Source organism: Adiantum capillus-veneris, chromosome 3 (genome assembly GCF_014529385.1).
Source record: "Adiantum capillus-veneris isolate H3 chromosome 3, ASM1452938v2, whole genome shotgun sequence".
In the NCBI taxonomy this organism is placed as follows: Eukaryota; Viridiplantae; Streptophyta; class Polypodiopsida; order Polypodiales; family Pteridaceae; genus Adiantum; species Adiantum capillus-veneris.
The window spans coordinates 86,253,252-86,325,340 of NC_140933.1; the positions used below are offsets into that span (position 1 = coordinate 86,253,252).

Here is a 72,089-nt window from a genome sequence, read left to right on the forward strand (position 1 = left end):
ACGATATGTGCCATCTTTCTTTTGCACTAATAATAGTGGTGAACAAAATGGAGATGAGCTACGCCTAACCATGCCCTTCTCAACTAACTCATGCACTTGCCGCATAATCTCCTCTTGTTGAGCTTGGGAAACTCTATAAGGAGGTTTATTAGGCGGTGAACTTCCTAGAAGAAGTCCAATTGCATGGTCATCATTTGCCTCATTTTGGAGGTAGTTCACAAGGGATATCGTCAATAAAAACATCTTGAAACCCCTTGAGGAAATTGGATAACTCTAATTCCTTTTGATTGTTTATATTTTCTTTTGCTAAAGCATTAGGTTCATTTTGAGAATCTTTAATAAAAATCATGTACACAGAAATAGAGCCCTTTATTGACTTATTGAAAGCTTGCTTATGTACAATGGGTATGGTGTTACCCAACTCCTTAGCATCTATGTACATATCTTTTTCCCTGAACCTAAAGTAGATTTGCCTTTCAGGGAATTTAACATTGGTAGCCATGCAATCAAACCATGGTGCCCCTAGGATTACTTCCTCATGCTTGAGAGGAGAGATAAAAAAGTCCTCCTTGTCCACAAAGCTTTGGACATGGAGCCTCAATCTCCTAATTAAGGGAGTGACTGAGGCTTCTTGCCCCATGAAAGCACCATCAGCAGGTAGGACATCTCCCATCTCATAGGCTTGGATGCCTAGCTTGGTGGCCAACTATGTGGATATGAAATTTTGAGTATAACCAGGTTCAAAGAGAATGAAAGCATCATGTTCTCTTACCTTTCCCCAAGCATGTCATAGAGGAGATCCTTTGTGGTGAGTATCCTCTTCTTGGATTTTGACCAAGGTAGCTTTAGGAGGCTCATTACGTGTATTCTTGTGGGGACAAGCACGATACGCATGCCCTTGCTCCCTGCACTTGAAACAACGGTTATATTTACGAAATAAAGATCTAGCTCTTTAGGAGATAGTTTATTTTTTCCTTTATAAACTCCCTTTTCCTTAGCTTTCTTGTTGTTGGTGTTGCCTTTAGGAGACTTTTGGACATTGTCGTTCCCCTTAGGCTTGTTACAGTCCTTGTTTTCCATGGGCTTAAGATTTCTCTTAGCCCCTTCTTGGAAATTGATTTGTGAAACCACCACGGTATGGTATGACCGCAGCTATGGTGCATGGCCTTTGGGAGTTAACATACTCCGCCATATCGTCAGTTAAACCCGCACAAAATTGTTGGTTTTTCTCTCCAAAATCCATCTTTTTGAAGACAGTGGCTTTGAGATGTAAGTCCCAAAACTTGTCTACATATTTGTGAATAGATTTGTAGGTAGAGAGATTCAAGCTTCACCATTCGGTGAGTACTTTGTCTTTGGCATCGGTAGCCAGAAAATGCTTCATGATGGAAGCTCTTAAAGCTTTCCATGTTTGTGGAGCTTCATTGTTTGCTCGTAGGCTAGACCACCATTGCCTGGTGAACTTTTGAAAATGCATAGCTACATGGTGTAGCTTAGAGGAGTCTGTGAAACCCTCATCTCCAAATGCCTCATTGCATTGTTGGATGAAGGCCAAGACTTTGTCCGTAGCACCAAAGCTGCCATCATAGGTAAGAAAAGAGATGTTATTTCCTCCCTCTTTGAACTTTTTGAGCTTGGACAACCTCTTCCATGTGGCGTAGGATTTTCTATGGCCTCTTCTTTTAGGTGGTTCAAGAGCTACACCATCACTTTCTTCAGAAGAGGAAGAGTATGAGGAGGATGGAGAAGAGGGTGACCTCTTTCTTACCTTTTTCTTCCCTTGTTCCTCCTTGTTTGTGTCATCACTTTCTTCAGAAGAGGAAGAGGATGAAGAAGATGGAGAAGAGGGTGACCTCTCTCTCGCCTTTTCTTCTCTTGTTTTCTCTCGTCTCTCTTTGAATTATAGTGTAGAGAAGTGTGCGATGATCTTCTCCATTTAGGGGGTGTTGGAGAGCATTTTGGCTACCGTCTTTGTGGTGCCATCTCCGCCGAGGTGGTAGGAGACTCACTTCTTTATCATTCTTTCAGTGAGGGCTCTACCATTGAAACTTGAGTTCTCCTTTGGGAAGGAGATGCATCATCGAGTAGTAGACTTGTGAGCCCTTTGTACGGATCCTCTTCTTCTTCCCTTATCGGAGAGAGGCCTCTTTTGGAAGTCTCACAAGGAGGCTTCCTAGGTACTCTCTCTTCTTGGTGGGGAGTTTGGAGAACCCCATGAGTATGTAGCTGTCGTTGCACTTCACCTTGGAGGGATGGATTGCCTATGGCTTGTTGAACCATGGTAACAAGGTAATTAACAAGCATAGGGGAATCATTAGTAGCATGCTCATTAGCAAAATCAAAGCTATCTACATTAATTTCACTCTCTTTACTATTGTCAGCCATTCTAACAAATTTTAGGTGTAAAATTTTTAGGTGTACTTTGGCACTTCAAGCTCTAGTTGCTAATCCTCTTAACCCTTTAGAAAATCACTCAAGCTCATGTACCCGTGTTTCAAATATCATTAATTGTAAGGAATAGAAGAGAGGGTCTTTCACCACCAAAACAACACCGGCTCCTGTCAAGCTTCTAGTAGCTCAATAGTGATTAAGTTGTAGGCAAGCCCTATAGGACTCCACTACTAAGACCATAGCTCTAGATGGTGATGCCTCGTTATCTACACGAAGCAAGCGTATTGCAAGGTTGAAAAATCCATATTCTACTTACTCAATTGCAATTTAATAATACTAACCGTTTATAGTCAGCTTGAGGACCTCTCTTCTTGAGCAAGAAAAGAGAAACCAATAGTTCTGATACCAATGTAATATTTAATGGTCTAGTAACTTGTGTGTAGTGGAAAATAACATAGACATAGTGAGCATTCCATTAAGGATAGATTTTTAATGAGCATAGCAAGAATGCTTGGATGGAGAGAGAGCAACAAAAGCATAACACCTAGTTAGATATGCATGAACAATACTTCAATAAAAGAGAGAAATTAAGCTATTGACAACAGTTGACGACCGGATTTACATGGAGATGGTCCCGCCTCCAAAAGGCTTTGTATTATAGGTTTCCCCCATCAAGGAAGACATTTTACAATAAAATACTTTGTGTTCTTTCAATAGCTTGCTGGTGCAATGCAGATGGAAGCTTCAAGCACCAAGCTTACACTTGAAAAACACAACATCAATTCCCTCACGGTCTCAGACCCAAGACCTCACATACCTTTGAAGATGGTGAGAGATAGCGGTGTATAAAAGTAGATCCAGAGGAAGAAAAAGTATTTTTACGAGAAAGAAATATTTCTCCTCACATAATTACTCTTAATAGATTAGCTTAGCTAAGTAATTAGCATGGCAGAGGAGATGAGCATGCATTGAAGCTTGGCTCTTGGTTGGATTTACATCACAAAGCCAAGAGTTGTTGGTATAGGCCTCCCTTCTCAAATGCTTGGAGAAGATGATGAACTTTCCATTAAAGCTTTGAGAAGGAGAGAGAGTTCTTTGCTCCACACATGAGTTGTGTGAGTGTGTTTGATAATGCCTTTGCAAAATCAGCCCCCTCTCTCTCTTGGTCGAACCCTCTTTCTTTTTTCTCTTGTTGGCCCCTCATTGGCTCATGCCAAGCTTAGCCAATAGGAAATAAGAGGCATAGTTGAGAGCCTTGTGACAAGTGTTTCTCTTTCCCCTTTCCCAGATTTGTTGTCATAAAACCAACGATAGATAGAAAACGTTGGTCTTCCATCTCGTTGAACGCGGGATACTGGCTTTTAAAAACAGATGAAGTACTTTCGAGGACCTTCATGACGTGAAATCGAAGAACTCTATGTCCCTTTTTTACGGACTGTGGCAATCTGTAAAAGAGCTGAGATCTTAGCTAATTCAAATATTACATTAAATTCGCATTAGACTTTTTACCCTTCTGGCCAATAGGAATTAAGCAAGCCATTGGGCTGATTAATTCCCATTGGACCCATTGGCAGGTTGTCCAATAATCTTCTAGGAGAGTTAATTTTCATTGGTTCTTTTATCAAGTGTTTTTAAATGAATTAAACTAAATTTACTCTAGCCTAATTCTCATTGGTCCACCTCTATGGGCATCCAATAGGATTTGAATGCACTTTGGGGAAACTGGGCTAGGAACCTGACACGTGTCCACTATGCCCTTTGTGTAAAGGGAAGCCTTGAGGGTGTGTGTGTGTGTGTGTGTGTGTGTGTGTGTGTGTGTGTGTGTTCTCTCACCTCTTCTCTCTCTTCCCCTACCTTTAGGGCTCGCCCCTCCCATCTAGGGGTATGTGAAGACTTTATGGTCGTCAAAAGCATCCAATTCTGTTAAGCTTGACCATTTGGACTTTACCTTTGAATTTTGGAACCTTAGCATTTTGGAAGTCTTAATGGGCTAAACCCTAAGGTCTTTGAAGCACCATTGATGCACATTTCTCTTTTGCAGATGTCCCCCCTTTGGATCCCTATTTTCCCGCCTTTGGATCCCTACTGTGAGACCACTATGCTAGCCTTACCGATATTCTAGCCTTTTCTCCCCTAGCACTTCCCCATATTAAATGATGATTTTAACATGAGAAGATCATTTAGGAGAATTAGATATTAGTTATTATGACATGAATAATGTTTTAAAATATCATATTTCTTAGGAAATCTAAAATTAACTAAAAATGTACATAAAGAGAAAAACCAAACAATATAGGTTTGCCAATTACTTTCCCAACATCCTGTAGATATGGGGAACTTGAACTCAAGCTTTAAATCTCACAAAAATATTTTAGCTTCATTTTAATATCTCAAAAAGTAGGTATATGGCTAAAAATGGACAAAAATTGATGAACATGTTACCAACGACCTACTCAATATCCTAAAGGTTTGGGAAACTTGAGTTCAAGCTTTAATTCTCACAAAAATATTTGTTCTCCATTTTAATAGTCTAAAAATTAGTGTGTGGTTAAAAATCAACAAAAAATGATGACGTATGTCTTTCAATCATACAATAGAGAATACAATTTTAAATTTAATTTCTCCAGTTAAGCCATAGTTTAGTTAAATTTCACTAATCAAAATTAATCTCATTGATACTTTTCTTAAATGCACGTATGTGTATTGCTTAATTGATAAATTAACGATGCATTACGTATAACAAGAGCATAATTATCTAATTAAGAATACTCGTGCATAATCAGCCAAATATGATAAGTATATTATCACTCTTCTTTAAGCAACAAAGTGTGTAATTAATAGAAATTCTAAGATAAAGAGGGACTTAGTACATAATGAAAATCTAGCATAGTAAATCCACTTAAAGTATGACTTCTCAAAGTGGTTTGTCGATGTCCTTCTCTTGGGAGAAGTATACGCTTCAAGTGCGGTAGAGTATGGCCAACACCATGTTGTGAGTGAGATCTTTTATAGATTTTACAAATGAAGGGACCTTCTAGATACAGGAGCTTTCCTTTACCTTGAAAACTTGTCCTAGCATGCTATTTCAAGTCAAGTGAGGTCTTGCAGGCCACCTATAGCTTCTACACTACCCATTTGGTCAAGTTCTAGGGCTTCTAGGCCTTGCAGATGCCTCCCTACATGATATGAGAGCCACACTATCCCCATGTGCATCCCATGTTATATATTATCCATTATATCCAATAGGATTGTATGGTTTTCAACCCTTTAATATTTCAAAAGATATGCAAAAGTCCAAGTTTCTATTACAGTGTCAAACTGCGTTTCAAGGGCCTAGATTTGTATGTTTTTAGCATAAATTTTTTTCATGAAGTAATGCTTAACTTAAGATTTATGAAATTTCCTTGAGCCATTTGTGATAAAAGAATGCTAAATTTTACTGGGTGAGATGGTGGGTACCTTACGTCGGACTTACATTGTTGTGAAATCTTGGAAAATTTAATGCACAATCGCTATGATTTCAAAGACCTAAAGTGGTTGATGTTTCAAAGGTGAAAGCCAGATGAGTCATGCACAATCACCATCTTTCAAAGATCCGAAGTTGTTGATGTTTCAAAGGTGAGAGCTAGATGAGTCATGCATACATTTTTCAACATGCCATGCTTGTAGGCCCTACAAGATCTTCAAATAAAGAGTATAGATCAGAGATTAGAAATGTGGAAAAAGTAGTTATAATGTCCATTGCAATGTGGAGTCTAGCAAAGAGCGTAGGAGCATACACAGCTGATCTATTCTCCCTCTATCCATGTCATGAAGGTCCCATGTTCCAATTTTTGAAAAATCTATGATAAGAAACTTTAGAAAACAAAGCCGTCATTTAAAAATTATAAAGACATTCTCTTTTACTTTTACAACCTTACTTGAAAATAGGTGTTTCTATAGACAAAAACCCTCAATCCAATGTGGTGTCATGGACACTCCTTTTTGTACCACCAAATGATGCTTTCAGCCATGTATATATCCATTGATTGTAAGCAAAAAAAAATATCCCTTTTTTAGGCAAGGCATACATTAGAAAAAAATTATTAGAATTTCTGCAAGATAAGGTGTTTGTTCACAAAGGATTAATTATAATCTCATTGCAATGGTATTGTGGTGCACAATTGGAATTAAGATTAGTAGTGAACTAAGTGTCCTCACCTTGGTAGTTAGAGTCTCTATTTATGCTTCATTTGGTTAGTCACAAGTGTCTTTTACCAAGAACATTACACATGATACCCACCTACCACACCTCCCCCCATAGGGGAAATATATATATATTTTTCTCATAATTCTTTTATCGTCTCCTCCACCAATGTTGTGTGTACAAGTGGCGGATAGAAGCAATGGAGAGAGTATCTTTTTATTTTGTTGATGATTGTAAGCACTTTGATTGATTTTAAGGTCGATTTTCAACACTTTGTGATTGTTTCTTGAGAGTGTAAGTGATGCATGAATTGCCTTTATTAGTTTTCTTCAACTGCTTGCATCATTTTCTTCAAAGTAAATTGCTCGTAGTTGTGATTGAAATTATTGAGATGAGGAATCTTGTTATTCTTGCATCTTTAGCAAAGAGATAGACCTCCAAAAGCAATCTTATTGAGAGTCTTCATACCAAAATTTATTTGATTTGCTCACAAGAAACACTCTTCTTTGCTTCTACACACTGTCTAGAGCATTTTCAAAGCTTTGATACCATTGTTAGCTTCCTAATATTCTCCCTACACTTTCAACACAACTTCTATTCATTAAATCAAAATAAATTCAATAAAACAATTGATTACGTAATAACAACATATAAACAGAACAACATAAACAAGAATCAAAAGACAAAACAACATATTGGGCATCAACCATTCCCCTCAACATTTTCCTTTCACCTCTTTATTCATCTCATGGAGTATAACTTACAATAAGATAGATATATGAAAGATAAGAGAGCAAGAGCTACGCAATCAAGAGAGTGTATGCCAAGATTAAGAGAGAAATTAGCATAAAAAGGGGCAAAAGTGTATATTTTGCCACTTTGTTGTCATGATAGAGATTCTTATGGCTTTGTTGGATTTCAAAGGGGGATAAAACACCAAGTTACCTGATTTAAAGACTTTTGGAGCACTCGTCTTCCTCATGGAGAGTCAAGAAGATGAATCCTGCTTAGAAAGTGTGGTGCGCGCGAAGACACGATTTACCCAATAATACAGTTAATTCTACATCGTGGTTCTTATATGAGCACATACTATGTCAATATGGCTACTCGATCGAGATAGCTTCAGATCAGGGAAGAGATTTCATTAATGTAACTATTCAAATTTGGATTGAAATCTTCTTAATCAAGCATAAAAAATCCACAACGTATTATCCTCAATGCAATGGACAAGCTAAGAGTAGGTTGAGAGTATCACCAAGACTATTCAAACCATTCTGGCTAAGATAGTGTAGAAGGAACCTCACACCTGGGATAAAAAGCTTCAGACAGCACTTTGGGCATACAAGATTGTGGGACGTGTGTCTAACCTCACTATCTTATCTCATTGCAGTTTTAGCGAGAACCACGATTAAATTGTCAATCCATGGGACGAAGCTGACTCGACTAGTGCATAGAGGCTACAAGAGATTGTCAATCTCTCAGAAAACAACTAACAACTCACATCTAACTCAAGCTACACTCAAGTGACTGAAATCACCAAAAGCCAATCGCTCATTGCCAAACAAATCACATCCGTTACAGCATCAAATGACATCCAAACGTGACAAAACTTTTAGGACAAGTTTATAAGACCTAAGCACACATGCTTATGGTCTCAAACCCCACTTTAGGTCGAGTGTCAAAATTGTGATTATTATCAGCAGTAGATTTTTGACCTAGTCGTTTTTGACCCAAAATGCACCTAAATGCTTAGCAATGATGCCCCAATACCCCACCTATGCTTACTTTTTGATTTAGAAGTGTAAATTCCTACTTATGAGAAAATTAGGCCGCGGGTCGACGATGCCAAAAGCTACAAAATATTGTGATGTTTACGTCAATGCGTAGAGCTCTTATCTGTGGCTGTAATGCAACAAACATGACTTCAATGTGACAACCAGAGAGGGAGCGCTGTGTATTTCATTATCCAAAACTTACAAATAGCTTACAAATTGACTTTTATACCTTAGGGAAGGTTTTTGGTGGTCAAAACTAATAATTTGGGAGCTCCTACTAAAGATAGGTAAGACAAGTTGATACAATCTGGAAGCTTGTAGCCCCGACTCAATTATTACAAGGTTTACTGAAAAAATAGAAGTTACAATATTTCCAATTTATCAAAAATAATAAGTGTTTTACAATGAGAGCTCCAAAAACTAGCATTCGTGGTATCCATGTTAGCTTGCTGCTAACATTTTCCCCCTCCTTGTCTGTGTCGTCCCTTGACAGAGCTTTATGGGCTTTAGTAGTCTAGTTGACGGCTGGCGAGGCGGTCTTTAAGCGCATGCCTTTTGGTATCTAATCTTCCTCTCTTTATCTGGCACTTGCAAGAACTGCATGGTGACTTTGTTTATCAGATCCACTACTGAGTAGCCTACAAAGCGTGATGTCAGGTTGTTGATCACACTGGTCCAAATATTTTTGTTTGCTAAGTGAAGAACCCTGTGTAGAACGCTTTCTCGAACGCCAGCATGTTGTGAGAAGGTAAAAACATGCATCTGGCATAGAAGCCATAGAGGACTTCTTTGGAATGTTGACCACTAAGGTCGTACCATAATCCTTTATTACCCTCGAGGAATGACATCCAAGGGGCACCTGCTTACTCTGGCTCGTGGAATACTTCGATGCAGGTGAGCAGCATTCGGAAGATTTTGTATAACATTGCACATGATAAATCTGGTAGACTTTTGAAGAAGGACATGGCAACCGTTAGGGTTTTCACCATGTATTCTTCAATCAGCGGTCCCTTTTCTGGAGTAAGCAATCTAGGGTAATTCAGCCAAGTTGGTCGCTTCTTTACCAGTGCTCTTGTGTGCTTGCAAGGTCCTTACTCTTGGTACAGGACAGAAAGCAGGATCCTTCTACAGGGCCATAGGTGCTCTTAATAGAATCAAGTACCTTGGATTCTTGTTCAACCAGCTCAGCCTCCACTTCGGGTGGTCTTGATATGCACCTTCGACTTGCATGTCAGTGTAAAGCCTTTCTTTAATTTGTAGCAGCTCCACTTTAATCAGAGGATAGGGCATGGATTATTGGTGCCATTGCACATTGATTTGATTGGAAGTGAGTTGTATAACATTGACGGAGTGAAGAACTCTCAGCTCCCGATCCATTGCTGCCTTCCACTGCTGATCTATCTCTTGTGTAATTTTTTCCTTCACTGCATCTTCCTCAGTCCTTAAGAGTTGGACCATTGGCACTATGTCTGTTTGGGTAATTTGTAGTAGAAATTCCTACTCGTCACTTGGCTCTTCAGCTAGCTGTGTCTCCATCTCAGTGAAAGTAACGAGGAGGATCTCTATCTGTGGTTGCTCGGAAGTGCCTGCCTCCGGTTGGGTTTCTGGCCATACCTCTCTCAATAGCTTGTTTACTCTTTTAAGTTCTGCTATTTCTTTTAGCAGCTCGTCTTCTCTTTGAACCCGCATTAAAGTCAGGTCTCTGCGCTGAGACTGCTCCAATTTAAGCTCCAGCTCGAGGTATTTATTCTTCTTCTCTAATGCTCGTAGACCTCGTCTATGCCTTTGATCGAGGCCACTGCAGGATTTTCTTTGATTTGCCACAGGAAAATTGCCGGCTCATTTATTCTTTGCTCTGAGTACTATATGGAGGCATTTGCTACATCTAATTGAACCTAAATCTTCTAAATTGGAGGCATTTGCTACATCTAATTGAACCTAAATCTTCTAAATTGACAGGGTTGTAGTTAGAAGTTTGTTTGTGACTTCTGTCAGCGGTTCATCTTTTACTTTGCATGCATCTGACAATTTTGTAAGCAAATCACCAAGCTCCTCCATTTCTTTCTGTTGTTTATCTCTTGCGAGTTGATGTTGTTCAGCTTCCGCTTTCAACTCCTGCACTTGCCTTTGTAGATCGGTGATGACGTTTAGTCGGTCGTCTAACTCCCCTTGGAGTGCGTCAATCATCGATTCTAATTCTTTGGCCCTTGTGCTACGGCTAAGTGCTGCTGAGCGAAGTCGTTCAGTCATGTCCTGCATTTGCTTAGCATACTCATTAACTTGCAGGACCACTTTGTCATTTGATTTCCAATCCTCGTTTTGTGCCAGCTGACTTAATGTTTGTACAGATTCTTGTGTGTCCTTTGGCGGTGTCATGGCAACCGGTTTTTGTTTTCCTTGTGGCTGTGGTTGATCCTCTGTCGTTTTGTCATCCTGAGGCTTCGTGGATGCCTCGATCTTCTCTTACTGTGTTGAGGTAGAGGGTGTTTTCTCGGCCTCCTGTTCTCTTGATTCCTCAAACTTTGTGTTATCCTCTACTTCAGGGCTCGTTGTCCATTCGGGCTCTGGCTCTTGCTCTTTGTGTCGCTCTTGTGTAGATTCAGCGGCCTGTTGTGCCAGTTCAGCTACTTCTCTTTGTTCAGGCTCTGCCTCTTTTGTGTGTTCAGCTTCTGTGGCTTTGCTTGTTGGTGAAGGTGGTGGGCTCAGCATGGGGTGATCATGCTGTTCAGAAACGGGTGAAGAAGAACGGGGAGACACCTCACCCTGATCATGTTATGATGCTCCTTGTTCAGTTGTTTCTCTGCTTGTTTTTGCTGTTCTCCCGCCTCTTTTCCTTTTCTTGCCGCTTCTTGGGCTTCCTTCAGCTTCAAAGCTTCTACTTCTTGGGTGGAATCTTCAGCTTGTTTCCTGGTTATATCCTTGGTGTTTGAGGACAGATCAAAAGGGTGCCCAATTGGTCGGACATGTAGCCGGACACCACATTTGTAGTCTATTATTTTGCCGAGCTAGTGTAGTAATACTTTGTGTAAATCCTAATTCTAGATTAGCAGTCAATTTCCTGAGTTGTAATTATGTCAATGACAATTGTAAAGGTACATGTGAGCCGGCCACTGGCCATTTAGAATGCCCTAGGTATAAAGGTCAATAAATTTAATGTGGAAAGGAGGCTTATCTTGAGAAGAAGAAGAAGCTCAAAAAATATACGCTCAAGCTATGAGATGCTCCAAACTTGTAGTCATCGCAACTAATGATTTGATAATCCGTTTTCAATTCTGAAACTTGCATTGTGTTCCTCTTTCTTTGCTCTTTCATTCTAGTGTAAGCATTTTCAGTATTACTGTGGTTCACGAGACTACGTGTCTGTGAGCTGTGATTGCAGATTTAAGTGCTTAAATCAATGTTTATAGTCGTTTTGATCATAGGAGAGTGTTTTTAGACCATAGGACGACAGTTCTGGATAGTTCTGTTACAGTTTTCAAGACCATTTTCATGATGGATTGTGATTTTAGTACCTTGTCGAATTGCAACCAGACTTGGTAGGATTGTGCCCCTAGGTGTCCTAGACCTCCTCCTAAAGTTTTGTTGCATTTCGAGTCCAATCGAGTGCCGAAATGGCATGATGACCTAGAGCTGTGAGAAAGGACATAGGCAGATTTCCTTGATCATTGAGTGTTGGTTTGCTTGTTGAGCTAGTGTGTTTGCTTGTTAATGTTCACTTCGTGAGATTAACCATCTCATAGAGTCTTCGTGCCCCATCCGAGTCACTTTCGCTGAGTATTGACATTATGTTAGTGCCAGAAAGCTATGCTGCAGACGTCCGACGCAGCGACAATGTTAGCGGGTCACTGCGATGGACGTCTGCAGCATAGCTTTCTAGCACTAAAATAATGTCAATACTCGGGGAAAGTGACTTGGATGGGGCATGGAGACTCTATGAGATCGTCATTCTCACGAAGTGAACCTTAACAAGCAAACACACTAGCTCAACAAGCAAACCAACACTCAATGATCACGGAAATCTGCTTATGTCCTTTCTCACAACTCTAGGTCATCACGCCATTTTGACACTTGATCGGACTCGAAATGCAACGAAACTTTAGGAGGAGGTCTAGGACACCTAGGGACACAATCCTACCAAGTCTGGTCGCAATCCTGGTCGCAATCCGACAAGGTACCAAAATCACAATCCATCATGAAAAAGGTCCTGAAAACTACAACAGAACTATCCAAGACTGTCGTCCTATGGTCTAAGAACACTCTCCTATGGTCAAAACGATTATAAACACTAATTTAAGCACTTAAATATGCAATCATAGCTCACAGACATGTAGTCGCGAACCACAACAATACTGAAAATGCTTACACTAGTATGAAAGAGCAAAGAAAGAGGAACACATTGCAAGTTTCGGAATTGAAAACGGATTACCAAATCATTAGCTGCGATGATTACAAGTTTGGATCAGCTCGTAGATTGAGCATACGTTTTTTGAGCTCCTTCTTCTTCTCAAGATAAGCCTCCTTTCTACATTAAAGTTATTGACCTTAATACCTAGGGCATTCTAAATGGCCAGTGGCCGGCTCACATGTACCTTTACAATTTTCATTGACAGCATTACAACTCAGAGAATTGACTGCTACTCTGGAATTAGGATTTACACAGAGTATTACTACACTAGCTCGACAAAATAATAGACTACAAATGTGGTGTCCGGTTACGTGTCCAACCAATTGGACGCCCGTTTGATCTGTCCTCAAACACTTGGTAATCACTACTTCAACCTTATTCCCTTGTGGTTCAGAGATCTGAGCGGTTCCATCTTCCTTGATTGTGGACAAAAGCTCATAAGCCTTTTGGAAGTCTACTCCACACGGATCTTGTTCGTAAAAATCTATGAGTCCCAGCCTTTGGTTGGCTTCTTTGGTCTTGGGTTTTGCGGTGACATCATAAACTTCTTCTGGTAGAAGTTGCAGTTCTACCTGATGTCCATCTTCGCTATTGAATCTGCCTGTGAACACTCTGGTGTTGTTCTCTTCTAATTGTTCTCTTGACAGATAGGTAGCTTTGGCCGTTTTGATTAAACTGGGGTCCAGTTGATATGGTGGTAGCTCTTGCAGCTTCTCCTTTTGCAAGAGCTTCTTCTTGGCCCTCTCTACGGCTTGCATTCCTACTGTTGAGTGAATAAAGTGTCAAAGTTAGTAAATTTGATAGACTTTCTCTGAAATGTCCTTCAGTCTGAAATGCTGACAAATTGAGTCCATTTTGCTTCAAATCAATTTTTGAACATGCATAGATGCATAAAAACATGTAAGGAACAAAATTATAAAGTCCAAACAAAAAATTGCAACAAAAGTAAATAATCGCGATTATTTACATTTGAGTAATTTTTTCAACTTTTTGCAAATTTGACATTACATGCTTGAAGTATATACCAAATAGATACTCTGAATGAAATATGGGCTCATTTGGATGCATAGGGTGAAAATGGTGCCAGATTTAGGCTTTAGGTCTCTGAAACAGTAGATGTAAAGAGATTTTGAGATTCTGAGCTCCAAATTTGTTCAAACTTGGCTAGTGGGCTTAGCACATCATGTACTTTGGATGTATGATGGCAAATTAGCAAATTTCTCACATTTTGGCCAAAAAGTAAATAATTACGATTATTAGCTTTTCTACCAAAATGAACATTTTTTGGTACAACTTGGTTCTAGGCATCGTATAGACCTTGTGTATGTGATATGAGGTGATATGGATCAAAAAATGTGGCTCATAATAACTTAGAATTTGGCTTGCAAGGACTTCTTTTGCGTTTTTTGGCAATTTCCCAAGTTATAGTTGATCATTTTGGTTCATACTTGAATTTTGGCATGTGTTAGGTGTGTACAAATGATATGTGAGGTGATGATGCAACTTTCAAGCCAAATTAATGCAAAAATAAATAATCGTGATTATTTACAGCAGTCACATTTTTCTTGCAAAACTTAAATTTTTTGACATAAACACATTCATTCTATACACCTAAAACAAGTCCTAAATTGAATTTGATAAGGGTTGGTCTTGCCGGTATCACTTTGGGCTTTGTCGACTCTGAAATCTTTGATTTTTGTGACTACAGTGCCTGTTGAGTTGGTTAGTCACCTTTAAGGCTATGGACTTGTCCGCAACATAGTCATGAAGCAACTCATCCAATTTTGGTCCATTTGGAGTCAGTTTGACCCCGTATGTTGAATTTGACGCTTTGTAGCCTTCGAGCCATTTTCTTCTTTTTTAGGGCTTTGCTTTATTGATTTCACGAAACCAATCATATACATTGTGTATAGACCTCGTAGGTAAGCTCTCTGTGGAGTTAGAACCCAATTCTAGCAACTGTCAAAAACCTAGCTTTTCTACTTGGAACCCCCTCGACCTTTGCCGAATGGTCAACTGTTGCTATAGAAGTGTTTCAATACGTTGGAACATGCTACACTTCAAATCTCATCCGATTTGGTTGAGTTGACAGGCCGCTATGGTCGATTTTTGATCGTAGGTCTTCGTGCACTGCTCGGATTCTAGAGTTTTTTCTAGGGGTTTAGACTAGCTACCGGCCGTACAAAATGGATCATTGATGAGTAAAGAACTTACCCCTCATGTCTTGTGTGAGACGGCACTGAAAACGAAAAACTGTAGACTCCGAAAAGTATGCGTGAAAGAGGTCGAAAAGCTCTCTCTCCAAAGGCAACAAGTGGAAATGAAATGGTTTTAGCCTACCTAGGATATCTATACCCGGACTTCCCGAACCACTTTTCCCCAGATTCCCTCGTTAGTCCTAATAGGCCGTGAAATATATGTTAAACTCAAAAATTTTCCCAATCGGATTCTTGTAGCTCATTCTGCAAGAATTCTACAAAAGTAGGTATGGCCGCCTAATTTAGGCTTCCTGCTTCCATCTTCCGATTTGATTGAAATTTTTTGTGCTTGTTCGCCTTGACTTACTAATCACCACCATGTCTTCATTTTTTTCATTTCAGCTCCTTTGCTATTTATTATTAATTTTTGACTTGTTTATTGAAAAAATCAAAGAAATTAACAAAATGCGCTAAAAAAGCAAAGTGAAAATCCAATAATTAAGAAAATTCATTGAAAAACACAACTTTATTGTTTTTTGTTGGGTTTTTTCATTTTTAAATCTCAATATCAAGAAAAATGATGAAAACTTAATCAAAAAGAACTTTTTTTGATGATTTTTTGATAGTATATACACTATTTATACTCATCGAGGAGATATTATCAGCTACATTTTCCCTGTTGATGATTTATAAGGGCATTACTAGGTAATTTTGCAAACTTTTTCCTCCCTCTTCAAACATTGTCCTTAATTACATAGTACTCTTCCACCCCTCCTAAATGGCGTACTCCGAGACGACTGTGTGCATGGGTTGAACAATCGTGTCTATGCATAGCCTTGGTTGGCTCTATCATGCTTTAAAGATCAATGCAGCTCAAACCATTATGTTGTGCAAGAGTTGGGTCTTGAGTAATTAACTCAAGGGTTTCTGATGTCGAGGCTTTCTGATGATGTCTTCCAAAGAGTAAATTATTGTAGCTTGTGTGCTCTTTGCTTGATTGTGCCATCGGGATGCTTTAGCATGCTGATTTCTTGAGCTATTGTTACCAATAATGAATATTGTTGAGCTTTTACTCGCCATTCATATCTTTGTTTGTCTCGGTCAAAATGGTGTGGTTGAGGTTTTTGAGGCTTAACTCTCCATTTCTTGATTGTTTTCCCTGTTTGCGGAGAAGATAAGTGTTTCTTTTTCTTCCAAATCCATTTTGTGTTAGGTTCCCTTCTCGAAGAAGTGTGTCTCTTTGTTTTGACTCTCGGAACCGTCTTTGGTTTTTTCGATGATGTTTTTGGACATCCAGATTTGAATCGGCTTGTCCTTAAGCTGTGCTTTCGGTACCCAAATTTGCCTAACTCCTTGCATGCTACTTGTAGCATTTGCTTGTCGAGAGGGTGGAGAAGATTGATTACTTCGTGGTTTGATTTGCTGGTAATTGCCTTTCCATTCTTCCTTGCTTGGTGCAATTGGAACAATGAGTTGCCTGCCTTTAGGTGAAAGCTTGAGCTGATTTGTATCCCAATCTGGTACTGCTTTGTATGTCCGCATCCAGGGAATTCCAAGGATCATCGTCTCATTCATGTGTTCATCTAGTAAGCATACAAACTGATGAGGACATGAACATCCATGTACTATCACGTTCAAGTTGACTACTCCCAATGTTGGTGTTGGGTTCTTGTTGCATCCTTTGATAGTCGCTATTCCTACTGTCAATGACTGAGTTGTTGCTTTCTTGCACGTGGAATAACTGACTGCATTTACTCTAGCTCCTGTATAGACCAAAGCATTTGTGTTATGGTTGTTGAGCTGCACTTTGACGCGACGGTCCATTCCATCCAACCATTCCTAGTCTGTTGACACTACATCTTTCTGTAATTCCCATTGTTGGCCATCTATTTCCAGAGTGTTGATGGGAATCGGTTATTGTTGATTCTTAAGAGCAGCTTTCCTTTTGAGTACCCGAAGCCAAGCTTCCTCTTGGGCTTCATCAATAACATGCTGTCGTTTATCTTTCTTTGCTTGGCTGCATGCATTCTTTCTAGCAATTCATTGGTTAGTGACAAATTGTACCTCTTTAAACAACATCCATTTATCCAATTAGACATTGGTTCACCATTTAGGGTGGATAGCTTAACTGCTCCACTTGGAGATACATCTCAATGATAAACGGTCCGTTTCCCTTTTTCTTAAACTTGGGAATGTGTTGCTTAAGGGAATAGACTAGAACTAAGTCCCCTTTTTTGAAGATTTTTGTAATTAGATAGGAATCAAAAAACTGTTTTTGTTTCTGCTTTTATGCATAGATGTGAGCTAAGCAATTAGCCTTTGCTCATCTAGCTTCTCTAAATCTTAAAGTCTTTCTGACAATTCATGTCCAATCTACTCAAGATCCTTTGCTACCCTTAGTGTCGGCAATAGAAATCATATTGACAATATGGCATCAAGACCATAAACAAGGTTAAAGGGTGTAGCATTTAAAGCTGTTTTCAATGAAACTCAATAAGCCCATAGAGCAGCATGGAGATTCATTTCCCAGTCTGTTCTTCCTGAACTAACCACTTTAGTCAAAACCGAGCCAAGAATCTTATTTGTATGCTCAGCTTGTCCGTTTGCTTGTGGGTGATAGAGAGCTGATTTGTTATGGATGACCATAAATTCATTAAGCAAATACTCGATTACCTCATTGAGGAAATGCGTTTCCCTATCACTGGCAATTTCTATTGGCAGTCCATATCTTGTGAACACATACTCATATAAGAATGCGGTAGTGGTTCTAGCATCATTCTTTTGAGTTGCTTTAACCTCGGCCCACTTAGTCAAATAGTTCGTAGCTACAATGATATATTGAGCTTGGGTTCTATAAGCAGGTGGATGTATTGGCCCAACAAAGTCTATACCCCATTTTGCAAAAGCTCTAACTCCCATCATTGGTCTTAAGGGCATGCTATCTACACGTGTTGGCACTTTTGCTCGTTGACAAGCATCACATCTTCGAACATATTCTTTGGCATCTGTAAAAAGTTTTGGCCACCATATGCCTGCCATCAAGATTGCTCTTGCTCTGGTCTCACTAAAAAAGTAACCTCTAGCTAATCCAACATGTGCTTGTTCTATGATCGAAATATATTCGTCTTCATTTGCACAAAGACGCAAATGTTGATCCTTACCTCTTCGATACAATTGGTTTCCAATGAGAGCATATTCTCTTGCTTCAGTTTCACCTCTTCGATACAATTGGTTTCCAATGAGAGCATAGTCTCTTGCTTCAGTTTCAATTTCTCTTTGGCGGCTTTTACTCATATCCTTAGAAAATGTTCGGCTCGATAAGTAAGTAACTAGATAGTTACTCCACTTAGGAACAACTGACATTTGAAACAATGTTACGTGAGGTATGGGTGTTCTTTTTTAAACATTGAGGACAATCCTTTACATAAGAGCGAACATCACTTCTCATAGTTGGCCAAAATACTCCAAATCTCAAGATCCTTTGCATAGTTTGGTCCTCCGCAAAACCTATGCATGGATGTATCCAGTTGTGAACCCAAGAGTGATGCATCTAATCAGAACCACGTCTTGATGAATCCAAAAGTGAGCTCATGCTTATTCCTAAAGATGTCATTGTGAACCATGAGCTAATGTATCCATTGAGAACTAGCCATGATGTATTCATATAATCGTAGGATGAAATTAGGTTTGTGGGGGCAATTGTTAGAGTTTTAAACCTACTTTCATCCTATGCCTATGTGATTTGTCCCTAATGGTGATACTCTCACACACTCTAGTGGGAAGCAACACTACACTTTTCATGATATTTGTGTGCCACCTACATACCACTATCTCTCACCTAAGACTGCCACCTCCTATATTAGGACTTGTGTCTCAACATGTGGCTTATGGATACACTCTCCTAGTGCTACATAAGCACACGACTTATTGTACAAACTACATACACATATTATCAATCTACCTATTTTGTATTTTGATTGCTTACATCATCTTTCAATTAGCATGCTAGGTTAATGTCCTAATTGTGAATGCGACTAATGATTATCTTCCTTAAGCGAGCCTTACACTCGGTGCTAGGGCAAAAAAACCAGCAACATCCCATGTTGAAAAGAAACATAAACCAGTTACTATGGAAGCAGCAGGCACGTCAAGTGCCACGACCATTGTGCTACTTGGCACAACACCAAAAATTGTTATAGAACTTTAAAAGAGCTAAAATCAAACATGGGAATATAACAAGCTTCATAGGCTACAAGTGTTACTAGACAAGGCACTATGTCGCCACTACTCTAGTACACAGAGCTCCAGATAGGCTGCAAGCCTTATAAAAGAACAAAATAGTAGGGGACATGATTATTGATACATCAAAGAAACTAATTGTGCCATAATGTCCCAATGATACAATATGAACTAAACACACTGTTTTGGACATAGTAACTAATACTATGGGTGGCATGGAAATCTATGCTCAATGAGACACAATAGAAAAGCATTGTCTTTGAACTTAAAGACAATTTGATCAATTTTCAAGACATGATGAGTTAGTGGTAGAGCCAAATCTTCATACTCATCAAATACAAAAATGAATTATTGTAGTATGCCTGTCCAAGAGAGGATAATTGCCCAACCATTTGTAGATCCTAAGGACCCCAATGAAGTGAAAGAAGAGAGTGAAGGAAACTGAAATCATGAAATTTCAGCCATAAGGGAAGACCAAAAGGAAAAAATTAACGAACGAGAAATGGGAAGGGGGTTGAAACAAATTCCAGAGGAAGAACACACATACACATGTCAAAAAGACTTGATAAATCAAGTGGCAGAGAACACTACGAATAACTTTGCTTACCAGATACTGCCTAATGTGCCAGAGGCTATAAGAGGAACTTTGGAAGATGGTCAGGAAAGTGAAAGATGAGAATCAAGATGGGATGACATCACCCATTGTTGAAGTTGACCTTGTCAAAGGGTGATTGATGTCGACCTGGACATGCAGTCCATGTACAATGACCAAGGTAAAAAGAAATTGAAGGATAGTAGAGAGGAAATCTTTAGGAAGTTTCCTTCTTACTTGGGTCCTTATGAAGGAAAATCTATAGTCTTACCATCACAACGAGGAACTATCAGAGCAATTGTAGATTCTCAAGGGTTGCAAGAACTCATGTCAACACTAGTGAGATGCACGTTAACTGTGGCTGAACTGCTAAAAATAAGATCGCATATGGGGAAAGATGTTAGAAAATGTCTTGAGAAAATGGGAATCAAAAACCCAATTGAAACTTTAAACCTAGAAATGGAAGAGTGGAACCAACCCAAAAATGATGCAAATCGAGTTCCCATAAACAAAGTGGATGATTACTACGAAGGTGAAGAGGGGAACATCACACTACCCATAGAGTATCAAAGAGTAGAAACCATTGCAATACTGGATAGTGGGGTGGGGGTTGCCATTGCTACTAAATTTTTGAGAGAATTGGGGAAAACCTACCCTTATACGAACTCAATGAAATTGCAGCTAGTTGATGGCTATATTGCAAAACCTATTGGTATTTTGGAACACATGGTGATGACTTCTTGTGGAATTGAGTATGAGAATATGTGTGCTATTGTAGACTTTGGTACTGAGAGTAACTATGATGTTATTCTAGGAAGTCCGTTCATGTGGTAGTTAAAGATGGTTCAGGACTGGGGCTATGATTTTATCTACTTGTGCCACATGGAAAACACTTCCCACATCAACCTAATTGACCATAGCTATAGAGATGTACAAAGAACACCTGTAGAGGATTTTTCAATTCTGCAAAACTTCTACATAGTATGAATTCCCTGCATGGTTGCTCTAAAGCTCACTTATGGATATGTGGAGCTTCATACTGCGATAGTTCTATTAAGGACAAATGAAAGTGAGCGAGACCTTTTGAAGATCCTGACTATATACTTGAGCCTTTTCCTAAAGAAAAAATGGAACCCTTGGAGTGGACTCACATTATGGCCACCTTAGATGTGTGTGTCAATGAGATCATACATACCAAGTTTTGTGATGAAAATGGCTTGGGACTTAGTTTCTTCTCGCACGATCAGAGTGAATTCAAATAGAAATCCCCGAGAAACAACTGAGACTGGTGAAGTGGAATGAGGATTGCATTGAGAAGAGGATGGGGTCTAGGAGGGCCTATTTATTTTCCATCAGATTATGGAGGTGATTAACATTTTGACAAATAGATGCATGCCATGTGTGCAAGAATGGTGGGTGTGTAAGAGGGGTGTAAGAGTGGTCAAAGGATACACTTTCCCCCCCAAGGGATGGACAACTTTATCCTTCCATAACTCCTACACATGATCTCCGATTTGATCGGAGATTATATATCTGTAATCTACACGCTAAGCTCTTTCCATAGGTATGTTACATGATATAGTTTTGCCTGCTAGATTTTAAATTTCATTTCAAGGGGAAAATTTATAAACTAACCATTTTGCCTATTTGAATTCAAAATCTTTCCTTTGATTGATTTTCTAATTCTAGAGGTTTGACTCCCTTAAACTACCGAATAAAGAGACCCTCCTAGACCCCATTCTCTTCCAAATGGGAAACTGAAGTGCAGTGTTTGCGTATCCAAGATGAGATTTCTATTAGAGATCTTACCATGGATATTGATCCATCACATCTTGGAGCAAGATAGGAATTACGTGATGAATGTTACTATGACACCCTTGATACTCATGGATACATAGAGCTTAGCACAAATGAGGAAAAATCAAAGGCCATGAGAGTGATCTAGAAACAAAATTTGAAAATTTCTTTGATTTTCTAAATCAAAAACCCAAAAGACAACAACGTTACAGAGCACACAAAAAAGGGATTGAAAAACAATCCAATGCCAGACATTGAAGGAAAACAGTCTTACTTGAGATTAGTGGGCCCTTGATTGCATAAAATACAAAGTAACTAGAAAGCCAACTTCAACCAAAAAAACCAAAACCCACAGTAAGACAAACGACAAAATCTCCCAAAGGTGCATAAAAAACAGTGGATGCTGCTAGCAAACCTAAATGGACAAAGGTTGAGCAAAAAAAGAAGTACAGTAAACTGAAACAGACATTGAAAGAGGTTTGGACAACTAATATGGAGAGTGAAAATGAAAACGAGGAAGAGTCAGGAAAGGACGGAATAAGTGTATCTCTCATTACAAGAAGTACACTATTCAAGATTGCAAAACCATCATTGAACAACCAATGAGGGAGAAGGTTAAACCAATGAAATCTTATGATGGACCTAAGGATGCTAAAAGAATAGATCTTGCAAAACCGGGGGAAGAGCCTAAACCTGCTTATATTGCTATGGATCTATCACTCGATGAAGAAGAGTTGCTAATTCAGGCGCTCAAGGAATATAAGAATGTGTTCATCTGGTCTTATACGGATTTGAAGGGGATTGATCCTATCATTTGTTAACATGCAATTTCTTTAAAGCCTGATGCTAAGACAAGTAAACAATGCCCTTACACTTACAATGCGACATTTGCAAAGAAAGTCAAAGAGGAAATAGATAAGCTAAAGGAAGCTAAATTCATTTACGAAATTGAGCACACGGATTGGGTATCCCCAATTGTGGTGGTACCTAAGAAGAACGGAAAATTAAAAGTGTTATAACCAATTGACTATTAAACCTAAAATCAACACAAAACAACCTTTATGATTGAATGTAGCATTTTTAAGGTTATAACCAATTGACTATTAAACCTAAGATCAACACAAAACAACCTTTATGATTGAATGTAGCATTTTTGCTTATAGGGTGATGCCTTTTTGGCTGACAAATTCACTGACCACCTTCCAAAGACTCGCGGCTCATGATTTCAAAGAGTACTTGCGTATATTTTTAGAAATCTATATGGATGACTTATGTGTGCACTCAATGTAACACAAGGACCATATAGAGCATCGAAAAAAAGTTTTTGGGAAATGCCACACCACTTAGATCTACCTGAATCCAAAAAAATGTTTTTTCATGGTTGGACATGGCAAAATCTTGGGTCATATTGTGTCTGCCAACAGAATGTCCAAGGGTATGGACAAAATCAAGGTGATTGTGGACATGCCACATCCAAAAATAGTGAAAGAGGTTCAATGATTCATGGGACATTGTGGACACTACATAAAATTTATGGGACATTGTGGATACTACCAAAAGTTTTTCTACATGTACACAATCATTATCAAGCCTCTCTATGATTTAATTGTAGCCTTTGACTGGATAGAAGAGTGTGATAAATCATTTCAGAGGTTGAAGCAAGCATCCTCTTGTGGTCATAGAAGAAATCAGATGGCTGGTTTCCCATATCTAGCACCACACGCTCAACAATGGAGCATGATCGATCCCTATTACCAAGCACTCCAAATGGTAGCTGCTGACATGTATAATGTGTCTATGCAAGAGCACACACAGGATCAAAACACAATCTTAACACTACAAGGTGATCTTAACGAGGCTTATGTTAAGCTACATACGCTCAGAAATGAATAAGAGGATTTAATTGTAGAAGCTTGGATGACACCACCCTTTTTGGACCTAAAGTCAATGACATCCGAGCACGGTTCATGAGTTACCATGAAATGAAACTCCTTTCAACAGACACAATGAAGCCCTTTGCTCCCAAAGACAGAGCCTTAGCAACAGAATATCAGGGAGGGCTATAAGAGAAAGCACGACACTACTTCAAAAGACGATCCTACATCTACGACCAACCTCGTTTTTGATTCATGTCGAGGATGACACTTGTAATTCCAATTGATTGTGATATCTCTTCCAAAACCCATATCTGCTGCCATTATGTAATTTTGGAACCGAAAATGTAATTTCTGATCCTATTGCGACAAATCTAGCTTTTGTACCATAAAACCCGGAGCCACAATATAAAAGGCAACATTGTAAAGTTTTTTGTACGATCATTATCATGTATGATGAGCGGATAAGGTTTTCTTTGTACGTCGTGTGTTTTCTACTCTCTACTGTGACTTTCAATTTCTCGCATTGCATTGCACGATTGTCGCATCGGAATTCCGAGAGCACCATTGTGTTTGTCTCATCGAGTTCTACGTGTGGATACCTACATTGCAAGCATTTTGCAAAACTGAGTATCGACTTCTACGACCTTCTAGGTGACATTTCTCACTATCGAAGTGTCGTTTTGAGATTCCGTCAATTGCATGAGATTCCAGGCACTTAGGAGAAATTAGTAGGTAAGTCTGAAACCCGAAAAGTCGACTTACATCTGGTAGCCAGAGAAAATCGATTTTCTTCCCTGTGTCATATTACGAGTCCGACGACCCAATTCTATTCCATATAGTCTCAAGAAATTTCCTATTAAGTTTGGAGTCAATCAAAGCTAATTCACTCGAGGGTGTGCACATGGTTGGGAGAGAGGATTGAAGAATAAAATCGAAGATTCCAATAGTTAGAAAACACAACAAGTGTCAAAGTGGAATGTACTGTGTTCAACCGAGAGACTGACAACCTCCTGGAATGCCTCCATGCCCTAGCACGGCTTGTCCCCCAGGGGAGCTTAATGGCCCACGATCACTTGATGATATGGACAATCCAATTCTCTAAAGGGATAAAAATGGCACCCCTGGCATATGTGACTTCACCGCCTAGTTTATCGCACTTGTATTGCACGGGGTTGAACTAGAGATGTCAAAATCCCCACACCAAAGCGTCACTACTATGCTATTGAGTGTACTCTACCTTGGTTTACTCCCTAGTTTATCAATCCCTAATTTACTTGGTGATTCGATTCTGCTAAGCGCATGCCACACTGCCTAATTCGGGACCCCTTGTAAGTTGTGCAATAGTGACTAGGATTATGTAGGCCTAAAAGGATCAAAGTACATACACAAATTCCAATTTTTGGAGCTTGGTATGTCACAATTTAACCCAACGTTTGCATGATTTCAGTCTTGTAAAATTGATCATGCCGCTGAGGCGCAAGAAGTGGACAGAGGAGGAAGAGGAAGCTCTGATTTGCAAGTATGGCGAGCTCTTGAGCTCGGGGTTTCTGTCCAAGACAAAGTCGCGGGAGCGCAAGTTCGAGCCCATCGCTGCCCATGTGAACGCGCTTTTTCATGCCCGCAATCCTGTTGCCTACCCCTGGCTATGGACATGGAAGGATGCCTCGACCAAAGTGCAAAACATGCGCCATCAGTTCCTGGGTGTCAAAGCCAAGATACGCAAACTCGCCGGCGAGCTTGAAGCCTTTGATTGGGCGGATGGGCTCTCCCAGTGGTCCAATTTCCTTAAATACAAAGAGGTCTTTGGTGATCAGGAGCTTGATGTCAATGACTTCTTCACACCCTCCCATCCTTCTTCTTTGGCTCCTCCCTGCACCCATTTAATCTCAGCTCTGTCACAGCAGGATCCACGCCACCAACCGCATTCGGTGCGTTGCGGCCCCCTTCCTGGCAGTACTGGTATGCATTGTCTTTCAAAAGATTTGATAAATGATGATGGTATGAGTATGGAGGATCATAATAGGGTTTTGCTTCTTCCCTCCGTCAAAGATGGAGCAGCATCAATGGTCGATCAAGCCGTCTTGGACAGTCAAAATGGTGATCTAACTAATGGCTTAGACTTTGGGTACGATGGTACTGCTGGGGATAGTTTGAAAGATGCAGATGTGGACTATGAAGATGACGAAGGCAGTGCTCTAGCTTACACCAGATTGAAGCGCACTCGCCATTGTGGGAAGCTCGACTTGAGTTTTGACATAAATGCACATGACTCCAAAATTCTAGCACTTTTTGCTAGCCATTTCACAGAGCTGAATGAGAGAGCAGCCAGAAGAGAGGAGAAGCTTATGGAAAGAGAAAGAGAATGGGAGAAGAGGCAGGCATCAATTGAGACAGAGCTGGGAAGACAGAGGCAAGAGTGGGAAAAAGAGAGAAGGGAAATGCTAGAGATGTGGCATAAAGAGGCTGATAGGCGGGAAGTGGAGAGACAGGAGTGGGAGCAGAAACATGTCGTAGCAGAACGTGAGAGGAGGGAGATGGAGAGAGAGAGGGACAGGGCAAGGGATGAGAAGTTGGAGCGCGAAAAGATGGAGTGGCGAGAAAAGATGGAAATGCAAAGCATCAAACATCAAGCTGCCATGATGCAGATTCAGCTACAAATTGCGCAAAATCAGCAGAATGCATTGGCTTTACTAAGTGGAGCTCTTGTGCACATTGCTGGTAATGGAAACGATTTCTCACTTGAGAGTAGCTCTATCAGCCCTTTTGTCTCTCAGCTTCTTCAAAACTTGCAGACACATGGGAATGCCATTGGGCCATGCAATATTAGAAGAAATGCAAATGAAAGTAGTGATAGTCAGTTTGACACGGATTGAAAGCTATGGGACATGGGGAGAAATTGGTTTCCCTGCTCAGGCATGCACTCTTTGTATTTATTGCTCAACCTTTTTGTGCTTTTTTCCCTGAAAATGGAAAGCTCTTGTATTGAGACGTGTTTTGAGATTGTCTCTGCATACTCTTCTTGGTCTTCATTGTTTTCTGTGGCATTTGAGGCAAGCGACGAGAGGGCCATATTTCCTGTCTTGGTTCAGAATTGTGTCTTGATAAATGTCCAATCATGGTCTAATCGGTGATGCACAATTGTGAGAAAGGGGTCCGGCGACGCCTGTCCTCTTGTTGTGCTATGAAGTTGAGAACTGAGCAGCATGATGTGGTATTGAGAGGTACAAATAGTATGACTATGGAGAAAGATGGAGGGGGGACAGGAGAGGCATGATTAGGTGGAGTGAAGACTAGATGTGGATGACAAGATGCTTGACATCATTGCAAACACGAAGCGAGTATGATGATTACAGTTGATGGAAATTATTGGCATAAAAGAAAACAGCGTTTTTCATTTTGACACTAACAGAGAAATTGGGAGCGTCGGTTCACCATGTAGTGCAGGTCTACTCATGTGGGCAGTTTTGATTGAGAGAGAACTTAAAAGGTGCAGAACAGAGATAATCTTTTATGTGAGCAGTCGTGGTTGTATCAACTATTGCTTCGTACCCTTTTTGGTGAATGTTGCTCTCTCTGTCATATGGGGTAATGATGAGGAAAGATGTTTTTTGTTATTTGTGCAGGAAAAGGATATGCATGTCTGACGGGTTTTATCTTCCCATGGGTTTCTCTGTTATATGTATGATGTTGTCTCGCCTAGAGTCGAAGGCCCTGTGTGTAATCATTACTAAGCAAAGAGCTTTTCTCGAGCATGTCTCTTGCAAGTAGAGACTTCCAGATGTTCCAATGTTTTAATTCTAAATCTGTCATTTACATGTAAAGTTGTTGATTCATGGAGTGATACAAAGAAAGATACATGAGTATCTGGTTTTTATGACGCTACCATAATATTTTGGTCTCTTTCTGAAAGAAGCCTGAAGCAGACTTACGTCTATGGAAATTTCTCACGTCTTGGTTCTACATTAACTTTTGAGTCCTCACTTAGTGCAATCCAAGTCTGTACATTGGAGAACGGCCAAAAAGGTGAATTTTTTTCTGTAATCACACAGCTATTTGACGGCTTGCTAGAGTCCTTGGTTATGGCACTTACAAGATGCTCTTTTCAGCTCTAGTGGGGAATTTTGAGTTAAGAGGAATGCTGTCACTGCCTCGCTACAAGTTATGGGTGAAGCCTTTTTAGGAGATGAATGATGAGGTGGGGAATCTCCCCCACCCCCACTGTTCCGGTCCGGAGCAGGCGAGGCAGGAGCCGAGCCTGTTGCGTGTCTTGGAACAGTGGGGGTGGGGGAGATTCTTAACCGTCATGCCCGATCATAAGGCTCCACGTGTCCATGTATTTTTTCATAAGTTTTTGAAGCATTTTGTTACGTGGTTGTGAGGGTTATGGGCTGCAAGAAACGTGTCTTCTCTGCTACGAATGTACAGGTTCCATGGAGGAAAGACCTTGCACTTCTCTGCCCAGTTACTTTTCATTTAAACCTGCGTGAGTGCTGCCATCACTATTCACAATTTTTGTTTTTTGTTTTAAAAGTATGTCAACTCTGTTAATGTGTACAGGATGGCTATTTTCGTGCTCAGATTGACCTTAGTGTGTGTGGTTGTTTAGAATCATTTAGGTGCTGTAATCTTTTTCCTAATCTTGCATTTTGATTGGTTGGAATTTCGTTTGTGTGATATGATTGGTTGGAATTGTCTTGGTGAATTCCATTGGTGGAATCTTGTTGATTGCACTGTCCCCGTCCTTTTCACTGTGAGAATGTTAATGTAATGGACGGTTGAGATTGCTTGATGTGTTGGAATACACAGGCCCAAGGCATGACAAATATGTAGGTAGCTTGTAAAAGTGAAAGAGTCCACAACTTCTACGAGCTCTATGCCCCCTGCGAGCAATACCATAAGCATCGTCAAGGCATCCATGATTATGAGCATTCACTATGTATAGAAAAAATATGTACTGACCTGCGATTGTCTGTTATGTTACTAAGTAAGATCTATTTTGAGAGCAGAATACCTTGTCCTTAACATGGTCTAAGCTTTTTGTAAATTTGCCGAATCTTGGCATCTTCTATTATGTGGTAATCCAAAGAATCTATTGGATCTAGGGGTGCAGGTGGAATGTCTTTTGCTACAGTAGTCCATTATCAAAACAAGAATCCGAAGGATTTGTGAGCACACTGCTTTCTAACTAATAGCATGTGTCGCCCATGAGCATTATGGGATTTTGGAAAAGGTAAAAAATAAGCACAAGTGGACAAGCGATTTTGGCGGACAAAGGTCCTAGGAGTCGACCATAGGACCAGTAAAGCTCCCGCCTACAGTTGTGATGGAAAGGGGTCCTGAAGATAGGGGCCAGGGGCACTTACAATAGGAGAAGGTTGGGTGGAGAACACAACGCAGTAGTTCCTAGGGTCTTTCAACAATCCATGCTTGCAAATGAAACTCACAAAAGGCTTGATGAGAGGCAAATAGAGATGCCACAAGCATGCCATGATTGTGGCTACACAAATATTGATTGTGAAGTGTGACTAAGGCCTCCGAGGGACGCAACCTCATCAAAGTGTAGAAATTAAATTTCCTTTTGCAAACAAAAAGAGTGTAGAAAGCTAAGTTTAACAAGAATCTAGAAACCCTTCAAGTAGTGCAGAGATGAGAGATGTGTCCCAAATAATGTCATGTATGTTTGCCAATTGCTCTTTCACGTCTTTGATAACACTAACACGTACATCCACGGAACCAGCTTTAGCCATTTGTATAATCCTTAAGTTTCTTCCTCCAGGAAGCTAGACGGTCTTCATTGCACACATCACACAAAGAAGCAAGCATATCCTATGCTTGTTTTGAAGTTGTACATGATTGTACATGTGGGATTATATATTACTTCACAAATAGAGTAATCAAAGCATGTGCTTGGGCATCTTTTCCATCGCATCTAAGTTTCTCTTTTTGTACAGGTGGTGGATGTGCAGAAACAACACTAACACCCAAGAACAAAAAATGGTAATAAGTGTGCTCTCAAAAAGAAAATCCATAAAATCTGCAAATCTCATAGCAAAGCCTTGAAGTAGCAAAATATATTTAATTGTGACACAAATGCGTAGTGCTCATTTTTGGCTTTGATTAAAATCCGAAGTTGAGCAAGACATACACCCAAAGCTCCCATGACAACTACACTTCCCATAAAACCCAATGTGAGGTTTAGAGGAGGAGAGGTGCCTGTAGGAGGTAAGGTGCTTGCTTTAATATCATTGGTAAGGAGAATGCTTTAATACCATCGATGTGTGTATGCATCTCCCAGTGTGTGCCCATGTGTACCTGCTGCTTTCTATATTCCCTTCTTCACCCAACACATTTATGCTCCCTCTTCATAGACAATATGTGGGTAGTATGTGAACCTTTTTTGGAGAAATTCTTATTATTTCTTTTGCAATAGCATGCATTTTTAAAAAAAAATTCCAATACTATGCATAAAAGTCTTAGGTTTTCTAAAGATAGCCTACTATGTACAAGCATATAGTCTAGACAACTATTATGACTTTCCCTAAATATGGACGTAGAACACTATCCATACATGTCATAAATGTCACTACCACATTGATTCTCCAATGTTTGAATGATACTTTGGTTGAAACAAGTGATAAAACCTACCTTGGATGAAACGACATTTCCAGATACCCTACTTCACCGGCATCATACAACTTAAACAGGAAAAAAATAATCCAAGGCCAACGATAGAGATAAAAGTTCAAAAGTACATAGCTACTTCAAACAATTTGTTACATGAGTATCTACTAATGTATTTACCAATGGTTTGTGAGGTGGACCATGGCATTGAGGTGCTACTAGGGTCTAAAATGCTTATTGTTTGAGCCACTCTAAGGCCCAAGAGGTGGACCAAGTTTACTAAGAAGATCTTCTCAAGGCCCATGAGTGTTGCCTACACTTTTGGTAAATGAGAGATGGGCCCATGCACATGTGTGTTGGCTATAAGGCTATAGCCAAGCCATGATAAATACTTACCTTGTATGGATGAATTGTTTGACCAATTCCATTAGCCAAAGAAATTTTACAAACTAAAGGACATTAATGGGATTGCATGTACACTATGGTCTCCTTGCTATTAAATGCCATGACCTTAGTGTTCAAACGCTAAAAACAACTTCTTCCTACCCAAATATCATATGCTCTTGCTCAGTGCATGACTTGGAAGTAAAGACTAGCCTTATAATCATGCATGGCTAGAGGTACTTGTCACACAGTGGTGTTAAATAGTAACCACGTGCCAATCCTATGGGAAGGACAAGGGTCCTACGGAGCACGCTCCAAGATGGTGGCATAAGGGCCCCTATTTGTTATAAATAGGGGGTTGGAGGGGGGAGCCAAGTAGTCGCATTAGAGAAAAGGGGGGAGAAAAGTTACATGCAATCCGTGGATTTTGCATGCCATGCAAGTTCCGACCTTCTCTCTCTCTCTCTCTCTCTCTCTCTCTCTCTCTCTCTCTCTCTCTCTCTCTCTTGCTTCCATATTGATTGGTGTGTGAAGGCCCTCACGACGTAATGAGTTGGGAGATTTATCTGATAATAGTCATACACACTATAGGATGTTGTAAATTCCATATATCATGATGAACATTTAACTTATTTGATCTAAAACAAACATAAACTAGCTTATTACTTTTTTTGAACTATAATAGAAGTCTTTTTGAGCTTCGGTTAGGTTTCATTAATCTTGAAAGATTTATTGATAGGAGACTATGACACTTGGATTAGAAGGGGTGGTGGCCTTCTAATCAGAATGATGTTTTTTTTGCTAATAACTTGGGTTTATGAAGAAGGAAAAAGAAGAACATTTTTTCATATATCACTAAGCTTGTTAAAATAAAAAAAGTTTATAAGATGGACATGGATAACAACTGGTATGGTCCATTGATACCTGTAAAACACATCCATGGCTAACTGAATTGTTGTCTTGTTTGGATGGATGCAGGTAAGGACTCTATCTTATCTTGGAAGGTTTTTTTTGCTTTGACAAGCTATCTTACTCTGGATGGAACACTCACTGATGACTTGGGAAGTTCATTTACTTTCTGCTTACTCAAAGGGGATCTCTTTCTTACAAACATTGTACTTAAATGATTCTAATACTGAGTTATTTTTGTACATATCTAGTCCTTGTTCCATTACTAGCTGTCTTTTGAATGTAAAAATTCAGTTATGTCTTATTATCTAAGATTTAACAGCTACACACACACACGTACGTGCACACACACATACCCATAGGTGGATCAACCTGCACCAAAACAGGTAGGCTAGGACTCATCAAGAGCACCTTGGTGAGGGAAGCCTTTCTCCTCTCTTCACCAGCCCCAACGGATCCCTCCACTAAGCAACTCAAGTGTTTGTTCTTCTCCAATCGAGCCACCATCAAGAAGGTGCCTTGGTTTTCCACAGTCCATTAAAAGCGAGCACCCAAGGATTCTTTAAGAGTATCCAACTCCAAGTAAGTACGAGGGTGATACAAGAGTCACCATAGAGGTGGCGCAAGATCAAGCAAGGAAAAATTTCGCTCAACATTCTAGGTGTTGAGCTCTCCAAAAGTGGAAAAAAATATGTGTCTTATCTTTAAAAGAATAAAACAAAGTGATCATTCAAACCACAATTTTTTTCAACATAATTATAGCATACAACTATGATTTCTTGCTTACATGCACATGCACTATAGCATAGAGATCTCTTTTTGTAGGCATGAAAATTTTGTTGTGCACTAGTTTCTTACTCTTGAAAGCCACTGATCTACCTTCTAGAAGTAAAATTGCAATACCTCTAGAATTAGCAACTATTTCTTAAAAAAATGGTCCAAGTAGATCAATTATATCAAGTATAGGTATTGATGCTAAAGCTACCTTGAGATGTCTAAACTATGGTGGTGATCTTCTCTCTATAATAAATTCTCGCCTTTTCCTTTCAGGTGGTTTGTCACAAGAACAACAAGCTTTGCATAATTTTGAACAAATGTACATTAAAAAACTACCAAGCTTAGGAAATTTGGACTACTTCCTAAACAGTATGATGAGGCCATTGAAAAATAACATCCACTTTGGAAGTATGCGTTGCTATACTATTCACAAGTGTATTCTAGCCTATTGGCTGTATGTTACTCATAGATTAATTAATTAGCAAGATTCCATGTTTCCTTAAAGAGTTTAGAGCAAAAGCATAGTTTACGCTTGTTCACGTGCACATCATAACGAAAGACAAAAGCACAACGATCTATGACATCAACAACAATCCTGAACATAATCAGCAAATTGAGACCACAGAAGACAACAACATGACAATCTGCGACATCAACAACAATTCTGAACATAATCAGCAAATCGTATCCGGTTGTTTCCGTAGAAAACGTATCTCAGCATTACGAAGCATAGTGTTTTGTTATGCTGACATGAATTTTAAACACAATCAAAAAATTGCGAGACAATGGAGCTGGAAGTCGAGATGATTGTCAGAATTCTGTTATCAGGTCGATAGTTACATCTGCTGGGAGTAAATAACCAAAATGGGTGGAGAGAAAAAATACCCAGATGCTGTCCAGATTCTCCTCACAAAAACGCCAGCAAATATTCAGAGTCTGCACCAACAAAAAAACCCAGTAGGTGTGTACATTGTCCTCACAAAAAGACCAGGAGATATTGACAATCTAGTCGACAAGATGTCTATTTAGCAAGTTCGCAAGCTTGCATAGCAATGCATTCAACTTGCTGAGCTATGTTTTCAATTTCGACACTTCAGTACGCAGCATTGCAATTTTCTCCTCTAGCTTGGAAACCTGTATATCAGCGAGATTTGTTTCACGTTCATCGATTCCGTCTTTCAATCTATCTATTGTGTCCAAGAGATCAGATCGAAGAGCTCGATAACCCTCTGGTTGATTCCTCGAGACCTCATGCAAAATTTTTGTCACCATGTCCTCGACCTTCTCCAATCGTGGATCTTGAATCTCATCTAGCGACTCATCTACTTGCGTATCTGTCATTGAGTCCACCAAGTTCACCTGGTCCATTTTACCTTGCACTCACAGAATACAAACTTTTAGTCTCATCACATGCAAGAAATAGAAGCGATTACAATAGACTAGCAATACATTGTATCATGCAACTGTTGTTGTTGGGGTATAGGCGTCTGTGCCTTGCCCGGCCGCCCAGAGTCTGGGCGCCCACTGACTTGTATACCTTATACATAGCATAAGTGTATAGGGGGCTGCTCACTCTTGGAGTCTCCCCACCCACATCGTGTCTGTCTCCTTCTCTCTCTCTCTCACTCTCCGTCTGTGGTGCTCCCCGATCCCCTTCAATTGGTATCAGAGCTATGGTGACCGCGGAGAGCACGACGGCTTTGAGAGCTTCGAGGCGATAGCTCGCTCGCTCTCGACGGTGGAGTTCGATCGCGGAGTTTCACGAAGAGCGATTTTAGCTTGAGGAGCATTGTCTTTGGAGCTTAGGAGCTTGGTGTGGTCAAGCTTGGTCGAGGAGGCGGTTGCAGCTTCCTTGGTGAGAGGAGCTTTTGAGCTCAGTGGAGCTCGTTAGAGAAGTGCTCGGCGGAGGAGAGCTTGACATTCGAGTGCTTGGATGCTGTTGTGGCAGAGCTCTTGTGTTGGAGCTTGCATTGAGAGGGCATTGCATCACGCAGAGTGGAGCAGGAGCAGGTTCAAGACTGTGTGCAGCTCGTTTTTGCCATTTTCGGGCTCTAAAACGCAGTTTTTTGCGTAGCTCCGTCATACAGAGTCAGATCTACATGATCCAGGAGTCTAGGTCAGGGTTTTGGCACGCTCCGGACGCGATGGTGATGTTTATTTTCTGAAATTATGCTTTGAATTACAGCAGGTACAGCAGCAAGTTTATTTGTGCACTCTCGGGTCCCAAAAACACTGTTTTTGGCATAGCTTTCACACCCGGACTCGGATACATATGATCCAGGAGTCTACCTTGGGGTTTTGGCACGCTCCGGACGCGCTCGTCATATCAGAATTTTAAAATTCTGAACGCTGAATTTTCTGTAGCAGCAACAGTTGTTTATTGTGTGTCGAGGATTCCACACATGGTTTGCTCTCAGATGTGAGAGTGATATTTGCTGCAAGTTTCCTCACAGGTGGGAGGATACGATGTATGCCTTATGTCGTTTGATGCTCAGGGAGACTAATGTGATTGCATTTTGAGCTCGGCAATGTATGCCTCGAGCATGTTTTTTAACAGTCACAGGTAGAGCAGATATTTGTGTACTAGATTTGCAGGTGTTTGCAATGATGTATGCAAAGTGTGGAGATTGGTGCATGCATTTGGAGTGCGGTTTGATGCGCTTTGGTTGCTCATGGTTTTGAGCGTGCAGTCAATTTGGTTACTAGTTTTGTGGCCGTTTTACTGACGAAACTCTGGCGAAATTTTCCCAGGAGTTTTATGCGCATCATTTATGCGATCTAGGTAGAGATTGCGGGTTGCACTCAGCATTTGTGTGCGGTGTTCTCTGCAGGTGGGAGATTTGTGCGTGTGTATGCAACCTTAACCGCACAGTGTGGGCTTGGTGATTAGCTCACGGGTTTGACAGGCGTACAGTTATCTTGGCACACTCACAGGAGTGAGTATTGTGATGTATGCTTGTGTGGCTACGAGCTAGGTAGCCGGATTCGAGCACTAATGGCTTAAGGTTTTTCAGCAGGTTTCAGCTACAGGTTTACAAGTTTACAGGCAGGTTTGAGGGCTTATTTGGGTGCTGAATTTTCAGCCATTGTTTCCTCTTTGCAGGTGTCCATGCATGGCTCAGTTGTAGGCTGATTTGGGACACATTTGTGACTTGTTTATGCAGCTGTTTAAGAGCTGAATTTTGGGGCTGATCTGCAGCCATATTTTACAGCCATATTTGCAGACTTTTGTTGATGCAATTCGAGCCAGTTTAGGGCTGATTTGGTTGACATTTGCTACTCATTGTTGCTTGCTCTTTTGCGAGCATTATGGCTGATTTTTCATTTGACTTCCAGCGTTATGGTCTGACACAGTTTGATGGTGCAGATTTCGTTGCTTGGAAGAAGCATATGCTTGTTGCATTGGCAGATTTGGGGCAGGATAAACCCTTGCTTGGTTTATCGGCGAAGCCCAAGTCTATGCGTGATGATGATTGGCAGGATCTTGATGAGTTAGCCATGTCTACAATTCATTTGCATCTGGTTGAGTCTGTTTACTGGCAGGTCTCGAGGGAGACTACAACTCATGCTTTATGGCAGAGTTTACATGCTATGTACGCGACATCCATGTCTACAGGGGAGTCTAGTCCCACTTCTATGTCCATGGGAGAGATTGGTCCCACACGCAAGTCTCGACGGCATAGAGACTTGACATGTTGGCATTGTGGACATAGAGGGCACATTAGGCGTCGATGTTTCAGGCGTTTGAGACAAAGGAGGCGACAGATGCGTGATGCAGATTTGGGCATGACAGATGCTAGTGAGATCAGTACGGTGGTTACTGAGTATGCTTGTGATGGCGATGTCACATTTACATCTAGCTTGTCTTCATACGATCTTATGTCTACGGATTGCATATCGGATTGCACATTGTCTTCACATTGGTTACTAGATTCAGATGCTACATTCCATGTCACGTCGCATCGTGAGTGGTTTAGCACGTTTTCTAGTGGGAGACTTGGTTGTGTGCACATGGCTGATGGTGCTGTGTATGACATTGAGGGTACAGGAGACGTATGTTTGTCCTTGCCCAGTGGTATGAGATTTACCCTGCGTCATGTGCGTTATGTGCCAGATCTGAGACGGGATTTGATCTCAGTCAGACAGTTACGGGATAGTGGATGTCAGATTTCGCTACGAGAGCGAGATTTTGTGATGCATTTGGGTTCGCTAGTGATTGCGAGAGGTGCCAGGAGTGGTACACGTTACCCATTGCATGTGGATCACACGAGAGACGGTGTTGTCTCTGTGATCACGCAGCCAGGTAGAGAGCGAGAGAGCAGGCGAGTCTCTTTTGCTTGTGGGTTGCAGGATGCTTTGCATGGAGTGCAGAGTAGTGAGCTCGTTGTGCACACAGTTGGGGCACGACTTGAGCAGTCACACAGAGAGGTGACAGAGTCAGACATGCATGCTTTGCTAGTGACTGAGCAAAGCAGAGACTCAGTTGTGCTAGATACTTCTATGCAGGATAGACAGGTAGAGCGGTCTTGCTCTGGTGAGTCACGACAGGAGGACGTTGTGCAAGAGTCTATGCATACGGAGTTAGAGCATGAGAGCTCTAGTGAGTCACAACAGATTGAGTGTTCATGTTTGCAGTGGATGATTGCAGAGGAGGCTGAGATGTCAGCGATTATGCAGTCATTCCTTTCTATGCTCGACAGTGAGCATGGGGATATAGTTATGCAGGATATGTCTTCCAGCAGACACCTAGAGCAGCTGGTTTACTCTGAGGTTGCACGACAGGTTGATGCGTCTTTTGCGGACAGTCAGGAGATGCATGTGGCTGACACGCCTTGTCAGTCAGAGATGCCTATTGCCAGGGACATATATGTTGATGCATGCTCCGTAGAGCTAGCAGGGCCCGCTAGCATTGCATCGGCATTCGGTGGTCTCATGTATGAGATGCTGATCTTGAGACCGGATATCGCAGCTGCAGTGGGAGCATATGTAGTTGGGATTGTCAGTCGTTTGTTGACTGATGATGGCATAGTGCACGAGGGAGATATGCAGGTATTGTGTACATACTTGCAGTACGTGTGCGGTACGTCTGGTGGTGTACGGACTTACACGGGAGCAGGACAGCCGGATGCACACGATCACAGCCAGCCAGTGGGCATCGGTTGAGAGCGGTTTTCTCTCGCCTTTTGTAGTCTTTAGACTATGTTCTCTTGCTTAAAGGCACAATCGCCTTTAAGTGGGAGGTTGTTGGGGTATAGGCGTCTGTGCCTTGCCCGGCCGCCCAGAGTCTGGGCGCCCACTGACTTGTATACCTTATACATAGCATAAGTGTATAGGGGGCTGCTCACTCTTGGAGTCTCCCCACCCACATCGTGTCTGTCTCCTTCTCTCTCTCTCTCTCACTCTCCGTCTGTGGTGCTCCCCGATCCCCTTCAGTTGTCACACCAACACTATGCACCAAAGGAATGTACTCATCGCCTATTTGCGGACTTGCTCCGTTTTGTTGACTATAGTCATCTTCGTCATTTGTTCGCACACTCGCTGGACTGTTGAGAACATGTTTGATAGTTAGCAAAGTGTAAAATCAAAATCATTCCTATGCATATTGATGACCATACCTCTCAATTCCTTGCCAGCGGGAGTGGAAGCAGTCGGCACGTGGGTGAGTTGTAGTATGCTCATCGTTGTTGATAAAGATACTAGAGACATCTTGGTAAGTTGTGGTTGATGGATAAACCATGCATCTCCAAAGAGCTTTCGTCTTGCCTAATTGCATCCCCCGGCCTTGGTAAGCTGTCACCCACGCCGACGACGGATAATATTTCCCAGTTTTTAGCATCTTGTGCATGGTAGACAAGAAATCGTTTCCCAAAGGATGTCCCAATCTAAACTTCCAGAACATATATGTTCTATCGAATATATTTGCGGGCGTCAAACAAACTTTCTTCTTCAAGTCGTCACCACCATACAAGCTGTACAGCTCTATTCCCTTGTTAATCTCGTCTGCATGAATGTTGTGCATCACGACTTGAAAATACGGCTGGTCTTGGTCCTTCAAGCAGTAGCCGAGCATACCCTCAAAGGTATGCATATTACGTTGTTTCAACGCACGGCAAAGCACCATCCCACTAGTAGGCAAAGCCTTATCCCAACCCAAGTATTGTTTCACTTTCCTATTTGCTGCGACCAACGAGCTAGTCCAAAGCCGCATCACCATGTGGAAGTGCAAGTGAAAAAGACTGCCGCCTCTTTCAACAGCACAAAGACCAGCAATTGTCTCCTTTTCAAGAAATGTGCGCATAGAACCTAACAAATCTACATCAATATCGCAACCCCCTACAGATACCGTGACACTAACCTCCATAACCCTACAGCTCTTCGGCTTCTCAGTCCTGCTAGTAGCAGATGGCAATGACTGCCTTTTTCGTTTTTTTGTTACATTCCCCTGAGTCGCATCCTGTGTGCAGCGGGCCCCCACATTGCCCTCACTTAGGTACTCCCTGCTGGAGGGCTCCACATTGCCCTCATTTCCGTGCCCCCTGCAGCAGCCCTCTACATTCCCCTCAGTTGGATGCTGCCTGCATCGGGCCACTGCCTTGAGGCGAACCATAGCCCTTTGCATGAAACAACAAGATGCAGCACAATACAGCACGCTCTCAGCCTATTGACATGAACTTAGCACACAATCGACAGCATAAACAAAAAAGTACAGCACGTATTACCTGCATCTGCTTAGATTCAGCAACAACTTGCGTACGCAACGAAAACAGACAGAAGCACGTCCCGACAACTGAGTAAAAAGATCCACAATCTCACAAAATAGCCAAAAACATGCGTTGCTGTCCACCAGCAAGTGCCGCCAGGTGTCCTGACACACGCCAGACCGCCTGGCTCGCATTGGATTTGCTTCTTGAAATTTGCTTCTCATCTACGGAGATTCGCACTAATCCCAGCAGGAAAATCTTGTTTCGGGCACCTACTTGCAAAAATAATATGGTCAAGGTAGTAAAATTTCATTTTTTAGAATGACTCTTATTCTCCTTAGCATACAGGTTTTGTTGATGCAATAAGCCAAAAACTTGTCAAAGATTCTTCAAATGCTTCTCTTTTGTAGAACTATAAGTGAGGATGTTATTGAGAAAAACGATAACAAGCTTTTGCATGTATGGTTTTAAAACACTAGACCATTGGTCAAGCCAAAAGGCACGACCAAAAACTTATAATGCTCGAACCATGTTGAAAAGGAAGTTTTGGATATATTTGGAGCCTTATGCTTACTTGATGATACCATAAATATAGGTCTATTTTGAAAAAAAATAGTGTGCTCCATTCAATAGATCAAACAATTCATCTACCCTTGGTAACAAATACTTATTCTGGATAGTAACTGCATTCAATCCACAACAATATATGCATATACACATAGTACCATCTTTTTCTTCATCAATAAAATAGGAGAAGCACATGGTGAAGAATTGGGTTGAATGAAACCCTATTGAGGTAGTCTGAAAGCTAACATTCTACCTTAGTTTCTTCCTTACGACTAGTCTGATAAAGTAGCTTGCTTGTAGATTTATTGCTTAGCACGGCATTTATGTCACGTGTTGCACATCTCATGCATGCAATATACCAACAATTAAAATCATTTAGAAAACCATCGTTCTATCCGTGAAAAAGGGAACATCCCAACATAGGGAGTGCATTACATCGATATCCCAAAGCAAATGATGACACGAGGAATAACAAGACAAAACAAGCCAAAATTAAAGCAAGACAACCTTGTGATTGAATGTAATTTGAGTGTGACCACCATCTAAGGAGCGCGCTCAGCAAGGCTGCACAACAATAACAAGAGAAAACAAGGCTGCACGACAAAACAAGCCAAAATTAAAGCAAGACAACCTTGTGATTGAATGTAATTTGACCATTTATGATAGTGTGGCCACCATCGAAGGACCATAAGCATCTTTATGGAATGAGCTTACAAGGGCTTAGGGGCTCGGGAGGGAAACTTGCGAGAGGACTCTACTTGAAAAAGGGAACATCCCAACATAGGGAGTGCATTACATCGATATCCCAAAGCAAATGACGACACGAGGAATAACAAGACAAAACAAGCCAAAATTAAAGCAAGACAACCTTGTGATTGAATGTAATTTGAGTGTGGCCACCACCTAAGGAGCGCGCCCAGCTGAAAGCAGAGCGAAAGCAGTTACCTGGATTATGCAATACGCAACGGCTCCTGCGATCGAGAGCGAGCAAAGGAAAGGGAGCATGGAGGGCGGAGAGGCGGCTATGCTGGCGAATGTGAAAGGCAATAGCAAGGGCCGGGCGAGCAGGGCCAGGGCCAGTATATTGGCGGTGGCGGCGTTGTCGTGGTGGATGACGAGGCCCATCTCGATGCGGAGGATGATGCCACATAGCGCAAGCATAGTTGCAGGTAAAGAAGAGGAGGACAGACCAAGTAGAGTAGAAATTGCCGTAGGTGTCGAAGCCTCTGGGGGTTTGCAGATAGCCCATGTAGGCGAGGCCGACGAGGAAGAAGAAGAGGGACTGCATATTCAATTTAACCGTGCATATTCAACTGTGCAATTGTGCTGCTTTTGGCGAAATTGCTGCCAATAAAAAATGACTATGAAAAGGGCCCAACAAAAAATGACTACGTAAGGAATTGAGAGCTTCTGTCCAAGGTGGCGAGATTCTGTCTTGCTGCAAAAGGTGACTTGCTTTTCAAAAAAAAAAAGTGACTTGCTTGACATATTCAAGTGCTGCGAAAACCCCGTTAGATTGCCTTCAAGAAAACCAGGAAAAATGTTTGCTTTCCACACGGCATCCACCTGAGATACCCTCTAATTGATCCCAAAACAAAACGTTTTGCTCCCGGGCTAGAAAAATAGATTTTTCCTAACCGAAGAAAATAAGGGCAAACTTGAAATTCTCCCGGTTTACACACACACACACACACACACACACACACACACACACACACACACACACACACTGCGCTGCTTCACTGGTTCTTGATATTTTTTCTCTTATGAAAAGAAAGCTTCAAAATACTTTTTACCTCTTCTATGGATTAAAAAAAAAAAAACCCCTCTAAAAAAAGCCTGATAAGGCTATGGTTAGAAAGGGCTACACACTCCACCTCACTTGAGGGAGTGCCCGAGCTCACTTACCTCCTAGGTCTTGTTTACCACCTCCTATGGGTAACACTACCGGGCCTAGCCCATCGCAATACTTGAGTGGTTTTTTTCATCGGGTAAAACCCTGTCGTGATTACTCTGGCTACCTCTTCCTGGCACCGCGCAGGCGGCTTCATTTGCTCTGCTGGAGATCTCCCTAAGCGCCTGGATATCTGCGCGATTTGGAGTTATGGCAACCTCCCTACCTGCTCTATTTAAAGGTGAGAGTGCATCTCTGTCCCTCACTTAGTTTTGGTTGTGCTCTGCGTGACTGCTTGAAACTTGCTATTGCGTTTCTGTTGCAAAGAATGGAGCTCTCTACTCAAGTCACTCTGGTCGTTCACTGATATTCTTTGCTTCACTTATTGCATACTTAGGTCTCGTTCCGCTTGGGTTAACACTTTGAGAAGAGGATGTTTTGTTGACTGTATTAGTGATCTCCTCCTGATATTTCTGTAAAAACTGGCATGGGCCTTTTTTTCAGCTCTGTTTGATTACCAAATATTACATTGAAATCACTGCTTATGGTTTTTCCCCACCCTATGGCTGGTGGTCATTGCATAGTGGTTGGTTTAAAGATGCCGTTGTCTGCCCTGATAACCAATACAATTTGGGTTATTTCCTTGTCTTGCTTACTAATCTCTATTGCACGATGGTGGGTTTGGTGCTCTGATTAGCTAAACTATTACTCTGTGCCGGGACTGTGTATCTTTTTGGAAATAGAGGGGGTGTGTGGTGCTCTACCCTCCGCACAAAAACTTACTACTGCTTCTGCCGAATTATCTACTGTCACGATGACGGGACCTGGCTTATATTATATGGCCATAATGGCGCATTTGAGAAGTAGCATGAGGCTCTTGCTCTAATACTGGGTTATGTTACTCCTTGATGAAAATCACATATGGCCTATCATGCCATGACATGGTGGCTATGGTAAATGTCGCTGGCATTATTACTGGTTAATGTTTTTTAGTTGCATAGTACATAAGATTTCTGTGGTCCTCTTTTTGAAACAGCTTTACTGTCTACTAATTGCTCTTGAAAAACTTTTTGGTTCCCTACCTTATCAATGGCTGCACCGCTTGTTTGGGCTAATGCCTTTTTCTAAAAAATTGGTATTGACAGGTTGTTTTGGAATACATACTAACAGCATACTAATCTATTTGTAGGCTGGCCGGCTAACAGGAGTTGCCTTGATTACATGGGCTGTGGTTTTTTTTTTTGACTGGTTGAACCCTAGTTGGAATTGGATGAAAGGGGTTTGGTATTACACCTTCTATACACCGATTGTGTGTTTTTCATTTTGCGAGGCTATACGTTAAGGCTGTCTTTTGAGCATACCTTGCTAAACATTTTAGCATGCCCACTAGTAGTTGATATATTTTTTTGGTATTATGGGTAATTACTGTCTGCATTTTTAGATTGATGATGATTTTTTTGGAAAAAAAGGGGGATATACTACTTTGACATCACTTTGGTAAGAAATGCTATCAGAAATGCATTCGGTTACATCTTTTGAAAAGATCCCTAATTTTTGGCCGATATACTGTTTTGGTGCTTTAAACATGGTATATCTCTTGTTCATGGTTCGGAATAAGGCCTGGTTTTTTTAGTGAACACTTCTTGTTACTTGGAATGTTTAAGAGAAGTATATGGTAAATGGAGTACAAGATAAAGGATGATTTGAAGTCCATGATGAGTTTCTAACTTAAAAAAACTAGCTTGATAATTTATACACAAACTGTAATTAAAACTTCATTTGGTGGTGCTTTCATAAACCGATAAAAATTGATGAAAATATATGGATAGGGGGATTCTACCACTTGGATTAGAAGGGGTGATGGCCTTCTAATCAGAATGATACTCTTTGACTAAAAAACTTTGGGATTATTTTTAGGTAATTATAAAAATATATATTTCCTAACTTTGGACTTAGCTTGTAAATTTTTGAAAAGTTTGTAAGATGGACATGTATAACAACTGGTATAGTCCATTGATACCTGTAAAACACATCCAAGGCTAACTGAATTGTGGTCTTGTTTGGATGGATGCAGGTAAGGACTCTATCTAATCTTGGAAGGTTTTTTTTGACTTTGGCAAGCTGTCTTACACTGGATGGAACACTCACTTATAATTTGGGAAGTTCTTTTACTATCTGCATGTTGAAAGAGGATCTCTTTCCTACAAACATTGTACTTAAATGATTCTAATACTGAATTGTTTTTGTACTTATCTATTCTTTGTTCCATGGCCAGCTTTCTTTTGAATGTTAAAGTTCAATTATGTCTTATTATCTAAGATTTAACAGCTACACACACATCCTATACATAAGGTTTTTCTTTTTAGAAAAAGCGGGATACTGGCTTTGGAAATTTCCTTCAAAATTGAGTTCTATGTTGGACCCACAGTCTATAATCCCCTTATCGGTTGACTGGTGTTAGGTGGTCCTTCATAGACTTTATTTCTGGTCCCCTGCTCACGGCTATTATAGTCCTTGACTTTGCCGGTTTTAGGTTTGCAGGCCCAAAAAGTTACAGTTACTGTTTCCACTTTCATTTATGTTTATACTGTTCCTTTTTTCAGGACTTTTACCCTATAGAAAGACAGCCCGCATGAGCACTAATCACAACCTTGAGAATCATGCAAAGATTCTCGAACAGATTAAGCTATTCCTTAAGGACCGTAAACCAAGGAATGCTTTGGCAGTTAGAACTAGACCCTTCCTCTCTAGGAAGGCCAAAGATTGTATTACTTACTATAGTAAGTATAATTGAACCTCACCTCACTCTTTTGAAAAATTGCAGACTCTTGCTCTCTCACAGGGCTTAGAATTGTCCTCGGAGCCTCTCTCAGTGGCCACATCTCTTGTACTCAGATGTATTAGCAGCTTGGATGCTTCTCAGCTAATTTATGATTCGGCTCTTACCTCTGACAAGAAATTATCTTTCTTACATATGCTATCTTTTAATGATTGGGTCAAAATTTTAGCTACATTAGATAAAGACTCCATGGAAGGAGTGAATTTAATCACCCATTACATAGCCCAACTTCCCCTACTCTCCTCACAATACCAACAAGAGCTTTCCCTCTTCTCCTCCTCTGGTGCTAATCTGTCTATCTTTCTAAGGAAGTTATGTGGTCTCAATCCCTCTTTTGTCTGTACACCGGCTACTCCAACTATTCCACAAATTGGTGGAATCTTTTGTCGGGATAGTGCTGCCCTTGAAGCAGTTAAGGAATTTCAGAGTAATCTTTGCTCCCTCAATGACTCTAACCTCTTGGAGATGGTGCCTAGAATATCCAAAGTTTTCCCTATTTTACTTGTTAGACAAATTGAAATTGAATCCCTTGGGGTTGACCATCAACTTTGGGTCCTGCCCAACAAAGCTTTCTTAGCACCCATTTTGAGTGAAACTTGGGTCTACCTTGCCAACCTCCGTGCCTCTACTATAGAAGACTGCAGACTCAAGATTCTAAAAGGAGGACAATTTTTGGACAAAGGGGCGCTTATCAAAGCACCTTCAATCTCAATCTCATTGACCACTCCAAGTGCCCTTCCGATACTGGCCTCTACATCCGTACCAAAGGAAACATGGAATTTGCCAAGAGTAATCCTGACTTTTACACTCAAACCATCTGGAATGTTGTCAGGACAAGGGTCCTACGGGGCAAGGCCCAACCTAGGGGGTCAGGGACCTAGGCCAAGGGCCTGGACTGGGACCAGTGTGGACTGGGGATCCGCTTAGGGCAAGAGCTAGGAGCTAGGCCTATATAAAGGGCGGTAGGGAGGAGGATCCTACATCTTAGTCTCCTAGGTCTTACATTGGTATCAGAGCTAGGGGAGAGGAAAGCTATGGAGGAGGGAAGGAGAAGGGTCGATTTGCTGCTTGCAGGATTGCATGTTCTCTCTCTCTCTCTCTCTCTCTCTCTCTCTCTCTCTCTCTCTCTCTCTCTCTCTCTCTCTCTCTCTCTCTCTCTCTCTCTCTCTCTCTCTGGTCGTCAAGCTGTCATGGCGTGGGCATGGTCCCTTGATTCGACAGTGGAGCCGACAAGCAGATCGCAGGAAGTGACCCGCACACAGACAAAGCGGAATTCGACCTGCTCGGATCCACACGCAGAGGATGGGGTTGGCTTCGCGCTGCCGTGGGGGGATTTTTTGTCACATGGCCTTGCCCGGAGATGGTCTGCATCGTCGACCCTGTGGGTTGCCTTGCTCGCGTAGTCGGCTGCCACCATGCAAGCTACAGGTTTTCCATGTTATTTTTTTTAGTGCCCTAAGCTTGACCATGCAAGGGCAGTTACACACGGTCAAGGCCCCATGCTATGCATCCGAGGACTAGCGGCAAGTATGCTCCAACATGTTACATGTCATCATGCGGCAAAGGCCATCATCATAGGCTTGGCAAGGCATCCATGGTGCAGGATTTTGCCATGGTGGGCTTGAACACAAGATTTCGAGCACATCAAGGGCCGCCATGAGCACCATCTTCCTAGCTGGTTGTTGTGAAATTGTACACATCTTTACCATTCGATCAAAGACAACGGGACTTTTGGTTTTCAAAGCATGATGTCAGCATCAAGGCGGATAATCGTCATGCTAGCATTCGCAATTGGCAATTGGGAAGCCAATGGCAAGGATTGGTTTGCGATGTGTTGCTTAAGGTAACTTATGAGTGTTGTTATTAAAATTATGTGTGAGCAAGGCTTATTACAGATATACAACACCATGCAAGGCTGCAATTGGCAAGGAAAGGACCTACGACAGGTCGCGGCATGTGATCAATCAGGTGAGCATTATTTTTATTTTTCGGGTTGTGTGGCACAATGTTACAAACCCTGCTGTATATTTGTATTAAGCAACAAAGGTGCGTGCATTTTAAGCACTCCACGCACACATATGGCTTCTGACAGTTCTCATAAGCACTCACATTTTGTTGCATACTTTGATAGCAAGGGACAATTCCTTAGCAACTCAAGACAACCGGCATGGACTTTTACTGGCCAAGGTCAACATATTGCGTACAATCTTGGTAGTCATTACCATGATTTGGACTAAGGAGCATGGCTCCGATAGAGATAACCTTCACACAGGGGTTGACGAGGCACGATGGTCTAGTAACAGAGCCAACTCAGGCATGCCCTGTGCCTTATAAGGCATCGATGATTGGCATGGCCGATTATTCTTTCAATTCTAAGCACTAGGCAATTGGAAAGGGTGAAGTTGAATCCACAGTGACCGTGACTACTGAACCAAACATTATATCCGGCAAATCACTTCTTGGTTTTCTTCTTGCTGGTGACTCATTTGATTCTTTTGGCAGCAAGCTTCGTCAGTAAGTGTACTGGATAAGGTACGCAATTGATTTTTTTGGTTATGCAACATCTGTTTGATAGCTACGATATACAATAGACACGCATACACTATGCATACACTTTAGGCATGCACATCACAAGCATGGCCTGTGAAAATTACTGTAAGTACCAACACGTGGATTTGTTTAAAGATTGGAATGAAGCATGGCAAAATTGCAATCTTTAAACAGAGAGGCATGGCCTTTTACTGCACCTATTTTTGAAGGAAGCAAGGCTTCAATTTATGACTCTTACATTAAGCTGTTTCCCGTTTGGGGTATGCTATGAGCACACGCCCTTGGGGAAGTTCTCCCTATGCCTACAATATATTTCAGGCCAACTTTCTCTCGCGCAACGGAGATGAAGATCTACATTTGAGCGAGTTTTTCTTCCCACATCTCAAGACAACTGGTTACAGCAGGATGACCAGGTACTGGCCAATGACTCGGAATCACGAGCAGTGGCACACAAGATTGACAAACTGGCAAAATAAGGAATACCACCTCACAAAATCCCAACCAGTTTAAACTGTGCAAGGCACTAATGGCTTTGGCTCTCAGGTTTGAGGCCATCACTCTCGCCAAGGGCTTCACAATCTGTATGCATGGCATGCTAACTAGGTGGCATAAATTCCACCGCTTCAAAGATTACGCTTATGCTATCACACCAGGCACTCTGTCACAGACATACTAAGTTCTGGATAGTTTAAATTTATGGTTGCTGTCAACGCACACTACCACTAAATGGAACCTAAATCTACGACATATTTCACAAGCAAAGTGCAAATTTAAGTCATTTTTCTAAAGTCACGACCCCATACATGGTAAGAGGGTCAAGCTGTGGCTTGTGTTTTCTGTCCCCTCTCTTAATGAGAGCGTTGTACATGCAAATGATTTCATGTTCATAGGATAAGCTGCAAATCAGGCATAAGATGCCTAAGAGCACACATTTTGGGCACACACTCTCGAAATTTAAGGAAAGTTCCTCGGCCCATCATGCTCTTCTTCTCACAAGAATAATGAAAACTTTTTTAGAATCTTTTGATACATGTTTTTCCCGTATGTCAGCCTGAGACAAGGTGCTCTAACTCTCAACTAACACGTGGCTAAGATGCTACTCAAATTAGTCTTCATCGATTCGTCTGTTGAACACTAATTTGCATAATGGCTATGAGCCACATTGGCTAAGAGCCATTGTTAGGCCAAGGGTAAGACCTAACTACTGGCATTCTTTGGATAATTATTTTCAAGATCAACCAGATCTACCCAGGGAAGTACACATTGACATTATTGGCCAAGCAAGAGTCTTTGTCATTACGGATGTCTAGGGTGTCATTGTTTCCACTACATGTTTTCAGTGCGACACTCAAGTTGAGTTTTTTATACTCTTCAACTCACAACAACTGAGCTCTACAAGGAAGTATTGATGCAGCAATCAGTTGCGCTAGCATGGCTGTCCATAAGAGCTCGGCCGTTCACTTGTGTGGATTTCCTGCTCTCTCTATAGCACTACGGCGTGTCTATGGACATACTTTTTTGGGGTAAGACCCGACGGGTGATTGTTACATCACCCCATAGGCATTAAGGATCCTAGTTTGATCTGCATTGCGAATCACAGTTGATCTCTCCCAGTTATACTTTCAAGGAAAGAATTCCGCAACCTACCACTCGGTAGAGGACGAACACACTTTTCACGTTGATTTGAATCATTCCGTACATGGTTAACTATGTTGGTTACCGTTATCTGCTAGTTGAGCAGTTTCTACAAGGAGTCTACCCAAGGGGTTTGACTACGTAGATTCTAATCCAAGGGTTTGGATTGCAAAGGCAACACCCAGGGTTCCCAGTGCAATGCTGTTTGTTTTTTCAGGTAGGGGACGTGCTCCTCTCCATTTGAATACATGTAAGTGTACATTACGTTCAAATCTCCAGGTATGCATCTATTGATTTGGTTTTATTCCATTTTAGTATGCTTTGCTTGGTTTTTCAAGACGTATAAGTACGCTTGAATGTTACAGAGCCATGCCAAGGGCATGTCGGCACAAAGTATTTTCGGCCAAGGATCAAATCTATCTTTCTGCCTTATGCTGTTACGAACCTACTTATAGGGTTCAATTTGGCACATGATTTCACATGGGATACAGACGGTCTAGGAACTCAAGGAGTTCGGTTTAGCCAGTGTGGAGCAAAGAATGAGGGTCCCTCTCACTCTTGTCGCAGAGTGTTTAGAGTTACCTTCACACACAAGTACCTCTTGTACTTGTAGGATGTTCTTTTTTCAGATATCCTTAGTTGAGACATATTCCATATTCGGCGAATATGAGTCTCTGGGACTGACAATGGCGCCCACTATTTCAAATATGTGTCATGACAAAGTCCCTAGGTGCTGGTCACATCTGTTTTCTCGACCATTTTTAGCAGGACGTATTAGGAGCAATTTCGTGGCCAACAATTGTCGGATACTTCGAATGACTTGTTAAGGTACAAGTACTGCTAAACAACATTACAGATGGTTGTTTATACATATAGAAAATGAAAAAGTTTCATTGTTTGTACCTAGAAGTGATCATTATTTCACCTTCTATTATGGTTCAGACGCTTCAGCAAGGCTTGCACCAGATTGCAACTGAAAGTATTTAGTTTCTTTTCAGAACTATTTACATTCCTCTTTAAATGTGTGCTAGGCGCATCACATTTACCATAAGTATTGGCACGGATCATTATGGATATACAGGTTCGAGTTTGTTTTTGCTAAATGCATGCACACTAGGTGTTATGCCACCCTAGTGTTTAGCAAAAGCTGATTCAGAGCGGCATGCATATTCCTTAAGATGTTGCTTATGAAGCATTTTTCACTCTAAGTGCAATATCTCTAGGAGATTACTTTTGGGTCTACTAATCACCAATAGAGGTCATGGCTCGGTTTGGGCGTTTGTGGATTTTTTCAAGTTAACTACGATGGTTATTTCGGACATTGTTGATTCCTCACCAATGTTATACACTACTGTGATTCCCATTTACCAGTCATCTGGGACGACTGTCTGTAAACCATGAGGGAAACACATCTCAGTACTGTCAGTATCCAAGGGGATTGAGAGATTACAAGTGTAATCTTGGGCTAAAGGATAACACACCTCAGTAGTGTCAGTATCTAAGGGGATTGACAGATTACAAGTGTAATCTTGGGCTAAAGGATATGCAAAGTGCTAATCCAATTCATAAGCATTTATTTCTCTTTTTGGAGTTTACTCACTATCAGTTACCGCATGTTGCGACTAGGTAGTCTCTTCATGCATAAGTCAGGTTCTCAACCTTGACACTCGTTAGGGTGGGGTTGTTTACTGATGAAATTTGAGAACAAGTCAAGGAATTACTCTTGGCTGATGAGTTAGGTCAGCAAGTTACTTTCATAGAAAGTGAAAAGCGGTCTAAATGGAGTCTATACACTAGATGGTTGCAAATGGACAACAATGTGGAGATTCAAGATGTTACTCTTGGTTTCATTGAACCTCCTGCGGAACCGTGTTCTGGGAAACCAAACAGCTAGATCCATGAGGGATGCCACTTGGGAAAACATTAGTGTTCTTAAGAGAAGTTCTCCATTTTTGTTTTTGAGGACGAAAACTCTTCTTAAGGGGGGAGTAATGTCAGGACAAGGGTCCTACGGGGCAAGGCCCAACCTAGGGGGTCACGGACCTAGGCCAAGGGCTTGGACTGGACCAGTGTGGACTGGGGATCCGCTTAGGGCAAGAGCTAGGAGCTAGGCCTATATAAAGGGCGGTAGGGAGGAGGATCCTATGTCTTAGTCTCCTAGGTCTTACAAATGTCTTTCAACCTTATGTAAAATGTGACTGCAGATTTCTTGATCCTAAAGCCCCTTGTGAATCCAGCATCATGTGGTTCGATCACACCATTTGGTTTCTTCTCAACCATCTGGACTTACTCTTCCCAGAGAAACCTATGGACTTTCACCTCTCCCTCATTTGCTCTTGGTTAGGTGGCCAAGCTAAACAAATTGTGATTGCACAGATTTCCTTTAACATCTTCCGTGGTTTAATGTTGGACATCTTGAAGGAGTTAAAATCTGATGAACCCAGAATTTACTTAACTACTTATGCTAACTTTAAAGGTGTTAAGATCATCACTAGCTTACTTAAACCTTGTATTGATGAGGATGACTCCTCTGCTCTCAAAAGATCCAACTCTTTGATTACCCCCAACTCCCTCACTTCCTTTCTAACACCTAGCTATACAAGAGGAAGAGGCAAGTCCCCTCCCATCAAAAATTTCCTTGAGTTTTAAACCTTGGTAATACTGCAGGTTACTACAAGCCCTTGCGAAAGAAGAACCCTCAACAAAGTAGTGCAGAACAAGGGATTCATCTACATACACAGTCTCTTTCACAATGTACTTCTCAATTGGATTCAACCAAAAAATCTTTTTTGTGAGTGCTTTGATCTATTTTTTGGCAATCACAATTTTTTTGACAATATTTTCATAGGATGGAAATATCAGCATCCCATTAAGAATCTAATTTACAGTAACGACTTTCTTCGGCAAGAATCTGCTCCCCATTGTACATGCTTTTAGTTCACCACTTTTTGCAGGAATTTTGAGGATTATGGTAATCATGTGTGCACCTATGATCTTAGCATTATTGAAAATACCACATGAGTTTCAAAAGGTATTGAAGGTGTGGTTCATTGTTGGTTTAGATAAAATCTCTAATTGTCCCACTCTTATTTGTAAAAACTTAGCCTAGAAAGCTGCTCATTCTTGAGTATCCGAAAAGGAGTTCAAAAGAATTAATACATCTCTACAAACAATTACCAATAACATCTCAAGACACTTAGAGAAATTGGGATATTCTCTTCAAGATACTAAATTGCCAGTACTTTTTCCTACCTATAAGATTTATAAACATAAAGTTAAATGGATATCAGATGCTTCAAATGGCATATTTACAGATATCACCAAAGATATCACTCTTTGTCTTGACCTTATATTAGCAGATTTTGAACATATATGTGCATCTAAACAAAAAATCTACCATAACTTTCTACAAATACAATACAAACCCCTTTTGGATAACAAAAAACTCTAGTGAGGTTTCTCTTAACCTCCCTAAACATATTTTTCATCTTTTCTCAGCAAATATTACTCAGTGTTATGAGAATATTCCCTTAGAAGGTGATCTTGGGCTTAAAGATGTACTATCACAAGTTATCAAACTAGATTTTTTTAATGCTAGCAAGAGAGGTTTTTTCTGCATATCTCTTTCCAAAAAACCTAGATGGTTAAAAAAGACACACTCTTCCCACCCCTTACATTTCAATGAAGAGAAGTTATGTCTCTACATATCATGGTTACTTGAAAACTATACCATTCTCTCTGAAGGACATTGTTTTAACCAAAGCCTTGGCATCCCCATGGGGTTTTCCTGCTCCCCGCTTATGTGTAATATATTCCTTGCCTTCTTCGAATACAAGTGGTTTCTCAAAACCATGGGAGATAAAAGTAATAAACTTTCACTATTTAGACAAACTTACATATTTATGGATGACTTACTGAACATCAACAACAAAGACTTTTTAAGGAGATCTGGCATATATATCCTAACTGCTTAAAATTAGAATCAACTTCTTTACAAGGGTTCACAACACCTAATGGATTTTTTTTCACTCAGTACAATTCCTCAACTTTTCTATTTCTCTATATGCTCTAAGTTCGTATCATATGGCCCAAGGGACATAGGGTGGCCAAGGCATCCACGGAACATTCACAAACGGATCTTGATTACGATGTCATTAGAGCACGTAACATTATTTCTAATATTAGTAATTTCAATAAAAAAAGTCAAGTTGTTTTAGTGATTTCAATTACCATTTATATAGGTGATATAATTTTTGACATAATTTTCAAGGATGAATACACATTAAAAGTTTTCATAATAAAATAGTCATGAAAAAATCCAAGTGTATATACACATTAAAATAATTATAGGTGGTATATATAAACTTAATTAGACAATGACAGTCATGAAAAAATCAAAGTGTTAACTTTTTATAAAATCTCAATGTATTTATGATCTTATTAAAATGTGTAAGTTAATACTACGATAAATATGCAATCCAATATACAAAACTGAATCATTATCATATATCTGTTGCTTTGCCACACAATGAAGGGTTCTTTGCTTTCAAATATCATCATAACATTCAAACATTTAAATCAAATTTGCAAGTACTTTAATTCACAAATGCATTGATCTGTTGGTGGATGGAAGGTCCGGCTCACCATGCACTTTGATTTTCAAATCCTAGGGGGCAAAAATATTTGTGTTGGATTCTCCTTATGGAATTGCACATGTTCTAGAACTTGCATTGCATTCTACTTCAAGTTTACAAACTTAAACAATGGTTATACATTATACAATCATTTCTTTGCAATAAACATTGATACAATGTTCCAATTTCTACATGACAAGCTAAAAAATTATACTAGTCCTAGCTTCCCTCTATTGAAAAAAATTCAAGATATAAATTTCAATTCTCTACATCATCTAGAAGAGAAACAAAATCATAGTTTGAAACAAAATACTCGCACTTTATATCTTTGAATAAAATCTTGTTACAATTAAAGAACTAGATCTTCACATAATCCAAAGAACAAATGCTTCAATAACCATTTGCACTTTGATACTCGATGTTTACTATCTAAGAAAATAATTGGAATTTACAACAAATGTTGAATATATGTTTAATCTAGTTAGTTGCAATACAAAGATAATTATTTCAAACGCTTACACCATCAATTCACAATAGAAGAACTTACACCCAACAAAAAATGATCATACATCAATTGTTCAAACTCTCATTTTGGAACTTTGAGGACTAAATACTTTTTAGTTTTTTCTACCTTATTTCATTCTCAATAGAATATTAAACCTTAATCACAAGATAAGAAATATATGTCCCTAATGTATATGGACACAAGATATAAGGCCAAAGAAAAATGTTTTTGAAACACTTAAATAGTCTTTAGGTGACTTAAAATAACCAACCTATGGTCTAAAGGCCATAGGGTGTCATGTGATATTTTATAAGATGTGTCCATAGAGAGCTAAGTGATTTGCATCCATGGGGTGGTTTAAGTTCCCCCGTGGAGATTCTATGTCGCCACCCTATGGCCCTAAGGCCTTAGGATATCCCAAATGCTCTTGGATAACTTATGTTTCCTTTTAGAATAGCCCAAATACTTATGTGACCTTTTAGAGACTTTATGTAATCACCCTATATCCATAAGATTGTAGGGTAGCCCAAATGCCCTATATCCGTAACATTGTAGGGTAGGCCAAATGCTTTTGGGGGATTCTATGTTGACAATCTATGGACCTAAGGCTATAGAGTAACCCAGATGCTTATGTGCCCTTTTAGAGACTCGGTGTAATCACCCTACATCCGTAAGGTTGTAGGGTATCCCATTTTATTTTGGGGGATTCTATGGCCCTAGGGCCATAGGCTGTCATGTCTACAAAGAACTCTATGATCCTCAAGTCATAGGATGTTCTTCCCAAACCTCATATGATCACTTAACTTTAAAGTATTACATAATATATTTTATGACCATATATAAATGTAGAATTCTATTTCCCACAACATGTCCATATAATATTGTACACTTAAGTCTAATTCATTTATTGTGAAAAAACCCAAACTCACAAGTTCACATTTTTTCAAAGAAAATAAATTGAGAAAAATAATGAACCAAACATCAATGCTTTTAACATCATGGGCAGATTTGAGATGGGACAAATCAAATAAAATGACAACAATAATAATCTAAATATCAGTAATGTAATATCATGGGTGACTAGCTTAACTTGTTTCCTATAGAATTTCTAGAATGGACTCAGCACTTGCATCCAATGGTTCTTCAATTTCTTCTTCCTCTGAATCCTTGGCATTGACTTTCTCTGTGTTATCCACACCTGCCCACCTTCTAAGATCAAGGTCTTCTTCCACTATGGAATGGCAAAGAGATTCCAATTGCGTCATTTGATCACTTCTACATGCAAGTGATATCACCTTTCTCTGTTGTTGTAGTGCCCCTTTAGTCCCATAGCCTAATGAGAAGATGTCTATTACTTGATCATCTTCTTTGAGATAGATGCATTTGATTGCACGACGTACAAAAAAGGCTTTGGCCGTGGTCACAGCATCATACTCATCGTCATTGATGCAGAGAGTATGCATTGGCTCCAACAGTGACTCTTTAACACTAGAGTAGTTGGTGTACTGCTCTCCTTGACTAAAAAATGCCCAAACCCCAAAAATTACTGTGCGAAGAGCACATGTTTGGATGGTCTCTGATCCCATTAAGGAGCTCAAAGGTAAAACATGCATTTCATACCATTTAGCTTTTTTAGAAATTGACTTCTCTAGGGAAGCAACATGTTGATACTTGACCAAGTTGGCAATTAAAATTTTTGATGGTTGATGTGCTACCCCACATACTCCATCAATTACTTTACTAAATTGGGTAGCACTCCAACCACTAGATGTAAGAATTTTGTATGTTGTATCTATGATGCAAACACCAACACAAATTGTAGAGCTATTCTCACTGCAGAGAAACTCAATGCCTTCCAAATTCTTTTAGTGCCATTCTTTTGTGCAATGATCCACTGCACATATCCCCTAGTGATCTCAGGAATTGGCTCTTTCTCCTTTCCTTTTTGTAGTAGGAGATTTAGCATTTGCATATAGTTCGTGAAGAGAGATTTGTAAATCTCGTTTGTAATGTTATAATGACTTACATTCATCCCATGAAGTAACTGCTATTGCTGATGGATCTATCTCTTTAAATGCCATCAAAATTTGAGGCTCGAAAAGCTTGGTCTGCTTTAAGTTCGTTGCACGTGCAGTGAGGTCGAGCATGCCTGCTTGATGTGGTTGCTTCACTAAGCCGATCTTCTCATCTGTCAGCTCCTGTTGTAGTAGCTTGTCTTCTAAACCATTTAGGCATCTAAAGGTTGTTATTGTTGGTTGTCCCCCACAAGCAGTTGATGTCTGATGCTTCTCCAAGATGTTTATCCACTGATCATAGATTTCATCATTGTACATGACCATGTGTGCTTCTTTGTTGGCAAAGGATTTATGGTTGAACACGATGTTCGCCACATTTACAAAGGCCTTCAAAATAAAGAAAAGAAAATTAACTACCTTGATGATGGTAACCATCGTAATAATCAAACCAATTTCAACCCAGCCTAAGAAATTTTGAAATTTTTAGACTTATGAAAAATCTCTAAAATTTGCCTGTAATTTTGTTGCTTTGTCATCTGCAATTTTTCTAAAGATGATAATGTGAAGCTTCTCTATATAATGGGAGCAATAGAGCCTTGCAATTTCAAAGTGTGGGAACCGATGCTTGGCCACTAACTTTGGCCAAAATTAGTGTGAAATCAAACCTTTCACAAGTGTCCATGGCGGGTTTGCAAAACCACAAGGAGAAAAAGATAGAGATCTTGCATTACAACAGGATTGAGAGCAAGACCAAGTGTTGAGAAAACCTCCTTGGAACAACAGAAACACACAGAGACAAGGAGGGCACGGTTTAGTACAGGTCTCCGGCAGCAAAAGAGGATGTGCAAGAGTAGTTTAGTGTTGTGGTCAACACATTGTTCCTCCTTCTCCGTAGCTCATTGCACCATGCCTTGCATGCATGCAAGAGATCCAAAATTAGATTTGATACCACTTTGAGGACAAGGGCTATGAAGCCCAACTCTCCACCTAGCTATATGCCACTTATAGGCAGCCCCCGAGCTACTTCACACTGTCCCTTGGACTCATATATTCAATCACATATTTCTTCTCTCTTTTGTCGATTTCAACAAGTAGGAAATATGTCTCCCTTTAAATAGACACACATGCACACAATAATGCTCAGAATTGCAACACTCTCTCTGCAACTGACAAGGTGCCAAATGGATATCTTGCTCCTCTTCTCCTTCATGAGTAGGAATCTTCCAAAAGGCAACCTTTAAATCTCATTTTTTGAATAAAGATTTAAAGAAACAACCTTAGATCTATTGGAACTTGACCAATGTCCCCAAAACAATCCCATCCCAGTCCACAATTTTATTCGATTTCAAGGTCACAAATTGAAGGATTCACCCCTTTTTTTAACATGAAAACATGTGATTTTTTTTTTGTTTTCCTCCAAGACAAGCTTAAAATCCATCCAAGATTTTACACTTTCAATTGGTTAAAAATGCAGTAAATTGTGATTTTCTATCAATAATGCCCTTGACTAATCTTCTCTTGTTTGTTTCAAGACTTTCCTGCATTGCAAATAAGCTTGCACCTTTCTCACACAAGACTAAGAGTGTCATTTTTATGGCAACATCATGTGCCGGTGATCAAATGGATGCAGATGAACACAACATAGCAGAAGTGCAACACATACACAGAATAAAATGCAAGCAACAACACAAAGACATATAAATAGATATGGCTCCAAAAAAATGCAATAGCATGACATGACCTTTATGAAGTATGAATTCTGCACGAATGAAAAAATTGGCATCCACAATGCGGCCTTCCTTATCTCTTATTAACCTATTAAGCTAGTGCCAAATTGAGATCGTATGCTTGGACCTAAGCTTCGAACGCACCATGTTGATTGAGCAAAATTTAGAAATTTGAAGACAACATGATCACAATTAAAAATGAGTCCAATTCTAGTAAAAAGCAAAATCACTCCCACCTTTGTGTTATTTGCTGTTAAGGGTCTTGGGGGCCCCAAAACTCAAGGAAGAAGAGTTACATAGTAATAGTTCCATGAACGCACTCAAAATTGCCTTATAATTTAAAAACACATCCAAAATATTCATCAAAGTGCAATTTTAACTAGTAAATTAGCACAAATATTTTTTCATAATGGACCATAGCTTCCAATACATAGGCTTTCCAACTATAAGAGAGTTACCCGTAGCACTTTAAAGGTTATGTTATGTTTTAGGGTGGTCTAATGTCAACTTTTATAACAATTGGCTAATAAAAGCACACAATTTTTTAAAAACATTATTTTTTTGCTCATTTTAAGTTTACAAATGCTATTCAAACCAAACTAGAAAGACCAAAGAAAAAAAATCAACTTTTTTTAAGATCATAAGCTAGCTTTGTGGATATAAACCACTTTAGAAGTTACTTGGTATGTCAAGAAACATTTATAGAAAGTTGCTCACTTAAGAGGACACAAAAGTGTCGAGGGACATAAAAGTGTCATGTTACCAATCTAGTGTTAAACATAGCTCAATTAGGTGCCAAGGGTCATATGATAAGAGTCTCTAACAATTACTCCTTAGTATTGGAGAATAAAATATTCAACTCTCATGCTATTGTTCATCCATACAAATAAAGGTTCTATGTTTGAAAAATAAGTGAGCGATTCTTACCTCCTGATAAAGAAAAACGAGAAAGAAAAGGGAGAGGAGAGGAGGGTAGGGGAGAGAAAACAAAGATAAAAGCATTAAACGTGTTTCACTGGATTAAGCTCATAGTAGTGCTCATCTTTCACAAGAGGTGGAGGTTTTTATAAATGGAGGGCAGAGGGCTACAAACCCAAGAATGGGAGAACTAAGAGGAGGAAAGAGGGGTATCTAGGTACAATGAGTTAAATAGAGCCAATTTTTTTGTGTGACAATGAAAACTTTGAGGGAGTAACATAAAGATAAGAGAGGCTAAAAAGAAGGGAAAAGTCACATAGCGCAAATATTTTTTCGTTTATTTTTGGTTTTTTGGTGGGGGGGAGGGGGGGGTGAGAAAAAGAAATGGCCCAGTTACAAAAATTTATGGTGATTCAACATTTGGCTAGAGAAATTAAAAAAGCTATCTTTAACAAAAAGGAAACAAGTGGTGGTAGTGGGGGCGCTTTACAAGGTTAAGAAGGGGTAAAAAATTAGGATGCCATAAGTTTTTTTATGCTAGGTGCATTGAGCCAGCAAATAAGAGGCTTTGGGAGGTGGGAGAATTGTGGTTTGTTGCTAAGGTAAAGAGTGAAAGATTTATTAATGGCGAGAGAGAGATTGAGGTTACGTGCATAGGGTGAGAAGGGTATTTTGACCACCATGGGGGAGGGTTTGGATTTGGGCTCGTTGATCATGAAAGAATCTCTTTCATTGTAGGAGATGAAGGTAAAACAAGCTTGAAGGAGAGCTTAAGGGTAACCTCTTGCTCTGAGTCTTTGAAAAAATTTGGAGCAAATGTTAAGAAAGCCCTCTAGAAAGCTTTCTCTAATATATACCTTTTAGGAAAAGAGGAACCAGGAAGCAAGTAGCAGTTAGAGAAGTATCCCAAACAGAGTTAAGATGTGATGAGAGAGAGAAGAAAATATTTTTGAGGTTAGGTGAGGGAGATGGAGGGTACCAAGAGGAGTTGGTGAGAGAGAAAGGAGAGGGAACTTCTTTAAGAAAGAGTTTGAGTTGGTAGCTTCTTTCTAAATTAGAGAAGGAGTGTAGAAGGGAGAAGAGGGGAGGAGGGGAAGGGGGTGGAATGTATTTAAGCCCTAGGCCCAACAGTTTGCGAGATTATAGCAAGCAAGGTTTGTAACTTTGTCTCTAAAGCATATAAAATCATTATCCTGAGCCGTGTTTCACATAAGCTAGCTTGCATGTAAGGTGTAGAGTGCGCAAATGTGGTGCACGAAGTGTGCGTGCGAGAGAGGTGAGTACAAGCGTGAGAGGGCGAGGTGCAAGGGAGACAATATGTGGTGGAGCTCTCAGGGGCTATACCCTCTAGCCCCTTATTCTCTATATGTATATGTTCTCAGTGGTCAGTGTCAGTGGGTGGCTGGGCACTGGGCGCCTAGCCCGGGGTGAGACACATCGCCTTTACCCCAACATACTCCCACTTAAAGGCGTCTGTGCCAATTAGTGGACCCTACTAGCTATCTACTAGTATATACAAGATGATAGGTGAGAGACTCTCTCAACCCACTCCCATTGGCTCACTCACTCGATCTACATGCAGTTGCATCGGCTTTGGTGGTAGGCGAGTGTGCGTACCCACGCTAGAGCCCGCATGTAAATCCCACAGACAACTCTGTATGGTCTACAAAGCTCCACAAAGCGTCATGCTAGCATTAGTCATCTCTAGACTGGCAATCCCTACTACAGATGCTCCCATTGCAGCTGCTAAGTTGGACCTCGACACTAATAGGTGGTACATGAGACACCCGAACGCTGATGACATTTGTGCAATCCTAGCTCTATCGGCTTATTCAACGCTATATGCATACACTGCATCATCAGGAACACTCATCACGTATGGGTGTGTCTCGTCTGACATTGGAACATGCATGTCCCTGTCGTCAATAGGTGGTACCCTGTGTCCTAGCAAATCATCATCAACATCTAGCATAAGCCTATCAAAAAACTCTATATCTGTCATCTCTACATATGCCTCTAGGGAGGAGACTGGCTCTACCTCTCTCTGCATAACATGAAATAACTCTTGTTGTGACTCACTGGAGCAAACCCGCTCCACCTCTGCTGCTGTAGAGTCTACTGACATGTCCTGCACAGCTAAACGCTCTATCTCTAGAGCATAGTGGATCTCACTCATGAATGAGACTCGCCTAGTCTCTCGCTCATCACACGTCAATGTAGTAACTGAGACTCTACCATCTCGTACAATAGAAACATGCAATGGGTAAACCACAGAAGACCTAGCTCCTCGAGCAATGACTAGGCAACCCAACTGCAACTGGAATGACCTCTCTCGAAGCAGTACCTGACAGCCACGCTATCTCAAACATGTCATTGTTGAGATCAAACTCTATGAAATCCTAGGAAGATAGCGCACATATGTAAGTGTATAAGATGCACCACTGCGTAGTAATAGACATATATCTCCTGCACCCTCTATGTCATATGCGGAACCATCAGCCAAATGAACATGGCCATAACTCCCACTAGCAAATGTGTTGAACCAATCACGGCATGGTGTGACATGAAATGCTGCAGACTCATCTAGCAGCAATCAAGAGCAAGTGTCATCTCTGTCAAACATGTATCGTGGGTCGAGACTAGATGTAAATGTGACATCACTATCACTGGCATATGTAGCCGTCCCTCTAGTCTGTGTCGTAACTGTCTGTGCATCACGCATCTGTCTCCAATGCTATCTCATGCATCTAAAACAAAAACGCCTAATGTGCCCTGTATGACCATAATACCAAAATCGCATATGTCGGGAAGATCGAGACCTCTGTCTCTCATGAGCCATCACTGTAGACTCAACTGTGTCACACATCATGTCAATGCATAAGCTTCAAAAGTGGGAGATCACTCGACCACCACTCTAATCAAGCATAAACCAACCAATAGCTCAATAGTGAACACCTGTAACCTACATGTTGAAGTCTCACACTCAGAATATGCGTCGATGTGAGAACATGAGGCAAAATCAAAGAAAACCTGTAACCACTACGAGCATACCATACGAGAACACGAAAGTGTGTCCAAAACTGACAAGATCCTGTCAAAGTGAGAGTAGAACTCGATCACTGTCAAAATAATGGCGAGAACCTGGAGAAAATCCGACAGAGTTTCCCCTATAAACTAAGCAAAATCTCAAGTCAAATCTCAGCCATAAATGGCAACACAAAAGTAAACCAACTCAAGTGAAACCAAGAGAGACTATATGCATAATCAGACTGCAAGTCTGTCACTGCATGGCTGTCGAAAATCAAGTCAATTGACCAAAACGCTCTTTATACACGATAGAGGCAAGACAACATATCTGTGATAAGAAAGCGTATAAACCTATCAACAAGTGATCCACATAAGGCATACATAGGCCAAAACCATGGCAAAGGGCTCAACTTTTGAACGAGTGGATCCTGGACAATCTGTACCTGTACGCGTAACCTGTATACCTGTGAATCTTTCAAAACTGAGCTATACTAAGCTCACATGCACCAACCCGTGCAATATCCTCTAGAATGTGCATCAGCCAAAACTGCAATCCGCATGTGCATACATCACCTACCAAACATATGGCAATTGAGCTCACTCCTGCATGATAGCTCTCTGGACAAAGTGCCCAACACCTATATGCACGTGAATCTGTCACCTGTGAGCTCTAACTAGCTCAAACTGTATCCGCACATGCCATACATAGCAAAGCCTCTCTGAATCTTTGAACACACAATCATTCATGTGCACAATAGTTATGCCACATAATCCGCATGATGGGGCAAAACCTGTGAGCAAAATAGATCCAGATTCTGCTCAAAGCATAGAGCACTTGGCTGCCAAGAAATCACCTAAAGAGTAAACCACCTGCACTCTACTTTGGTGACACGGCTCGAGTCTCACCAAATCAGCCCCACACTTTCATATATGCATTCATTCACTCTAAATGGGCTGAAGATTCAGATCTTCAAACGTTTCCATCACCTTGATCTGAAGCCCTGATTTAAACTTCGAAACACGTACCTGTGAAAAATCCGAAATACACATAGCTGCTGCAGAAAATTATGTGATCAGAATTAGGTCAAATGGACATTTCCATTGCGTCTAGAACGTGCCAAAATGTCAAAAAAGTGTCCTAGGTTGCGCAGATCTGAGTCCGTATGAGGGATTTATGCCAAAAAAGTGATTTTCGGGCCCAAAAATGCACCTCTGCGAATTTGTTTCTACAAACCTGTCTGCTGTGTGGTGTGTATGGGCTGATCTGTGGACACAAGGAGCTCAAAATACACTCCTCCTACAAGCCTCTGCAAACTGGGTCGCAAGCTCTTCCATCTGTGCTCCGATTTATGACCTCCCCGCCATGGTCAAGCTCCTGTAAAGCTTTAGCTATTGCATATGTGTGCTCTCCCTCTCCGTGCCTATGCTCTGATACCAGTTGTAGAGTGCGCGAAGCGTGCGTGTGAGAGAGGTGAGTGAAAGTGTGAGAGAGCGAGGTGCAAGGGAGACAACATGTGGTGGAGCTCTCAGAGGCTATACCCTCTAGCCCCTTATTCTCTATATGTACATAAAAATAAGATGAGGGTTAGTGTGAGTGGTCAGTGTCAGTGGACGGCCAGGCACTGGGCACCTAGCCCGGGGTGAGGCACATCACCTTTACCGTAACATAAGGGGGGGTCGATGATCCAATAAAACAAAGGTTTATTATTGTGTACATTATCAAGACAATAAAGTGACAAGTGGGCCAAACTCTCTCTCTCTCTCTCTCTCTCTACAAATAATCCTTGTGGCATAAGAAAAAAGATACCCTCAAACTCCAACTCTAGTGATTTTGGCAAAGTTGGAAAAGCCCCTATTTGACCTCCACCTTCAAAGATTACCTAAGCATTCATGCTTAACTCCTTATAATAGGAAATGAATATTTTTCTGATGCTTGGTAGAGGTTAACCCTAGCATGTGTGAAACCACCCTTAATGTTTTGGGTTACCTTGTGATGAAACTGGGTTCCATTTAGGAAGCCCACATTTGGGACCTTTTGTGCACTTAACTTAAAAAAAAAAAAAAAAACTCACAATTGTGAGTGATTGTATTAGAATGTCGTAGAGAAAATTATAACCTTCAACCTCAAGCTCCTGTCGAGCCTTGAGGTTTCGAAATTACATCAGATTCAAGTTGATAAGCTATTATCGAGAACTCATCTGAATGGCCCGGGTTGCCCTAAGCCAGTCATCTGAGTTCTGACGTTTACCTATCACATATATAAGCTCCTCACTTTCTTGTATAATCACTGAGAAACTAGCCACAGAAAGGTCATTATCAAAGACGCGGCAATTCCTAGCCTTCCAAATATTATGGAAGAAGCAAAATCTTACAATTTGAGTACAAACAAGAAGGGAGGGACTTTGAAATTGTTTCCCCCCCCTAGACACAAATCATTCTTGAAGAAGCCTATCTTCCATGTTTTTGGTATCCATTTGCACACCTTCCCCACCATGCCTCTGATTGCTGGACAAACGAGAACAGACGTGTGAGATCTTTGCTAGTCCCTTGGCACCCTGAGCACCTATCGGATTCAATGCCCTGTGCCTGAATCTTGATGCCCGTCAGCAAGGCCCCCCATAGCACCTTCCATAGAAACACCTTCATATACTTTAACCTTTAAAACTTAGCCCACGCGTATATAATCTTAGCCCATAACAGTAGAAAAGCAACAAATTTTCACACTTGAATATGTAGTCCAATCCTCCACAAGTTCCCCTCTTCTTCTTGCTCGCCGGCCTTGCCTACAATTGGGGTTTTCATAGGGAAGTTACAAGAACTTAAAGGTTTTTTGAGGGTCAGATATGGGTGAAAGTATAACTGGGTGGTACACTTTTATGGGTTGATTACTAGTTTTGAATAGCTGCACTATTAGACGTGGCGCGCGGTAAATTTTTTACAAATTAATTCTAAATTTGGCACCAAACAGCTTTTTAGATTCTCCTCTTCAAGAGCTATCCAATGATATATCGCACTCCTTGGGTTCTTCTATCTTTGTCAAACATATTACAGCTATTAGTTTGCCAAATAGTGATGTCCCGGACACAGCTTTGGTGTCCACTCAGTCATGCTTTCACCCATATGTAGTTTTAGGATTGGCTACAGGCAAGATTTGCAAAGGAAGCAACGAGAAAGGGCACATTTTCTTGCGTAAGTTTTTGGCAAGCGAGCTTGAAGAAACGGGAAGAAGAAGTTATTTTTGTGGTGTGCTCTAAAAGAGCACGTGTGAAGCAAGGGTAAAGGGGCACACATCGAGTAAGGGACGGGAAGCAGAAGAAGAAGCTTCTGGGTTTTTTTTCTCTCTTGACCAAGAAGAAGATGAAGAATATCAACAATCGACGATTTCCATCACCTTGTTCCTCTTCTCTAGTGTATGCCACCTATTGCAAGTTGCATAGAGGGTGAAAATTTTCAAAAAATTTAGATTAGGGTCACGTACGCTACCAATTAAACGTTTGACTGCCACCGTACTCCAGGCCCCAAATTAACTTTGGTGTTTACCGCTTGAATGGAACATACATAGGGTCTCGTTTGTGGAAATTTCTTGTGTCTAGTTTCTAATCTCGATTAGCAATGTAGTTATTGGTTTCAATTTGCACTCTCTCTAGCCTCTCTTGTGTTTTGATTTGTCCCAATCACTTTCTCACAACTTTAAGCCCAATACTTTCCCCCTAATTGCTTAGTTCTTGACAGTGTGTCGTTTGCGCCAATAGTAATGGCACTTGTAAGTTTTTATGAATAAATAACCATGTGATATGGTGTAGTGGAGAGATCGATCAATAGGTTGGCTTGGACCACTAGTATTTACCCTATGTCAGCCATACAGATAAAATTTTCACAATGGGATGATTACAAGGATCAAGGGATTGTAAAAGTCGCATGTGCAAGCTTGTGTGTAAGGGGGGGATCGATGATCAATGATGGGAAACTTGAAAAGAAGATTTGGGGGCGAGGGTCATTTAAACATGCCCGCTCACAATTTTTGAGAAAAGCTTACTAAGGCGAGAGTATGTGACCACAGTTCTGAGAAAAGCTTATTGAGGCACGGAATCCTGGCAAAGACTGTGCAAGATTAAAGAGGAAAAGGGCATGTGCACGGTAGGTGGTGCGAAGGAGATGAGCTAAGATTGGCTCTTCTTTAATGAACAAAGGATACACAATAGGCAGCCACAGAACACAAAGGATACACAATAGGCAGCCAAACTCATTGGGTGAGTTGGTTAGCTTGGCAAGAGTAGTATCAATGCGTGTGAATTCAAGAGTAGTACCAATGAGTTGGTTAGCTTCACAAGAGTAGTACCAATGCTTGTTAATAGGCATTCACAAGTGTGGGTTGTAGAACAAAATGGAATCGACAAAGATTCTGTCCAATAAAATTTGAAAAAGAGCCAAAATAGGGGAGCCCTAAACCAATGACAATTTCTACCCTACTTGGCCCGTCCTACACTCTGTGGCATCATCCTGTGCCACCGCCACCGTCTTGCTTGCCGTGTTGACCTTGCTATTGGCTTTCACATTCGCCAGCATAGCCGCCTCTCCGCCTCCGTGCACGCTCGCTCTCGATCCAGGTAACTACTTTCGATCTGCTTTCGGGTGCATGCAAATTACATTCAATCACAAGGTTGTCTTGCTTTAATTTTGGCCACGAGAAAGGTTTGCAATGAGCCTAAAGTCTAGTTTTTAGAGGACCTGAGAAAGAGTATCATTCCTTTTCCTAAAACAATGCTCTGAGAGCTTGGACTGAAATGGCATTTTTTTGTCGTGCAGCCTTGTTTTGTCTTGTTATTCCTCGTTCGTCATTTGCTTTTGGATATCGATCTTATCCACCTCTCAATGATGTTTTGGCATAACATAATCATTAAAGAAAACATAAATACAATCAATCATAATTCCACAACCACATAAAAAAAATTCATATCTTGGAGTAATTGTGAGTATGTGTGAAAAGTGATGTGAAAAAACACCTTTTCACTCAAAAGAATACTTCCCCTGACACAATAACATTCTAGAGCTAGAACAAGGTGAAGGTTCACATTGGCAATCTACAAGAATAAGATGAAAGGAAAGTCAACTTATCTAAGGCCCCTTAAAAACGGCAGTCTTTAAAGACATCTATAGAGGATGCTTAATATGCTTATAGAGCCAAAAATCATCTCTTTTGTCCATCTAATAAAGGAGATACATCGGCTCTTAGTGAAGGTGCTAGTTCAGTCTTTGCTCTTTCTACCCCGTGTTCGAAGTTGTGAGGCAGGCCAATTAGGGTTTTCCTCTTCAAATTAGCTATTTTGTTTGTATAATGAAGTGTCTAAGCTTTCGTGATGGACTCAATGAAGAATTGAAGTGAAAACTTAGGGTTTTTAACTTGGCGAACAAGCATTGTATATGTGCAATTGGGAGCGAGGCTACACAAATTATCACACATATAAGAGTTTTGAGCTGATCTTGGTTCTTTTTTAGAATGAGGCTTTCATGGCTGGAGTTTTGTTCTTTTCAAATGTGTTTTTAGCTTCGAAGGTTCTACAATTTAATTGATTTTTCTCTGAACTTTCACAATCAGAGGCCTAACGCTTTCCTAGCTGCACTAGGTACTTCTTGACATAGTTTTTGGTGAGCCCGATGCAAAGTAGGCAAGGGTGAGGGTTTAAAATCTTTATTAAATGTCTCAATATAAACTTTAAAAGCTATGGAGCAACAAGAGCAATAGGGGATGTGGTTCTATCTGATCACAATGCAAATGTTTCACGCTTTTGTTGTGTTTATGCAGCAACAACAAAATCCTGAAAGAAGGAAATTTCTAAATCCATTCAATCAGTGGTGAACAAAATGGACCAATTTGATGGTTAATATGTATCAAAGTTCCTTTAAATGTGTATGTAAAGGAGATGGAGCTACATCGAGTACCAAAAGTAGAGATGGTACAAAGTTTTGAGTGAGAAATGGTTCCTTAGTGAGATCAGAGAGCATGTAAGGGGAATTAGAAACAAGCATGGGGGTTCGAACTTAGAAAGCATTCAAATTATCCTTGAATGAAGAGTATTTCATGGAGGACTCTAAAAGGGTGACAAAGAGAACATTTTTAGAGTAGGCACTTACGTCAAAAGAGATACTTTCACTACCAAACTTCTATGAGAACAGTGCTATGATCAATGAGTGATCAAGGACTAAAAAGGCTACCCTGAAATGAGAAAAGACGAAGCTCTTTTTTCAGGCTACAGAAAAAGAGACACAAGAAAAGTTACAGTTACTTCTTGAAGACAAAGATGTTGAATAGGTCCTAAAGTTCAACTAGAATGAGGTCAAATATGCAATATCACTACTAGCTAAGCAACAATGACAATGAGACAAGATGTTAGCCAACACTAGTCAAGCACCAAGCATTCCTGAGAGTTTCATAAAACATGTTATTGTGGTTTCAAATAGTGACAAATCCATCCTAGATGATATTGTTAAATGAATGAAAGAATTGCTAGTTGAGACTTGCAAGGCTAGGAGAGACGACGCAATGAGGGAGAAACCATCATGCAAAGCTACATGGCAAAGGCCTTATAATAGAGAAGGCTTTATACACTGTTGGCGGATACGCCGCGAGCGGATGCTAGCATAGCAAGAACAGAACCAACAACTCTATGTTGGCCAAGGGCGAAGCTTAACCCATAGGCGCATGGAAACAAGAAGATGGGTGTCAAACTACTTCTCCACCTTCTAAGACAATCTCTAATCGAGGAAATCGAATCCAAGTGTTCTTATGCACTAGTGAAAGTAATCCAACCTACGATGCTAATGCTATCCAAATCTAGGCCAAATGCATTCGAAATGTCACGAAACTCACAAGATATACTCTCCTTATCATGAGATCAATACCCTATGGACTATGACTTAATAACTGACTCAACTACCTCTTGCGATAATCGCGTATATAAAGATATGCAAAAAAATACAAGTTACCAATTTTTGTGACATATGATCCTAATGTGTAGTGATACTCTCTGTGAATCCATAGGTGCAAAGAACTCACCAAACGGACACCTGGTTTGCAAGAAAACTCACCCAAAAGCTCGTAGGATCTCACTTTGTGTTGTAGTCGGAATCGCACACTCTTGGCGTTGAATGGAAGCGCTTGCCATTGCTCACACGGTGGTGGTGTTGCTTTAGCAATGGACCTTCCATAGCGTGCGTAGGGAAGAGAAGAAATCACTCTCTCTCTCTCTCTCTCTCTCTCTCTCTCTCTCTCTCTCTCTCTCTCTCTCTCTCAGACACCACGCACAGTGATAACCGGATTTGATTAATTCAAAAGTTGGGTTTAGGTTTACAAAACTTGACTATATACATTCCTCCATAGAGTCTCATTCCCACAAAGTCTAATGGCTACTCAAATATTACAAAAAGTATCATTCTGCTTCAAAAAATAATGGTACAACATATTGGGGAAACTTCTTCTATGTTCCGCCGTCAACACTCCCCCCTTCCGCGTCCACGTCGTCCCTGACATGAACGGTCTTACTCTTTTGCTTTAGTGAAAGCCGTTCTACTGTCAGTGGAAGCCTGGTGGTTTTAGCAGCTTTAGGTACGATTCATACCTTTTATTCCCCAAAGTGATTGCTGGGCCGATATTTTGCTATTGTATGTAAAGAACCCCGTGTAGAAAGCTTCTTCAAAAGGTTGCATGTGACAGTTGGGCAGAAACATGATTCTCTGATATAGTAAATGTAAAACCTATGGAGATGGTTGTTTTGAAAAATCATATGTCATCGCAGTGATAGTGTTGCTCGTTGATAGGAGTGTAGAATCCGTGGCTTTGGAAGGCGCAAACACTTCAATGCAAGCCAACAAATTTTTACAGATTTTCTTGATCATGACGCACATCAAGTCTAGAGAGTCTGTGAAGATCTTAATGGTGCCCTTCAGGGTTTTCACCATATAAGAGACACATATTCTCTCTCCTTTAGTGGGAGCAGGCATAGATAGATAGTTAAACCAGCTTGGATGTGCCTTTATGATTCTGAAATGATTTTGTCAAGTGCGGACACGAAGGACTGGGAAAAATAAGAGGTCATCTCTGATGATCTTTGGGGCCTCCACCAAGTATTTAAAAAATCTTGGGTACTTTAGGAGCCAGGCTTTCCTCCATCTTGGTTGAGAGCCCACCACTTTACCTGCAGCCTCTGTATTCTTGTTACCATTTCCTTCATAGATCGGCTCTACGGCTTCTGATTTGACACTCTTCCTTATTATTATCACCTCATACTTTAGGAGAGGATATGGGAGTGTGGGTTGCATCCATTCCTCCCTAAGCACATTTGCGGTGGCCAGCCCTTGGATTCCTACAGAATGGAGCATTCTTGATTCCCATTCCAAGGCTGCCTTGTGGTCTTTTCTATCAGACACTGGAGACGTGTCTCCTCCTCTACGGTTAGTGGTTGTGTTTGCTCTACAACTGTCTCCTCTTGTTCTTCCTTGTGTTGTATATCTTCGGCACCCTCAGGAATTTCCATGGGCTCATCTCTAGCATTTGTCTCCGTTTCACTGGGCCCTGGTTCTGATTCCTGTGTCCTAAGTCCATGATTTGTCATTGCGCAAGTGTATCTTGTTGAGTAGCTTCTTCTGCCATGTCAACCATTGTCTCTTGCAGTGTTGCCAGATTCTTTTGAAGTTCTTCATGTTCTTTCTGGAGAGCTTGGTGTTCGGCTCTCATTCTTTCTTCAACGGCTAGAGACCCTTCTACCATATGCATTTGCTGTCTTTGCTCTAGCCGCAATTCCTTCTTCAGGGTGGTGATTTGTGCTTCCAAGGCTTGTATAACTTGAGCATCTACCCCTGCACTTGCCCGCACCACCCTTGGTGTTGCCCTCAGTCTTTTGATTGTCAAGTCCTGGAGCTCTATTTTTTCTTTCAGCTCTAGGACTTCATCTTTTGCTGCTTCTAATTCATCTTCGACCTTATATATTTGCTCTTGGAGCTTGATTACTCTCGAGGCTTCAGTCATCTCTAGTGTGGGAGTGTCTCATTTGCTCTCAGCCTCCCTTAGTGTTGCAGTAAGAGTGTCAAGCTCCTTCTCTACTTCTTTGGCCTTCAAGTGGGTATCTTGTACTAGGTTTGAGAGGTTATCGTGTTCCATTTGCATGTTATCATCCCTAGTACGCAGCATGTCGTTCTCTTCAGCAATGGTAAGAGACTGCATCCTGACTCTGTCCCGTATTTGATATGCGGCTCTTATGTCATCTTCATTTGCTGCTACCAGGTTTCTAGCTGTTGGCCTATTTATTGGGCTAGTCAATGGAACATGATAACCTGTACTGATCATTACTCTTGCATGTGGTGCTTGGCATGGGCTAGCCAAAGGTCTCCATTGAGGCACTTGAGGGACTTGAATCAACCCTGGCACTCTAGGCTATGGGGACTATATTTCTGGAGTTATTGTTTGAGACTCTTGGTCTACCTTTCTCTCTTCAGATTCATCATCTGTGTCCTAGCCCCCACGGAGCTCTTGTCTCTCTTTTTCTTCCTTTGGAGTCCATGGTGGGTTAGGAGTTTCGTAAACAACTGTTGAAGCCTATGCCATTGTATATCCGGCTTGAATGAGGTCTTCATAGGTGTTCCTTTCATCTTTTTCCTGATCCCCATGTGCAGATGTGGCCTCTTTTGTTGCTTTTGGTGATGATTGGGGTTTGGGTGTAGATGGTTTTGGACTTGGAGGAGGAGTGGGAGAACTTAGTGGTGAAGGTGGTTTTTCAAATTTCATCCACTCTTTCTCTTGATCCTTATTCACTGGTGTTTCCGACGTTTCCTTCAGCTTATTCTTGATATCTTGCACTTCCTCCATTGTGAAAGGCTCTAAGTTTTGCTAATCAATCACTCTTTCCATCTCTTCATAAGCCCGGATGTAATGGTCAAATTGGTCCTCTAGTGGTTTAGAGGAGCTTCCTCCAACTTTGGCTGGGTCTGGCACCCACTACTCTTAAAAATCCCCCTTTAGCGCTCTTTCTGCTCTGAATTGTTCTATCAGCCTCTCAATCCGAGCAGCTTTATGGCTATGAGTTTCCTTGGGTTTCGATTCCCTGGTCAATGCTGCTTTTCCTTTCTTACTTGGTGGCTCCACAAGTTCTTCTTCAGGCACAATTTCCAACTTCCTTCTTAGCCTTGTCGTGATTGCTGGAGCCGTTGCTTTTCACTGGCTCATCTTCAATATTAGGCTTTAGCTTGAACCACTCGTTCTGTGTTAGTGGATCTGGCCAATGTCCTCTAGCACCGATTGCCTCATATGAAATCTTTGTCAAGGTTTCTCCTCCTCCAATGTACTTGGACTTTTCCATGCCCATGCCAACCACATGCTCATGCAGATATTGGGTGTAGTTCACTTCTTTGGGTATGTTGCTTTTCAATGGCCAGGTTATAGTTGTTGCCACAGCATGGGGAGGAGTGGTGTATTTTTTGTTGAGATGTTGAGCTCTACAGCTTGAGCTGGCATCCACTACGGGTCTTGGCCGCTTACGGCATTTACTCACTGGCCCGTTAAGTGACCGACACGGAGGATCTCTGCCAGTGATTCTACAGCTAGACTACACTTATAGTGCCAGCCTAGTACGCTTCTAGCGAGTTCACACTTAGTGACCGCATGTACATATGTGCTACTTTTCAGTTTTAGCACTTAGTCATTTTGTACTCTCTTTTCCGTGAGAAGAAGAAGAAGCTTTCCATCTCTGTGTGCTTTGTGCTTGTCTTGCTTAGCTCTCTTGCATCCTCTTTCTTTACATGGTATCAGAGCTGGTGCATGCAAGAGAGGCTAAGAGAGCAAGAGAACCACAATCCCTTCGTTCCCTTCTGAACAGGTCTCCAAAGTGCAGTACACAGAGATTTATTGTACAAGTACAGTGGTTGTATGTACACTTG

The 72,089-nt window shown here is 40.8% G+C and overlaps 2 protein-coding genes and 1 pseudogene across 3 annotated transcripts; 1 reads left to right on the forward strand and 2 right to left on the reverse strand.

Moving 5' to 3' along the window:
• Positions 1–24,891: 24,891 nt before the first annotated feature.
• On the forward strand, positions 24,892–26,455 carry LOC147461239 (uncharacterized). Of its 2 annotated transcripts, XM_086508839.1 has the most exons (2): positions 24,892–25,419; positions 25,510–26,455. In XM_086508839.1, the coding sequence occupies exons 1-2, from the start codon at positions 24,924–24,926 to the stop codon at positions 26,331–26,333; spliced, it is 1,320 nt and encodes a 439-aa protein (XP_086364965.1). In that variant the 5' UTR covers positions 24,892–24,923; the 3' UTR covers positions 26,334–26,455. The 2 variants fall into 2 exon arrangements, with proteins under 2 accessions (XP_086364965.1, XP_086364964.1); XM_086508838.1 differs by having other exon boundaries at positions 24,892–26,455.
• A 6,701-nt stretch (positions 26,456–33,156) lies between these two features.
• Positions 33,157–37,830, reverse strand: LOC147461240 (uncharacterized; annotated as a pseudogene).
• A 17-nt stretch (positions 37,831–37,847) lies between these two features.
• LOC147461241 (uncharacterized) lies at positions 37,848–38,770 on the reverse strand. The gene is made up of 3 exons (XM_086505204.1): positions 38,705–38,770; positions 38,090–38,593; positions 37,848–38,033 (listed from the first exon to the last, which is right to left on the reverse strand). Exons 1-3 carry the CDS (start codon positions 38,768–38,770, stop codon positions 37,848–37,850), a joined length of 756 nt encoding a protein of 251 aa, XP_086361330.1.
• Between the last annotated feature and the right edge of the window lie 33,319 nt (positions 38,771–72,089).

Bases quoted from the DNA above. Each gene is read 5' to 3' on its own strand.
- LOC147461239 (XM_086508838.1), top strand. From the start codon at position 24,924: ATGCCGCTGAGGCGCAAGAAGTGGACAGAGGAGGAAGAGGAAGCTCTG.
- LOC147461241 (XM_086505204.1), bottom strand. From the start codon at position 38,770: ATGCAAAGGGCTATGGTTCGCCTCAAGGCAGTGGCCCGATGCAGGCAG. The intron at 38,594-38,704 runs GTAGAGGGCTGC...GATGCGACTCAG, and splicing joins AGCATCCAACTGAGGGGAAT to GGGAATGTAACAAAAAAACG. The intron at 38,034-38,089 runs GTTTGTTTGACG...CTGGAAGTTTAG, and splicing joins GTGACGACTTGAAGAAGAAA to ATTGGGACATCCTTTGGGAA.